Here is a 70116-nt window from a genome sequence, read left to right on the forward strand (position 1 = left end):
CAGCAGAGATCATAAAAGAGACCGTGTGTCCGGTGGGCCAGCCCGCCTACATGTGTGGTGGGGACGGGTGTTCTCATGTCCCCCACCCCCGTGTGCAAATGTATGTGCATGGTATGTATACGTGTGTATGGAGGTGCAATGTACCACGCATGCTCATTTACTTAAGCATCATACATATGATTATGCACGTGCTCGTCTTTGCATGTAGGTATGTACCTGTGCATTCATGAGGACACCAATTCTGCATTTGCCTCCTGGGTGTAATTACATTTGTCTACATGTATATTTGGTGCTTGCGTTTTGCAAGTGTAATTCTGTGTATGTGAGGACACTTGTCCGTCATCTATGTAGTGCTGCACGTGTAGCATCTAGTGTCACTTGTGAACATATATGATCTTTGTTCAAAGTCATGTGTATGCCATATGTGGATGTGGGTGAGGATGCATATTGCCTCCGAGTGTATTTGCCTCTCTGCGTGCATGCCTATGCATGTGTGTATCATCTGTGTAATTATTTGATGACAGGGGGAGCATGTGTGTGTTCCTGCTCCGTGGGGGATGACAGGCAGTTGGGAAGACGCTGAGCCCATTTTATCTGAGGTTAACAGGGGTCACACTTCACTCCTGGAAGTCCCCCACCCTCCCCCCCACCCCATACAATTAAGCCTCAGTGTGGTGGAAAGACAGCCAGCAGACATTAAGAAAGGTCAACAATATTATCAGCTTCTAATCCAATTAGTTACTGTTTATTTGGAAATCCAGCTCCAGGTCAGCTTCTGGGAAGGAGGCCTGGGAGAAAGGAGGGCAGGGGATGAGGAGGAGAGGCTGAAAGAAATGGTCGAAGATGGCCAGAGTGGGGGGAATCCCCAAAACACCATCCAGTGATGCACCACTACCCACTGGCTGCTTCAAAGCTGGGTAGCTCTGGGGAAGGTTCTGCTCTTCGCAGGAGGGGCTGAGATCTGGGGTTTTATCTCCAGAGGTTTGGATGTAAGAGAATAGGGGTTTTCTCTCCATCCTGAGAGACTTTCTGCCTCTTTCCAGCCCTGGGATCCCAAAGATGTGGACTGGGAGCTGGCCACTCTGCCTCCCGGCTGTGGCCAGCTTCCCCCTGGATGGGAGTCAGAGGAGGAGATGTTGGTAAATGGTGCTATTAGCTCCTGAAGCCACTCCATTAATCCCGCCCTCTACTTTATGTCCTCTTTTCTCTCCCACATCCTCTCCTGAGCTATAGCAGGACCTCTTCTTTCTCCCACCCCAGGACATGCAGGGGCACCAGCTTAATCCATAGGGTCCCAAGGCCGCCTTCTTGAGTATAGACAGTGGAAGAGACCCAGAACTTGGCCTGGTCTTGGGCAAAGAGCAAGCCAGTGGGACCAGAGGGAAATGAGGTGGTCTTTACCCTGCTCTTCCCCCTCTAGGACCACTCAGGGATAGATAATATCCTGGGGTGCCCTGGATATGAGGGGGGGGGCTAACAGAAAGAAGAGGGTTGGCTGCTGGATTCGCAAGCTAGATCACAGGATCTCCCCAGCTCAGCAGTCAAGGGCAGGCAGGACAGATGCTATGGACTCAGACGCTAGCTGTGGCCAAATCAGCTCTGCTCTTTCAGAAGCCAAGTCTAGGGTCCCTTTTCCTTGTTTCTTGAGGGTCAATGTCCATAGGCCTAAGCTCAGGTATTAGACTGCTTGCTCTTCTGGCCCCAGTCCCTTCCTCTCAATATGCATGATTTGTTTTCTTCTCACTGCCCTTTCCAAGCACTATTCTCTCTCTCTCTCTCTCTTTCTCTCTCTCTCTCTCTCTCTCTCTCTCACACACACACACACACACACACACACACACACACACACACGCCTACTCACCAACCTGCCTCTGAGACTCCAAAGATGGCCAGGGCATAGAGATATTGGTGGTGGTCCTTATCTAAGCATTTGCAATGGATCTCCACGCTTTGCAGAAGACTTCTCTGGAAGGTGTTTCCCCATTCCACCCCATCCTGGAAGATAACAACAATGACCAATGACGATAAAACTTCAGTGGTAACGATATTCATACATATTTTTATCCTAGCAGTTCTCACCCTTAACTCCACCTTGGAGTCACCTTTAAAAACTCTTTAAAAAATATACATGCCCAAGGGCGCCTGGCTGGCCCAGTTGGTGGAGCATGTGACTCTTGATGTCCAGCTTGAGTTCAAGCCCTGTAGAGATTACTTAAAAATAAGATCTTGGGGTGCCTGGGTGGCTGGGTTGGTTAAGCGACTGCCTTCAGCTTGGGTCAGGATCCCAGAGTCCTGGGATCAAGCCCCGGATCGGGTTCCCTGCTTTGCAGGCAGCTCTCTTCTCCCTCTCCCTCTGCCTGCTGCTCCCCCTGCTTGTGCTCTCTCTCTCCATCAAAAAATAAACAAAGTCTTTAAAAATAAAGAAATAAACATGAAATCTTAAAAAGAAAAATGTACACGGCCAGGCCTCACCCTGAATCCAGCCAATCTGTATCTTCAGGGCTGAGCTTCTGGAATCCATATATTTTATAAAGCTCCAGAGATGACGGCTATGGTTAAAAAATTCTATCAGTTTAGGGGCACCTGGGGGGCTCAGTCAGTTGGATGGTTGGATGTCTGCCTTCAGCTCAGGGTCATGATCCTGGTGTCCCAGGGTCTGGGTGTCCCAGGGTCCTGGAGTCCCACATCTCGGGCTCCTTGCTCAGCAGGGAGCCTGCTTCCTCCTCTGCCTGCTGCTCTGCTTGCTTGTACTCACACTCTCACTCTCTCTCTCTCTCTGACAAATTAATCAATCTTTAAAAAAAAAATTCTATCAGTTTAAAAAACTGACAATTTACAAATGACAAAGTACTGCCCCTCATCTCTCATTAGCCAAGGCAGTATTACTATCTCCATTCTACAGATGAGAAAACTGAGGTCCAAGTTGATTACAAGTAGTAAGTTAACCTACCTTTGTTCTTTTCCTTTCTTTTCTCCCTCCCTCCCTCCCCAACCTTCCTTCCTTCCCTTCTTCCATCCTTTCTCAAGGAACCAGGTACCCTCAATCTAAGGGCAGCCTGCCAGATTCCAACTAAATCTACTCAGTTATTATCATTTAGAACATCAAGGATGGGCAGAAGCCCCTCCTTCATGATGTCTGCGGACTTCAAGCTAAGCTCTTCCTTCGGTACCACATCATGTCTCAAGAGGAGTACGATGAGGGTCTTGCTCTTTACCGCGTTTCAAGAAAGAGGCAACATGATGCATTTGGACAAACAGGGCCTTTGGTGTCACCGCTGTGCGTTCACATTCTGGTTCTACTACTTCTCGTCCCTGTCACTTACTCAACTTATAAGCTGCTCAGAGCCTCACTTGTAAAATGGAGATATAATACCTACTTTCTAGAATTGTTCCTAGTGTGGCATCTGATTGACAGATGATAAACATTATTATTTTGAATTTAAAAGAAACAACTGTAATAGCTGTGGGAATGGCTAGAATTAAAGGACTGGCGGAACTGGAGTGACTGGAACTCACATGTATTTCAGGGAGTGTACGCTGGTAGGAGAACCGCTTAGACTAATGCTTGGAAGTACCTACTAAAGTGAGGGTTCTCCTACAACTCAGCAGATCTACTCCTGGGTATATGCCCGTGAAAAATGAATGATTATGCTTAGCAAAAGTCATGTGTGAGAGTGCTCAGCAGCTGACTTTGTCATAGTCCCAAACAGGGACAACCCACATGTCCATTTACCAACAAACAGGTAAACCTATCCTGGTATAGCCACACAACAGAGTACTATAGAGCAAGGAAAAAGACCAGAATGCTGAACTATGCAAGAATGTATGTAAACCTCACAGATATAATATTGCACGAAATAAGTTGGACAGGAAAGAATAAAGACTATATACTATGTGATTTACTTATTAAGGTTCAAAACCAGCAAAAAGCAATCTGGGATGAAGAGGCTGGAAGTCAGAATAAGAGGTACAGGGGAAAGGGGCACAAAAGATCACTCGGGGGTGCTAGAAATGTGCTCTCTCGATAGAGGTGTGTGTGTGTGTGTGAGAGAGAGAGAGAGAGAGAGAGAGAGAAATTCATCCAAGTTCACTTAAGATGACCATGCTTGGCTGGGTACATTATACTTCCGTTGAATAATGATGCCCACGGGCAGCCTGAGACCATGCCTTAAGAGCAGAAAGAACTTGGAATGTAAAGGAAGTGATACATTGTTGGTCATTGCGCCTGGGGAGGGTGATCAGGAAGAGGCGTTTTTTGTAAGAGACATTTATCCCAGGATTTGAGAAAAAGCTGGGGTTCTGATAGGTAAAGACGAGAGCTGTTGAAAAGGAGGCCTTTTTCAGTAGGGGTGTTCCTGTGACGGGGACACAGGTGAAAGAGCCCCACAAAGGCAGCTGGAGATTAGATCAGCGAGACCATCCCTGAATAGCAGTTGAGGGGTTTGTACTTAACTGAGTACCATGGGTTCTGAGCAGACCGGGGACATAATGGAATCTGCTGGAATGATTCATCTGGGGGCAAGTGGGCTGGGTGGATGGAGCGGAGAGATGCTGTTTCTGCAGCACCCAGGGCTGTGGGATCCTGGGCCTCAGGTAGGGCCATGTCCCAGAGGAAGCCAGAGCGCTGTGATGGAAAGTGGGCCTTTGGAGGTAGCTCAGCAGGGTTGGGGGAGTGGGGGGAGTCCTCGAGGAGAGAGGTTCCTCGCCAGCCCCCGCTGGAGGTTTCTGTTGGGGCTTCCCCTGGATCACTGGGCCCAGAACACTGGACTCTGGTTCTAGTCCTGAGGGGCTGCTGGAAGCTGGGCCTGGAAATGCTTGTCTTGATGTGCCTCCTGCCTTCCAGCAGAGCCCAGCAATTTGCTAGGGAGGGGGAAGATGAGTAACAAACATTTGTAAAGTGAAAGCTTGAGGTCTAGCTCAACTAAGACAGTAGTGGCTACAGGGAGCCCGTGGAAAGTCCTCAGAAAGCAGAACAGTGAAAAGACTGGAAGGCAAGTGTAGTTGGCCTGGGAGTGCCTCTTTCCTGTACCACTTACCAGCTGTGGGTCCTTTCACTGCCTTGGCTCCTTCCAGGTAAGTGGGGACAGTGGTAGGGACCATTTCCTAGAGTTATCTGGAGGATGAAATAAAATAAAGCATCCAAAGCGATAGAAATAATACCTGATATATAGCAGCCTTCGAGAAACATTACCAGTTTGTATAATTGCTTCTCATGGCGGGATCAGAGGTTTCTTTTTCCTGCTTCTTTATGCTTACTTTCTGCAATGAGCATGGCTTACTTGGCTGAGCAGGGAAAAATGAAGTCAAAGAGGGAAGGAAAAAGAAACGGGTTTTAGAAACCTGCCTGAAGGGGGCAGCCAGAGAAATGGACAGTTATTCAGAAACATTTCTCTAGCCTCAAGCAGGGAAAAGGGGCTGCCCCCCAAGTTTGGCTCAGCTCAGAGGCCTGGGAAGGAAGGGGGCTGGGTTTGAACCTAAAGAGTGGGAGAGGCATAGACTGACTGGCATGTAGATGATGCCACTATATGGACAAATCCAACAACTTTAATACAAAGCCATCCTTCGTCGAGCACTTACAAGGTGTCAAAGTCGTTATGTATTACTGTGATTATTGTCACAGCCTTACAAGGTAATATGATTACCCCAATTATTATACCACTCTGAGAAGTAACTTGCCCTACTGCAAAACCGAGATCGGAACTTAGTGTTGAGATGACTCCAGGTCAGTTTCCACCCAGAAGATGCAGGGAATACCGCTAAACAAGGGGAGGTTGTGCAGCCAGGCTCTCATGCCTGAACCCCTCCTTCCAGCAAGACTGGGATGGTTCAGGCATACCCCTGCCCCTGTCTTCTCTTGCCCCAGGTTATTTCAGGGACTTCCAGTGCCTGGATTTGTCCCCAGACTCCATCTCTGAGGGTGGACACCAGGCATTGGTCCCTGTCCCCAGCCCAGTCAATATTGTCTCCCTCCCCACCCCCATCTCCCACCCTCTCAGATGGCTGACACCCTCCTCCCCTTCCCCATCACCCCCTCCACTCCCTCCTCCATTCTCCTTCATTGCCGGTGGACCCCCTCCCCTCCCTAGCCTGCCAGCCCTTGAAGCTCTGCTGCAGCCCCTCAAAGTTGCTACAATAAATCCCCTATTTGGTTTAGTTCCACTCCAGCTCCCCCTGCACAGAGGGACCCAATGGGATGCAGGGAAATTATACATGTAATAAAGAGCTGGTTTGCTCTGATAATTCTGACAATGATACACACCTCACACCTACCCACGCACACACGTTGGCATATCCACATGCACATATCACACCCAGCACCCTCCCAACCCACGCGGCCATCCAAACACAGCCCGATCTGCTGACACGCAGCTCCCATCCTAGAGAGGCTCCCCAGACCAGGGTCTACACTCAGGCATTAAGGTACAGACCCCATTTGCTGCAAATTCTCTGGGCACCTCCCTTCTTGCTGGCTCCCACAGCACACTGCACTCCCCAGCAGCTGGAATTTACCAGCTGTGTCCTGAAGGCCCGTCTTCTGTGGAGCCCATTAGATCCTGAGCCGGAATAGTGTCCATGCGGTTCACTGTTAATCACATACAGTGCTTAGGGGACACGGTGGCCCCCCATAACCTTGTTGAGTGAATGCCTAAAGGAATAAAGAAATGAATGAATGCACACACCACATTTGTCCCCTCAGAAATATAGATCACATGTTGAGATATCCCCCATCCCTGCCCCCCTGCGAGTCACGTCTCTGACTTGCCTCTTTTACTTACAACGACACACACTATAGAGCCCCTCACTTCTGCTAGCAGGTGCCCATCACACACACACACACACACACAGTGATCAGAGGCCGTTGTGAACTGCTGCTTGGGGTTCTCCTGAGTGTGTGTGTTTTGGGAGGGTTGGGGTAGAAGGGGACTGTGCTTGAGTGTGTGTTGGGTACGTATGAGTATGAATGTGTGTGAGAGTGTGTGTGAGTGAGTGTGGGTGGGTGTCTGAGTATGTGTGGGTGGGTGTCTGAGTGTGTGTGAGAGTGTGTGTGAGTGAATGTGGGTGGGTGTCTGAGTGTGTGTGTGTGTGCGTGTGCATGTGCACACAAATCTTGAGGTCTCTAAACTTACCTTGTTCCCCATCTTCTTAGAAATAATGACAAGAAGCATAGGGTTCTCGTTCAAATTTTCTCTTCTCTTCCTCTCCCCCTGTCTGGCTCCTTTTAGAGAGAATTTTCTCCTCAGTTTCCCTATTTTTCTTCAGCCTAGAAAGGTTTAGAAAGAAAAGGGGGTAAGAGGAGGGTAAGCTGAAGAGGCCTGTTCCCATCATCCTGGTTGATATTCTCCCTGCTTTCACCTCCCCTCTACTACCACTTCCAACCCCCTTTCACAGCTAGGAGAAAGCAAAACCAAAATACTGTGTCGGCCCCGCTGAGAGCCAGAGCCAGAGCCTCCAGAGCCTCCCAGGCTTGCTGGTCACCCAGACTGCCTAGAGCCTCCTCTCTGACCCCACTCATAAATCCTAGTCACTGGGGCTCTGTGTTCTTGCTGGTCCCCTTCTTGCCTCTCACCTGATTTCTCTGCTCAACCATCATCATCTGGCCAGTCCCCAAACACTGTCCCTGGCCCTCTTGCCTCCAGCCATGACATGGCTCCCTGAAACACCACCCCCCAACCCACCCCCCCTTGGTTATCTTTTCCCTAGGGACCATCAGAGAGCATCAGAGTCCTCCAGACTTAACCATTTTCCCAGAGTGGAGCCCTCTCCTGGGCAAACATGGTCACTGCTGCAGTGGGTGACTTCAACCCAGCCTTCTCCAAAGTCCAGCCTTTCTCCTCCTCTGCCTGCAGGATCCACTCACAGGTCCTCTCCATGTCCCCCTCTCCCAATCATGACAGACCCCTTCGGCCCTCCTCCTGGACTTCTCTTCTGTCTGACCCTTAGTCATCCCCCTCCCCTTGCTACTTGACCACCACCCCAGGCCTGCCTCAGCCTCCTGCAGCTCTCCTGAGACAAGCTTCCCAGAAACCACCTGGGGCCTGGAGGGTTCTGGGACGGCCTCAGAGACAGCCACTCATGATCGGCCTGGCCTCACAAGTACCAGCATGTTTGGGGGGTGTTTCTGTTTGTCTGTTTTTTTAGGACCCTGCTATGATCATATCAATGGCTCCCCGTTCTTCAAGGATATAGGCCCCCACCTCTCCTAAAGCCAGCTGGGCTCTGGCATAGTCTGGCCTCGGCTGACCTCCGAACCTCATTCCTCGCCCACTGCCCTGCACTCCCCGAGACTCAGCCACGATGACCTTCTTCCCGGTCCTCCTGCGGCTGGAGCTCTCCACGCCTCCTTCTGCAGGCCATGGGGCTTTGGGCGTGTTCTTGCTCTGTCTGAATGCTTGTCTCTTTACCTGTTTAACTCCTCATCCTCCTCACAGCGGCTCAGACATCGCTTCCTGAGAACAGCCTTGCCTCGACTCCTAAACCAGCTAAGCCTTCCCTGCTGCTAGATGCGCTCAGAGCATCGGGAACACCTGCTTGATTAGACTTATTACACTTATAATTCTACACTCATTTATGTGATTATTTCATTAATGTTTGGCTCACCCATTAGAGCTCTGGACAATGAGGAATAAAGAATGTTTCTGTGCATCCCTGAATCTACAGGGCAGTGTCTAGTACATGGCAGGGAGGGGGGCTTTGAGAAATATTTGAGGAATGAGTGGATGAAGCAGCAGTCTCACCAGGTTGAACAAAAAAGAAAACTTTCACCCAAACCCAGGTGGTGCCTGCTCAAGCTCTGGCTCTCTTCATCAGGCCACCCACCTACTCAAGAATTTTCTATTTTCTATGGCTCCCTATTCCCTCACAAATTAAATCTAAAGTCCTCTCCCTGGGGCGCCTGGCTGGCTCAGTGGGTTAAGCCGCTGCCTTCGGCTCGGGTCATGATCTCGGGATCCTGGGATCGAGTCCCGCATTGGGCTCTCTGCTCAGCAGGGAGCCTGCTTCCTCCTCTCTCTCTCTGCCTGCCTCTCTGCCTACTTGTGATCTCTCGCTGTCAAATAAATAAATAAAATCTTAAAATAAATAAATAAATAAATAAAGTCCTCTCCCTGGATTCTTCTGGCTTTAACAATTAGCCTCCACTGTCCATCCAGATCTATTTTCTTTATTTTTTATCACTATATTTTGCTTCCACCAAGCAAACACAGTAGCCCATAAACATCCCTCGATTCATCTCACCTTCATGTCTTTGTTCATGCCATTCTCTCTGCCTGGGACAACTCAATTCCTCTTTTTCACTTAAATCTTACTCATCCTTGAAGGCCAAGATCATGTCCCAGTTCTTACACAAAGCCTTCTCTGACCATTCTAGCACTAATTGAACTCCTATGCCCTGTCCCTTCTATACATCCAGAATAACGGAGACCATTAACCTTGGAAGGGCCTCTGAGGTCACGGGTTCAACCAGAGTCCGTTTGAACTCTGAAGTCATGTTTTCCAAGCTTCAGCACTCAAGCACGGTTTCCCCTTCTATCCCAAAAGAGAGCGATCCTGTGAAACCTTCTATAAGCCAAAATGGCGTAAAACAAAGAAGCAATTGCCATTAATTTATACAGGAAAAATTTTGAGTGTACCCTGACCCTAAGAAAACCTCTCTTAGGCTATTCTGATACCTTAGGACACATCATGCTAATGGAGGAACAAGATAAATCAGGATAAAGCACAGATGTTCCCAGACACAATCTGGAACTAGGCAGGCTTGAGGCCGAGAGATGCTGAGTGTGGTTCCCAGAGAGGGAGCCCGGTGGGGCTCAAAACAAATTCTGAGCGCTATTTTTGCTTTTCCCCTTTCTTTGTGATAAGTGAAAATCCTCTCTGGACTTCTTTCAGTTAGTGAAAATAGGTACTGATGTAGGTCTCTTGTAAACAAAGGGGCAGAAGGTGAACTTTCTGAAAAGTGACAGATCCCGATACCAGCTTCACAACCCACGCCATGTCCCAACATCGCCTATAATGTTGTTCACTTCATATTTTTCTTTAAAAGAACTTCTTATTTTTACTTACTATTAAAAAAAACTTTATAACACTATAGTAACCATAAAACCAACGCTCACCTGCCCAAAAAGGGAAGTAATTATATAAATAAGTAAAATTTAGGGGTGCCTGGGTGACTCAGGGGGTTAAAGCCTCTGCCTTCGGCTCAGGTCATGATCCCAGGGTCCTGGGATCAAGCCCCGCATTGGGCTCTCTGCTCAGCGGGGAGCCTGCTTCCCCCTCTCTCTCTGCCTATCTCTCTGCCTACTTGTGATCTCTGTCAAATAAATAAAATCTTTCTAAAAAATAAGTAAAATTTAAAATTATGATCTTCAGTCCTGGCTGGATACTACCCCACCCCGGCCACCTGCTGACAGAGCTCTTGGGTTTGTGGTCTCCTCTCTCTTCGTCAAGAAGGCAAGGACGAGAAATACTCATTAGAGAGGTGTTAAAGATACGCTAGCACCAACCTGAGACTTCTTCTTTGATAAAGCTAGAAAAATCATACAACTCAAAAATGTGGGTGCCTGGGTGGCTCAGTTGGTTAAGCGACTGCCTCTGGCTCAGGTCATGATCCCGGAGTCCTAAGATCCAGTCCCGTGTCAGGCTCCCAGCTCCACAGGGAGTCTGCTTCTCCCTCTGACCTTCTCCCCTCTCATGCTCTCTCTCACTCTCTCTCTCTCTCAAATGGATAAATAAAATCTTAAACACACACACACACACACCTCAAAATGCCTGTCAATGGAAAATGCGTGTATCTTTTAATTGCGGAAATATCCATAACATAAAACGTCACCATTTCGATCAAGAAGATGTGGTATATATACACAATGGAATACTATGCAGCCATCAAAAGAAATGAAATCTTGCCATTTGCAACAACATGGATGGAACTAGAGCGTATCATGCTTAGCGAAATAAGTCAAGCAGAGAAAGACAACTATCATATGATCTCCCTGATATGAGGAAGTGGTGATGCAACATGGAGGCTTAAGTGGGTAGAAGAAGAATAAATGAAACAAGATGGGATTGGGAGGGAGACAAACCATAAGTGACTCTTAATCTCACGAAACAAACTGAGGGTTGCCGGGGGGAGGGGGTTTGGGAGAAGGGGGTGGGATTATGGACATTGGGGAGGGTATGTGATTTGGTGAGTGCTGTGAAGTGTGTAAACCTGGTGATTCACAGACCTGTACCCCTGGGGATAAAAATATATGTTTATAAAAAATAAAAAATTAAAAAAAAAAAAGTCACCATTTTAACCATTTTTAAGTGTACGGTTCAGTGGCATGAATTCTATTCACATTGTTTTGCAACCATCACAGTCCTCCATCTCCAGAATGCTTGTCGTCTCCCTGAACTGAAACTCTGTCCCTATTAAACGCTACCTCCCCATTCCCCTCCTGCCCCCGCCATTCAAGTGTCATTCTACTTTCCGTCTCTATGAAGTTACCTGCTCTAGGGACCTCACGTAAATGGAATCACACAGTATTTGTCTTTTTGTGCCTGGCTTATTTTACTCAGCATAATTCCTTCAAGGTTCATCCATGTCATAGCATATGTCAGAACTTCCACTGATTGATTGATTGATTGATTGATTTCAGAGAGATTGAGGAAGAGTGCCTATGTGAGCAGGGGGAGGAGGTGGTGGGCAGAAGGTGAGAATTTTCAAGCAGACTCCCCTCTGAGACCTGACCAGAAACCAGGAGTCAGATGCCTAACTGACGAGCTACCCAGGTGCCCCTTATTTTTTTTAAGATTTTTATTTACTTAATTAATTTATTTGACAGAGAGATAGCATGCACAAGTAGGCAGACCAACAGACAGAAGGAGAAGTGGGCTCTCCACTGAGCAAGGAGCCCGATACGGGGCTTGATCCTAGGACCCTGGGATCATGACCCGAGCCAAAGGCAGATGCTTAACCAACTGAGCCACCCAGGTGCCCCAAAGCTTTTTATATTTTTAAGTAATCTCCACACCAAACATGGGGCTCAAATCTATAGCCCCAAGATCAAAAGTCATCTGTTTTTCCAACTGAACCAGCAAGCTTCTCCCAGAATGTCCTTCCTTTTAAAGGCTGAATAATATTCCCCCATATGTATATCCTACATCGTGTTTATCTGTCAGTGGACACCTGGGTTGCTTCCACCTTTTACACTGTAGTCAAAACAAAGGAATTTAAGTGGCTCAGAACAGTATAGATGACTCAGCAATATAATCTTATGTGAAATAGTGAATCCAAAAAATTTACATACAGCCTGATACCATTTTTTAAAATAAAATTAAAAACAGTTAAAGTTAAAAAAAACCTTTTTAGGGGTACCAAAAGGTACAACTATATTTAACTATATTAAAAGGGAAGCAAAGAGATGATGAATATGGGATTCAGGACGTCAGCTGCCTTAGATCAGAGGCTGGGAAGGGGATGGGGGGGACCATTTGCTTCATTGTTAGTTACTGTCAAGGTCTTAGATTTTGTTTTGGATGATAAATTCATGGGGTGCTTATAATACTATTTTAAAACAACCAATAAAAATAAAAACTACATAATAAAGTGGTCATGCAAGGACCAAGATGACATTCTGTCATTTACTGAGAAATACGATTAATCCAGTTCTGTGAACCTAACATTCAGTGGTGGGGGGGGAGGGGGTGGGAAGAAACGGACAAGAAAATAACTTTCTCACTATGGGATTCAGGGTGATTTAATGTCTTGTCAATGCACCATCGAAAATCATCTGGCATCCTGCCAGAGGTATGGGTTCTGCACTTGGGTAAACAGCTCTGAAATATCTCTACCACGAGTCTGCCTGTTTCCTCTGCTGTCTTGCTTACCTCCAATGAGAGGGAACTTGGGACTTCTGGAGGCGCTTACCTGGACAGATCCTTTAGCTGGGAAATTTTTCATTGCATGTAGACAGTTCAGCCTCCCTGCAACTTTGGCCCACTGTCTTGCTCTCACCTTGGTGCCTGGCACAGGCTTGGGCACACAGGAACCCAGAATTTCCATATCAACTGTTTCATGCTTGAGCCTCAAGCCCCAAAGCAGAAGCCAAGCCAGTGTTTCCAACCATCAGACAAAAGGATTCTAAACATGTCTGGGACAGAGACTTTTCTTCTCAGAAATCAGTTTCGCATCTACCTCGCCAGTTGTCAGTGAGGATGTGATTCATTTTGTCCAGGCTTTATTTCTGTATATCCATCCTAACCACAATTCTAACCACTGCTTTCCTCTAAATGCATCTACCAAAAGCTAATCCTTTTGTTGGTCTCTTATAGATCTCTTCACTTCTAGTGAGGTTGAAATCAAACTTAGACACATGCTCATAAATAAATGTTCTAAAAAGCTGTGTGTGTGTGTGTGTGTGTGTGTGTGTTTAACACACCTGAATACTTGAAGGTGGGCTAGAATTTCTTAGCCATATTTTTACTAATCCTTGGGCTGAAATTAACTGAGACTCCTTTGTCCAAAACTCCTAACCAGACCCTATGGGGCCCCCTCCCAGCTCTAACCAGCAACTCTCTTCTCCTGGCAGAGTCCCTGGCCTTGGGAGCTTTAGAACAGGAATGGACAGAGGAGGGAAAGGGATGAAGATAGGCCTGAATGTATCTCCATAAATCCAGGTCCTCAGTGAATCTCAGAGAACTAGGGTTGAGGCTACCTTCACCCCCTCTCCTCTATCTGAAAGCCAGAAGCAGTTACTGGGGTATGGGCTAGAGACCCTCGGACAGAGGCTAACTCTGAGGCCTCTAACCCTCTTTTTGCAGGACTGGGGTTGAGGAGGAGCTGTGAACATTGGTGACTCAGGTAGCTGCTCGGCAGTCTAGGTTCTTAAAACCTGGCCCCTGTCCAGCTCGGAAATGAGCCCCCTGTCTCCCATTGGACACGGGATTGTCTTCGGGCACAGCTGACTCCCAGCTGCTGAACCTCTGCCCCTCCCCCATGGGCTGCCATAAAGGGGGCCCACCCAGGATCACCACAACAGACCTGGGAAGGAGACAGTGGGCTTGGGGTCTGCAAAAGTTCTTGGTCTGCCTTTGGAATGTCAGCTTGACCCTGGCATGATCTTAATCTTTTTCATCATTTCTGAATTCTGTATGTTGATGGGAGAAATTTGGAAACTATAGGCAAGTATAAAGAAAATTAAATCATACATATTCTTACACTCATAATACATCTCTACATCGCTCTATATCGCTGGCTTTATTCTAGTCTTTTTGTTTAATCTATAGATTTATTTTTGTTTCATAAATGGGATCATTTTACACCTAATGCTTTGTCTCCTACTTCTTTCTTTTTTTTTTTTTAAAGATTGTATTTATTTATTTGACAGAGAGCAATCACAAGTAGGCAGAGAGGCAGGCAGAGAGAGAGGAGGAAGCAGGCTCCCCGCCAAGCAGAGAGCCCCATGTGGGGCTCAATCCCAGGACCCCGGGACCATGACCTGAGCCAAAGGCAGAGGCTTTAACCCACTGAGCCACCCAGGCGCCCCTCCTACTTTTTTCTTGCCATTATATCTCAAAAATGGGTTTTGTGTGATTAAAATTCTTTGAAAATCCGATTTTTAGAGGGCGTAAGTTAGCATAAAGTCCACGAGCTTCCCTCTCTCCCTTCTACCCCCTGGTTTTCCAGAGTTCCTAGTACACGGTCCTATGAAGCTGTAACTGTGGTGACTTTTCCAGCCAGAGGTTGGGGCCTTTCTAGGGGCAAGAGGAGGGCTGGGCCAGGCCAAAGGAACTCTCAAACTCATGCTGGGGGCAGAACCCTTTCCTTCTGGAAGCTGCTCCTCCCCCACCCCCACCCCTCAGGTGCAGAGAGACTGAAGGGGAGTCTTTGCTCTGTGTTTATCCCGCACCCTAGTCACACAGGAAGTCCATGCTCTGTCCTCCCTCACCCCATATCTTCCTTGGGAAGGGGGTTTTCAGGGTTTCTGCTTCTTGGTTCAGGCAGTCCTGGGCCTGAGCTGCTTCTCCCTCTCCAGCCTCCCCATGCTTGTGTTCCCTCGTGCACATGCGCCCTCTCTCTCTGTCATAAATAAATAAAAATCTTTAAAAAAAAAAAACAAACTGGGGCACCTGGGTGGCTCAGTGGGTTAAAGCCTCTGCTTTCAGCTCAGGTCATGGTCCTAAGGTCCTGGGATGGAGCCCCACATCAGGCTCTCTGCTCAGCAGAGAGTTTTCCTCTCTGCCTGCCTCTCTGCCTACTTGTGATCTCTGGCTGTCAAATAAATAAAATCTTTTTTTTTTTTTTTAAAGATTTTATTTATTTATTTGACAGCCAGAGATCACAAGTAGGCAGAGAGGAAGGCAGAGAGAGGGAGGAAGCAGGCTCCCCGCTGAGCAGAGAGCCTGATGCGGTGCGGGGCTCCATCCCAGGACCCTGAGATCATGACCTGAGCCGAAGGCAGAGGCTCAACCCTCTGAGCCACCCAGGCGCCCCAAATAAATAAAATCTTAAAAACAAAACAAAACAAACAAACAAACAAACTACCCCTCCCTGGGAGTCTTTGTCCTCAGGTGAGGGCCTGGGGACAAAGGGGAATGCCTTCAACCTCGGTGCCTGAACCTGATTCAACAGAGATACAAGGGGCTACTGCCCTCCCCTCTGCCCCAGCAACTCCTTTTGTCCCAGGCCTTCTTCCCAGCGCCCCAGATCCCTGTTCTAACTGTGCCCGCCCCCAGCCTATTACCTCGCCCAGGACCACCTCCCCACAGGTAGTCCTTGGCCCACGCAGGCAGCTGATGGCAGCATGAAAACTCCTCTTCTGTGCCATGAGGAAATCTCGAAGCCCAGACTCTAGAGGCAGGCTGGTGACAGGGGCCAAGCATCCGAACCCCGTTTAACCTGACACAGTGAACAACGAGGCTTTAACAGTTGTTCCCAGTGCTTCTCTCTGAGCCCCATGCAGTAACAGTCCTATCAACAGCTCATTTTTGAGGCACCTGGCTGGCTCAGTCAGAAGAACATGTGAATTGTGGTCTTGGGGTTGTGAGTTCGAGCCCCACGCTGGGTATAGAGAATGACTTAAAAAAAAAGAACTTTAAAAAATCACTCATTTTGTACAGTACTTTAAACAGAGCTTCACATGTTTCTTCTCATTTGCTCTGCTAACATTGCTATTTGGCAAGTAGCACGGGTCTTATTTCCCTCATTTACAGGTGACAAAACTGAGGCCTCAAGTGGCCACTGGCGACGTCAGAACTTCAGTCCTCTGATCGGCAAACCCCAACCCAGCCGTCCCCTCTGTCTCCAGGCCCCTCTGGACCCTGAGAAGCCAAGTTCCCTCTGTCTCGGCTTCCCATGCCTGCAAGACCTCAGACGGAGGGGACTCCTGGCTTTTCCAAACCTCAATGGTGCCAGGTGCCGCCCAGAAAACCCTTCTCCATCCCAGCAGCATCTCCGTCTGCGCGCACTCCCCTTAGCCGACTGTGCTGCGAGGGGTGGGGAGGAGCTCCTCATTTTGAAATCTGTCCTAATTGATTTCTCTCTGATGAGGTGCCATAATCCTCTCTGGCTGCCCTTACAGCTTCTCCAGTTTCTTCAGACGGCCCCTCCGTACCCTTTCTCCCAGCCTCCCACATATTCCCTGGGCTCGAAATATCTTTCTTGATTTTTTTTCCCCTGGAAGCCATCATCCATGACAGGCTTATGACCCACATGTCTGTCAGGAGACGACTGCCTCCCAGAGCCCTCCACACAGGGGCATGCAGGTACAGACACACACACACACACACACACATGCGCGCGCGCACGCGCATCCTTGGGAGGGGGTGGGGGTTGTCCACCACATTCTGCTTTGTACACTTTGTCCACTCAGTACAAGTGAGACTGAGGGAAGCAGCAGCTTCAAGGATGAATCGAAAGAATTCTGCCTGAGGTGAGGCCTTTCTTGCCAAATCCATCAGAGGCTTGCTGGGGGTTAAGGGAAGGCACGAGGCCTGCTGCTCATTCTTTGCTCAGCCATGGGACAGCTGGGGGAGACAGGCTTGCCTGGGTAACCCCGATCCTCTGGCTTGGGAAGACATATTGTCCTAGGCCACTGGCTGCCTTTCCCTTCAGGACCCCTATCTCCTCCACCGACCCCCTTACTGGGAGGAGAGCCACAGAGGCCAGGTGGACTGAAACAGACGCCTCGAGTCCCAGAGCTCCGATTCCGGGCGGGACCAGAACTCAAGCCTCCCAACCTGTCCCTCTTGTGCCCCCTCTCATCCCGCCAGCTCTGGGGGAGGGAGGGAGGGAGACTGGCTGGGTGCAATGCAGTGTTTCTGGGGACTGGGGGGGCAGGGGAGTCCATTCAAATTGACAAAAATAGAACATCAGCCTCATATCATTTTTCTCAAAACAAGATTTATTGAAGTTCTGTCGGTGAAAATCGCTGCTGTGTGGAACGCTTAACTTATAGATTAGATTACTCAGTCGTGCCTTACTACATTTTTCATTAGAAAAATATTGGCTGGGAGAGTTTGACCTCATAATCTCTGCATTTTAAACAATAACCAGAGGAAAACCAAATAGAAGGCACAAGTTAACGGGTTTTTCCCCCCCAGCATTTCCCCCTGGGAGAGATCCGAGCGAGGCCGGGAAGGGAACAGGAGCGGAATCTGCTGCGTGAGCAATTCCCCATCTCCCGACCTGCTCCCCAGAGGCTGCAGGAGGCAGCTTGGGGGGGTTGGGGGGGAAGGAAGTGGTGGGGCGGAGCGGGGGTGGGGGTGGGGGTGGGCAGAAGTAAGCCAGGGCTGAGCTGAGTCCTTTGGGCCTAAGCCCTGGCAGGTTGCTGCTCTGGGTGGCCCAAGTTCAGGGTGGAGACAGAGGTTCATATACATTCACCCCATGGAGGAGGGGCAGGAGTACCAGGAAAGAAAGGCTTTTTCTCTGCCCCAGGCAGTGCCCAGTCTAGCTGGTGGACACAGAACAATAGACAAGACCCTAAAAAGTTCAGAATCCCAGGGCAACGGTAGGGCTCCATCCAGGCTGTGAAAGTGAAGGGGAGAGGGCACAACTGACCCCTTCATTCTCCCACCCCAGAGGAGCAGTCCCTTTGGGAGGACTTAATGGTGGAGGGAGCTTCTCCAAGGCAAGGCCAGCAGGGACAGTCTAGGATGGCCTCAGGCTTTCTCACTGTTCTTCTTGACCCAGGAACAAAGTCTCCTGGGGGGACCTAGGCCTGAAGGTCCTAGGCCCGGAGTGGCGGCTGGCTCCAGGGAAGGGCAGGGGACAGCCCAGGTACAACTAGATCCCTGGCCACTTCAGACTGCTGATCCTGTTCCTCAGAGAGCAGCACCCCCAACCCGTCCGTCTGTGTCTCGGTTTCTACTTTCTGAGGCTTTGGTGATTTCCAAGTTCTGACACAGTCATTAGTTACAAAGAGCAATTATTTTTTTTTGTCATTAAGTCATTTTTTAAATGGCTCCAGGCGACATCACAGAACAAAGAAACAAAATATCCATGAAAAGACTTAATCACAAATTACTAATTATTTCACCCCCTCCTCCCTCCCAAATCGTGAAATCTGAGCCCCATGAAAAGGGAGAAGGTCTCCCCAGCCATGAGCTCTCCATGGCTCTTAGGCACCTAATCCATCATGGGGGTGCATTTCCTGCCCTTCTCTGAGCCCCAGGGTGTGGGGTGGGGGGGCAGGGAGTCCCCCATTTCTGACCTCTGAAGTCACCTTCTGCCCACAGACACAACCCCTTAGCCAACGAGGGGGTGGATTTGAAAGTGAGTAGGGGGACCCCATCCAGAGCCCCACACCTTGGGCCCCTCCTCCCAGGCCAGCATTCTCCCCAGCTGGCATTCCACTCTGGGCCCTTTGAAGCCTCAAGGGCCAGAGCAGAGGAGCCGCCCCCCTGCCGCGGGGCTCCTGCAGTCTCCAGCTGGAAAACAAGCCGGAGGAGGAAGTAATCCTGGAGGGGAAGCCCCCGAGCCCCCAAACGTGAGGAAATAAAATGTGTTTGACACCAAGATGTATGGGAGGAGGGGGAAGTCCAGGGTGTGGGCCCCTCCATCCGGCCAGGCTTTCTCATAGAGCTGATTGTGGTTTCCTTATCTGACCCTTGTTGAGTGAGAAAGGGGCTGCGCGGAGGAGGAGGCAGTCAGGGAAGCCCTGTCTCAGTTTGAGAACAAAGGTGGGTCTGCCAGGAGGGTGGGTTCTGAGACAGGGCACCTTGTAGGAACTGCCCCCACTTGCCCCGTCTCTCTGCTCAACACGCCCAGGCCCCCATAAGGGTCAGCTTAGCAGTCATGGAAGGAAGATCTTGCGAAGGATGGCATTGCAGGTCCAGAGATGGGGCCCCTGAGAAGGAGGGGTATGTGTCCAGGGTGGGAGACCTGCTGTGGGGCCCCCAGCCTCGAAACCCAAGAAATCTCTGCAGGCTCTCCTCATACATCAACTCCGAACCGACTCCAGAGTGGACCCGATCCCAGCACTCATGCAATCAGCAAATGTTTATCAGAGGCCTACTGTGGACCAGGCTACAGGAATGCGTAAGGACAATGAGAGACCTAGACCCTACTTTCATGGACACCTAGTGTACTTTTCTTGAGTTTCTTTTTTTTGAGATGACCTCGATCAAAGAGAAGTCAAAGCCATGCCCAGTGTCCCGTCCAGACTGTGCTTACTCCTTGGCTGTTTGGATAGTCGTCCCTGGTCATTTTCTGACTCCCCAGTCAGACCGTTCCCTTAAGTACGGGTCTCATGGATCTCTGAGGCCCACCTCCTTGCCAGCCCTGGGTACCTGATTGAGATGGAAGTGGTCACACGTGGCAAGAAAGAAGGCAGGCAAGCAGGCTTTTAATAAACAGAGCCTGCTTAGGGATTTGAAGCCATTGTTCCCACCTCACATGACCAGGGATGACCTTAAGTATAAATGTCTAAAATATTAGAATCATAGTTACTGTCCCAAGCAAAAGGTCCCAACCTTTCTGACCGAGGAACACCTGGGAATATGCTGAGATTTGGGCTGCCTTTATTAAAGGCCTTTCTTTCAAAGGAACGGGCTTTTCTTGGAGGTTATCTGCTCTAGTCTCCTGCTGCACAAGGCTCTATGCTCAGATCTGTAGGATGTGTGTGCCTGGATGACTTCACTCTGAGTGTAGCAGAGACTGCTGATTCTCCCCCAATATCCATTCTGCCCTGCTTTTAAAAATAGGTGGAATCTGGCACCGAGTTTAAGACTACATTCCCCAAACTCCCTTGCAGCTAGGTGTGTCCAGGTATCTAGATTCTAGCCAATGAGATGCAAGCAGAAGTCACGTTATACCTTTTGGCCTCAGCCCTTAAAACGAAGGAGTTGACCCTCCACCTCCTCTACTCCCCCTTTCACTGGGTGTAAAATGGACATGGGAACTAGAGCATGCATCTTAGAGCTCAAGATAAAACCATGTATTGAAGAAAATACAGCAGGAACAAAGGAGGAGATAGTGACCTTGACACTGTGGAGTACAGCTGCCATCTTTGCTCTGGATTGCTTCTGCTTGGACTTCATGGGAGAGAGAAACATACTGGTTATGTGCTTAACACACTGTCACTTTGTAATTTGCCTGGCTTCTTTCCTTTTGCTTCCCCAAACAAAGGAAAAGAAAGTGACCTAAGGCAGCACTGTACAGTACAATCTGAACCGCAGGTGTTTTCAAAGTGTTCTAATAGACATATTTTAAAAAATTAAACAGGTGGCGTGAATTTTAATAACCTATTTTATCTCATCCAATATGTCCAAAATATTCTTTCAGCATGTGATCAATATAAACAATTATTAAAAAGATAGTTTCCATTCTTTTCATCATGCTAAGCTTCCAAATCCTGGTGTGTGTCTTACACTCCTGTCTCAACTGGACTAGCTGCATTTCAAGTGCTCAGTAGCCACATTTGGCTCGTGGGGACAGGACTGGCCAGCTCAGGTCTAAGGGACCTGCCAGAGGTTGAGCCAGTGGAGGACGGAGGACCAGCCCTGAGCTGAACAGGGCAGCTATGGTGACCAGTGCTCCTACTGCTAAAAGAGGGCCTTTTGGCAGTTAGCCCAATTGTGGCCAGATGTCTGCTATACTCATATGCTCTGGCTCCAACCCACAAGGAAAAAATACTCTCTACCTCAGTTTCCTGTATTGGACCCTGGAGAAGGGTTATTTTAGGAAACAAGCAGACCCCTAGGGAGACGGAGAAAGGGAAAGGTAAGTGGAGTGTGGGTTCCCTCCAATCATCACTTGGCCTGTAATCAGGTATGATCACAAAGGCAGTAGGAGAAGGGGGGGCCATGGCCCGGGGCCATGACACATTCCTCTAGAGCTCACCTGAAGGATTAAGTTCATCCCACATACTTGTTGGGATTAAGAAAAGAACAATAATACTAAAACAAAGGGAGTCCATATTAACCAATGCAAACCTTGTCACCCAGTCCTGCATCTGGACAATTGGACATCTCTGCCATAGTCACAGCCACCTCACGTGTGACCATAATTATTATTACCACCACCCAGTAATACTCCCATCACCCCTAAAATTATTGCTTCTGCACAGCTAGTTTCAATATTACCATGTTTCACTGTGACGGCAACCATCTCCACTTACTCCCTTTATCCCCAGAGCAGCAATCACCATCACCACCATCAGGACTGCCCAGCTCCCTGTCCCTGCTGTCACCAGGATCGTCCCATCCCTATCATGATCAGCCTCACAGCCACAACCACTTCTACCATCACCATTATAAGTATTAAGACCTCCAATATCTCCTTCTCCTCATTTTCTAAGGTCACCCTTAGCTTGCCCCTGTCCTAACTGGAAGACCTTGGAGTGTCCCCCCAATTTCTGCCTGTTCAAAATAACCTCGTGTTATTTTAAGACCAGACCCCTTCTCAGTGCTGTGGGGGATACTGTGCCTCAGTATCCCCATCACTCAATTATCGTAGCCCCAGAATCAAGTTTTCATTGCCCTATTTGAACTTTTGGATTCTGGACTCTTGCCTACCCTGACTTGTCCCTTGAAATCTACAATCTCTTTCTACCTGCTTGGATGCTCTGGATTTTGGACCCTTGGTTGGTCTTGAACTCAGAGCCTTGGGCATTCTGCCATTAGTTACAGAGGTCTACCTGGCTAGACCTGGCGAGCTTAGCATTGCTGTGCACTCTCAGGGGACGAACACCCTGCCAACACCTTTTCTTGGATTTTTGCCAAGTAAAAACAGGCTGCTTTTGCATAGCTGGTTCCTAGAGGGTGATTTGGTGACTCCCAAGAGAAAGGCTGATCTGATGACTCCCAGAGAAAGCTGGGAAAGGGTATGCTTTGGCAGGACTTACCACAGACAAACCTAGGGCATAGAAGTGTGAGAGGAAGGAGAAAATGTTGAGGGGAGGGGACAAGCTCTTGACTCTTCCTGGTTTGTGCAGTGGAGATTACAATGAGAGAATGGCCCTCACATATTTCCCTGTTGACCCCAGAAAGAATGGGAATGCTACTCTCTTATGGAAATCTTGCAGTAGAGAGAGACCCTGGACATCTCTTCTCTCTTCCATGGACAGTGAGATTTGGGGGAGCAGAAGATCCTCTGGTGTTAGTGATGGCTGCGGCCATGTCAGGGGCAGCAAGAGCTCTCATCTCTTCCCATCCCAGTGCTCCAGCTGGGGTCACTAGTCACTGTCTTACCCTCCCAGGGATCCACAGGTAGCCAGGTTTTCTGTAAGTACTCAGCCCATGCAGTTCCACAGGTTCACAGGGAAGGAAAGGATGTGTATCTGGATTGAGTTTAGATCTCAGAGTGCATCTCTTGATCTGATCATGTTACCCTCCAGGAATGGGTCTCTAATAGCTAGATCTGAATCCCATTTATCACCGGGTTGGTGGTGAGGTAGGAAAGAGGGGACTGGATCCTTGTTTTCCATATATTTTAAGACCAGACCCTTTCTCAATGCCCAGTGGGAGGTTCTGCCCAATCCAAAAGGGATTGATCTCCTGCCTATCTGCACAGAGAAAGGGGTTGGGGGCTCCATGACATGTGAGCGAATCTGCCTACACATTGGGGACAGCCAAATGCTCCTTCATAGCAACCCTCCTCCCAAATGCTGGGCCAAAGGACTGCCAAGTGACTCAGCGAAATGGTCAGGTAGAAAGGAAAAAGGCAGCCACCTCCTGTCACTACAAGAGGATCCTCTGGTCATGGACATATCAGTTAATAAAAGCAACCTCTGGGGCACCCGGGTGGCTCAGTTGGATGGTGACTTGGTTTCAGGTCAGGTCACGATCTTAGGGTCGTGAGATGGAGCCCCACTTCCGGCTCCGTGCTCATCAGAGGGGATTTTCCCCCTCTGCCCCTCTCCCCAATGCATGCCCTAAATAAATAAATGAAATCTAAAATAACACACCTAAGATCAGAGATAAAGTCCTTCCTGCTCCCCTCTCTCATGCTTTCATTTGTTCTGTGTGTTCACTGAGCAACTACTACATGCTGAGCACCGACTGAGCTGGACTTTGGAGACAGAATGTAGAAGACTCGGCTCTTGCCCCAGAGGAGTCCCCAGCTGTCACTGAGAAGAGAAGAAGGAAAAGGCACCGTTGGCCTCCCCAGCTTGTCAAGGGTCAACCAAATGCCGGAGTCTGTCTCCCGGAGAGGGCTGCGGGCAGCATTTCAGCAGGTAATGGATGAGTGCTGCTGTGCCCTGACAGGGACATCGCCTGAGATTGGTTCCAGTCATCTGTGGAGCCGAGCAGCTTTGAAAATTGTGGGAGGATGGTGACAGAGGAGAGCTGGCCCCACACCTCCATCCCTAATCTATCGAGATCCCTCTCTTGAAAGAAGCAGGGGATGGTCTCCCATGGCCAGAAGCAGAAAAAAATCCCTTCTGCCTCTTCTCCCTGCTAGGCCGATCTCTGCACAGGCTAGAAACCACCACCAGGGAGGGAGCATCGAGGGCCCTGGGGGAGAGGGCAGAGGCCAGAGGCAGGGGAAAGCCAACTCATGAGGTCAGATTCCAGAGCAAACAGCAAGCTGTCTGCCTTCCCTGGCTCTGGAAGGATGAGAGCGAGGGTAGGAAAGGAGGGGATATGTCAGGGTCCCCATGGGCTGGGGGACCCACCAGGGCCTGCTTAAGCACCCTCAGGACATTGCGTCTGGGCCTCAGCCGGGTAAAGGGAGGCCGGAGGCAGCCACTGAGTGAGCGCTGCCCTCCGATTTTGCTATGTAGTCAGAGTCCCATCAGCTCAGTCTGAGCTGGAGGAAACCTGGCAGAGCGTCTGGACCTCCCCCATCATCTGGAAGGGAAACTGAGGCCTAGGTCAGGCAAGGACAACCATAGCTCCTGTCTCTTCTGTTGGACTGGCCTGTGGTCTCCCTGGCTACTCTGATACGTGACATGTCTCCCTCAGGGACTCTCTGAGCACATTCCCCCAGATGGGCAAGTTCCCACCTTGGTCCCCAAGTCCCAATGTGAGCAGATCTCAGGGGACAGTTTTCAGATAGTAGGGGCAGCGGTGACACTAGCTGTGCTAGTGGCCGCCTGGGACTCTGGTGAACTCGAGATTCCTCCCACCCTCTAACTCTCATCCCTGCCAGAGCGTAGCCAGGGCCCTGTCCTGAGCCATTTGCCTCCTGCTCCCACCCAACATTTTCAGCCCCGCAGCAGGTTCACTATTCTGTCTCCTCGTGCCTTCGGAACTTACTTTCTCTCCGCTCTCCTGCCAAATCCACCGCCCCCTTGACCCTCCTTGTCTCTCTAACCCTCTGCATGCCCCCCTCCAAATACCAGGCCACTCCCCATTTCAGGAACTCTGTGGTCTTCTGGGAGGCAAAGGAATCCCAAGTCTGCATCCCAAGAAGCCCAATCCGCTGTTCCCTCCACCCCTGCCCAAGCACAGCACAGAGGTGGAGCTGGCCTTCTCCTCAAAGGTCTTCCCGTCTCCAGGTCTCTCCTGTCTTTGGCCTAGTTGGGCACGAGGGCTTAGGAAGTAGGAGAGAAGAACCTTCCGGGGAATGCCAGCGACACTCACTTACAGGCACACAACCCGCAGACACACACAAACTCCTAGCTCAGGTCCACACGTCCACGTGCGCGCATGTTCACAGACGAACACCTGCTTCTGTCCTATTCATTCATTTGTTCATCCTGGAAGTGTGTGCAGAGCTAGTCCTGTGCCCTACACACCAGGCTGGGAGCTAGTGTTACAGCCGTGATGAAGACAGACGTAGACAAGTTGTCCTAGCCTCCACAGGGCTCACAGCCTAGCAGGGGACAGAGACAGTCCACAAATACTTCCACAAAATGGTTAAAGACATCAAAATTGTAGTAAGTGCCATGATGGAGAAAATTCCTCTGGACTTCAAGGCAGTAAGGAACTCACCCAGTGCCTTCATCCAGTTAGGCGGATGGCACTCTGCACAAGTGGGGCTGCGTCTTTGTGGAGGAAGGGGTACCTTTTTCTAATCCTCACAAAAGCACCTGATGGGCTGGCAGAGGCCTGAGAGCTAGCCTAGTCATGGTGGGTGGGGGGGGTCACTGTCACATCTAATACCTCTTACCTAATCTCCTGATGTCTCAAGGCCAATTTCAGGGTGATTCTCACTGTCACATGTACAATATTATGCAATGCCCTAGCATGCCCTTACTCAATCCCACACACCTCTTCAGCATCACCCCCAGGCTCTCATAGGCTCCAAGCCCCTCTTACAGACATGTCCCTAAAGGGTCCTCACAATCACATGCAGATTCTCACCCGTGAACTTGTCCCATGTGCAGACCCCACTCCACCACAATCCCACATAATCCTTCACATCCTGTTACACAGACGACTGCTCTCACACCATGTCACCCCTATGCCCACTGCTTCACTAGAGGTACCCACAGTCCCTCACACCCCATCACATACACACACACACACAGAGTCTCTCACACACACAGGCGGCCACGCTCCTGTTAGGCTTCTGGAGACAGGCGTGTGCAGCCCCTGATCACAGCTAAATGTCAGCGAGTCCCTCTCCTCCCAGTTAGAGATGAATTGTTGCTCGGGAGATATTTCATCCTTAATGCCTCCTGCTTGAACTGGAGCATGCGTCTCGAGGAGGTTACGTTTTTCCCAATCCGTCTGCTGCCCCCCGACTGGCCCAGGGAGCTGCCCTCCTGCCTCTCAGCTTTCATGGGGGGAGAGGAGGGCTCCCTCTCCCCTTACAGCCTTTCCTCGTCCTTTCCCTCCCCGACAGCTCAGCTCCTGGCAAAAGAACAAAGCCTAGGCAGTCTCTCGGGCCCCCTCCCCAGCTCCCAGCACAGGAGGTCTCCCCAGAGCCCAGGGGCCATAGCCTGGCCACACCCCACCCCTGCCCCAGCTGCTAGCAGCATTCAGGGCCCAATGCACAAGACCCACTGCCTAGAAGAGTTGAGTGTAGAGAGAGGGATCTGGAAATGAAAGACAGCTCCTCCTAAGGTCTTCTGCACCCACAACCCTCCCCTTTGTAGACTTAAAAAAAAAAAAAAAAGTAAAGCCCAAATGCTGCTGCTGTGAGAGTAGGCTGGTACAACCTTGCAGGAGGCAGAAGTATCCACAGCTTCTACAAGGGGGATCCCTTTTGCCCCGGCATTGCCATATTCAGGAATGTACGGTAGAAAATAAGCAAGGATAGTCCAGATGATTTACCTTCAAGGGGCTCATCCCAGTTTATAAGACTGAAAAATTGGAAACGACATCAACACCCCATGGTAGGGACTGGGAGTGGCACAGGCACCAGCGGAAAAGCACGCAGATATTAAAATGAAGGCATGGAAGAATGTTTAGCATCATCGGAAGGTGTTTACACAAAATATTAAGTAAAACAAACAGGTGGCAAAAAAGTATGTGCACCAAATGCGATGTGGGGACTGGTGAGTCCTGAAGTCAGAAAAAGCCATTCGGGGGAAAACCAGTGAAAGCCAAATCAAGTCTGGTGCTCAGTGACTCCTAATGTACCAGCACTGGCTTCCTAGCTTGGACAAATGTCCCCGATAATGTAGGATGTTACCACTGGGGGAAGCTGGCTAAGGGGAGTACAGAAATACACTGTGCTACCTTCATTAAGTTTTTTTTTTTTTTTAAGATTCTATTTATTGGGCACCTGGGTGGCTCAGTGGGTTAAGCCGCTGCCTTCGGCTCAGGTCATGATCTCGGGGTCCTGGGATCGAGTCCCGAATTGGGCTCTCTGCTCAGCAGGGAGCCCGCTTCCTTCTCTCTCTGCCTGCCTCTCTGCCTATTTGTGATCTCTCTCTGTCAAATAAATGAATGGAATCTTAAAAAAAAAAAAAAAAAGATTCTATTTATTTATTTGATAGACAGAGATCACAAATAGGCAGAGAGGCAGGCGGGGTGGGGGACAGAGGGGACGGAGGAACAGGCTCCCTGCTGAGCAGAGAGCCTGATGAGGGACTGGATCCCAGGACCCTGAGATCACGACCTGAGCCAAAGGCAGAGACATAACCCACTGAGCCACCAGTTGCTCTTTTGTTTTCTAGAAACATAAGATTATTCCAAAATTGAAAGTTATTTAAGAAACCATTATGTGGGCGCCTGGGTGGCTCAGTGGGTTAAGCCGCTGCCTTCGGCTCAGGTCATGATCTCAGGGTCCTGGGATCAAGTCCCGCATCGGCCTCTCTGCTCAGCAGGGAGCCTGCTTCTCTCTCTCTGCCTGCCTCTCCGTCTACTTGTGATCTCTGTCTGTCAAATAAATAAAATCTTTAAAAAAAAAAAGAAACCATTATGTGATTCCCCCACTTTGTTTTTTAAAAAAGTACGTATTAATCAAGTTCTGAAAGACTGCTCACCAATATGTTAACTTTAGTAGTAGTGGAAGAGTGGGATTAGAGGCAATTTTAATTTAGTTTAATTTTGATCAGTTGATCATTTTGATCAATACATTTGGTCATTTTGATCATGTTCTTTTCTCAGATTTATTGATATATACATGAAATATTACATTGTGTAAACTTACAGTGTACAATGTGTTGGGTACACATATTGCAACATGATTACCACTAGAGCATACTGTATCTTTTTTGTGGTGAGAACATTAAAGATCTACTCTCTTTGCAATTTTCAGGTATATGATATACTGCCAGTAACTATAACCACAATGGTGTGCCTCAGATCCCCAGATTTTTTTTTTTAATAAAAGAACATGAACTATTGTGTAATTAAAACAAAAATCAAACTGGAGGAAATCCGGTGGGGATGCTGAAAGCAGCTTAATTCTAAGCCACCCCACCCAGCCTCGTCAGTCCCTCAATGGTATTAAGCCCAGCCATTCTGGACAGTTTCTTTTACTTCTCTCCAGCCACTAATTGGCATGACCACCCTTCACCCCTGAAAACTCCAGAATTTCAGAATCTGCAGCTCTCTTCTTTGATCCCAGTCTCCTATCCTTCGCCTCACTCTTGTCCTCCTTTCTACGAACTCATTCTCTAGTCTCTTAAATCCTCCATGTTCCCCCAGTCTTTACTTCCTCTCTCTCTTTATCCTGGCTTCTTACCAGCCATTTCAACAATGTGCTTCCTGCCATCCTGCCTACAATTTCCAGCCTTAAGCAACACTGCCATCCACTTTCTGGCTCCTACACCTGGGGTGCTGGAACGGGTGAAAAAACTGGCCCATTTATGCTGCCTCAACTCAAGCTTCACCAGTAGGCATTAAAAAAACAAAAAACAAAAAACAAAAATAAAAACTCATTTCCTCATCTATAATGGAGTCATGATTATGATTTCACAACCACTTCACAATTTCTCTAGAAGTCTTCAAGTGTAAATTGACCAAGAATATGGAGTCCAATCTTCAAATAATGTTTCCCTTTCTGCCTGGCCCCAAACTCATCAGTTCATCCCAGAATTTCCCTATTACTCATCCATTTTCTTCCCTCCTGTCCCCAAGAAGAATTCTTCCTCCTTATGAAGGGCCCAATCTCTCCAGCATTTTCCAGAACTTCCTCCATTGAGCATCTTCTCCTACATCTTTTTTTTTTTTTTTTAAAGATTTTATTTATTTATTTGTAAGAGAGAGAGTGAGAGCGAGCACAGGCAGACAGAGTGGCAGGCAGAGTCAGAGGGAGAAGCAGGCTCCCTGCGGAGCAAGGAGCCCGATGTGGGACTCGATCCCAGGACGCTGGGATCATGACCTGAGCCGAAGGCAGCTGCTTAACCAACTGAGCCACCCAGGCGTCCCGTTCTCCTACATCTTGTCCATCTTACCTTCCCTCCCTTTTTCTCCTGAAAAATTTTTTTTTACGATTTTATTTATTTGCCAGAGAGAGAGAGAGAGACACGCACAAGCAAAGGGAGCCATAGACAAAGCAAGAAGCAGGGTCCCTGCTGAGCAAGGAGCCTGATGCAGAACTCGATAGCAGGACCCTGAGATCATGACCTGTGCCAAAGGTGGACACTTAACCAACTGAGCCACCCAGATTTCCCTCTCCCCAACTTTTTGAATGAGAAATCACCCTAATTGCCTCTTTGCCATTCACTCTTTATGCAATATCCCTACCACCCTGTGGCCTCTTAAAATTGCCTGTAACCTTGGCATTGCCAAACCTGCTGGCCATTGACTCTGTCTTCCTCACTGATCACTCTGCAGAATTTAATACCAATTTCCTCTCTAAAAACCTCCATCATCTCTAGGTCACTAGCTTCCCTTGTTTTCCTCCTAACCTTCCAACTATTCCTTTTTAGGCTCCTCTGACTCTGCTCTTCCCTCCAACCTCCCAAATACAGAGATCTTCCAGGATTCAGCTTTCAGTCTTGTCTTCCTCTGCCCTTTTTCTGTCTCTGCCAAGCTCACCACTCTCCTGGTTTCCATGAGCCATCTCTTTGGAAGAATCGTTAACTGACAGCTTCCGAGTTCCTGTCTGTAATGTCCAACTTCCTGCTGAGCATCTCTGAGCGGATGTCCCCGGACACCTCAGACTCATCATAACCATCGTCATCTCCACGGCCTTGCCCCAACAAGCCATGCCTTTAGACATCCACCATTCTTCCCAACAATCAAGATAAATACCTAGGAGTCACTTGGACTACCTCCCTCTCCCTCACCCCACCAAATCCATTCACCTGCCAGGGCCGACCACTTCTGCATTAGCCCTGTCTCTTGCCATACTCCTTTGTGTTCTACCTTCTGTACCCCCATCTGGTTCTGGCCTTCCTTACCCGGACTAAGGCAATATCCTTATCTATGATCAGTCTACGATCACACTGCCTCTCAGCCTGCCCCACCCTCATCCATCCTAGCTGAGTAACAGCCCACAGACTCTAAAGCTGGAGTGACCAGGTACTTTACAATTCAAATCTGGATGTTTCTGAAAGTAAAAAGGGGTTCTGTAAAGTAATAATAAACTTTAAGAATAAAAATAATAGGAGTACCTGGGTGGCTAAGTCAGTTAGGTGTCTGACTCTCGACTTTGGCTCAGGTCATGATCTCGGGATCCTGAGATTGAAACTGGCATCAGGCTCCACTGCTTCTCTATCTCTTTCTAAAATAAATGAATAAAATCTTTACAATTAAAAAAATTTTTTTTAAAGATTTAACTTATTTATTTAACAGAGATCACAAGTAGGCAGAGAGGCAGATGGGGGTGGGGGGCGGGGGGGAGGGAAGCAGGCTCCCTGCTGAGCAGAGAGCCCAATGCAGGGCTGGATCCCAGGACCCTGAAATCAAGACCTGAGCCAAAGATAGAGGCTTAACCCACTGAGCCACCCAGGCATCCCGAATAAAATCTTAAAGGAAAAAAAAAAAAAAAAGAATAAAAAATAATTACAATAATGGGGTAAAAGGCATAAATTGGAACTGCCCTGGTCATAGGGTCATCCTACCAAAAGTTCACATCCCTTTACTGCTCAGAGACCTTCCATGACTCCTACTGAATTAAGCTGACATTCCCATTGGCATTCAAGACCTGCCTTTTGGCTTCTACCCCAGGCAGCCCACTCTCTTAATAAGCAGAACTCCTCAGTGGTCCTTGAATGTGACTTATGCCCCAGTCCAACACCTGGGTTCACACTCTTCCTTTCTTCAGGAAACCCTTATTACTAAGTTTGCTCCCTAAATCCTGTCTTATTTCAAGACCCAAACCATACATTGCCCTCCATGAAGTCTCCCCTCATCCTTATACCTCTGTTGTAGCACTCTGCACTTTACCCTTTGTATGATCCTCTCTCTACCCCTGAATGTATCAACAACACTGATCTGTGATTGCACGCGTCCCGCTCCCCACCAGCTCTCTGGCTGGGCAGCTGCTTGCAATGTGGCCTGGCATTAAAAGATGAGCCGGGCCAATCCGATTTCTTCTCCTGGGAATTCGAACTATGAAATATGGAGAGACTAGAGCAGTTAGCCGAGGTGATGCAGAGAGAGACGCAGAGAGGCCAGCTGGTCAAGTGCAAGTCATGGTTATGAGAAATTATGAGGGAATCCAAGAAGCTCTCGATGTTGCACAGAGGTCAGAAGCAGTTATGAGCTGGGGCGCCAGAGGCCGTCCTGAGTGAGGGTCCTGACTCCTCCACATCTTGAATTGAACCTGGGGCAGGATACCAACCTCCTGGAGCCTCAGTGTTCTCATATGTAAAATGGGGTAACGATTTTCACCAACTCCTGGAGTTCTTAAGAGGTTTACTGAGGGGGCGCCTGGGTGGCTCAGTGGGTTAAAGCCTCTGCCTTCGGCTTGGGTCATGATCCCAGGGTCCTGGGATCGAGCCCCGCATCGGGCTGTCTGCTCTGCGGAGAGCCTGCTTCCTCCTCTCTCTCTCTCTCTCTGCCTACTTGTGATCTCTGTCAAATAAATAAATAAAATCTTAAAAAAAAAAAAGAGGTTTACTGAGATAAGCATGGAAACCAATGTGATGGGCATTTGGTATGTGTTCAGAACTTGTTAGCTATCATTCTTCCTCCTATAATAATAATAATTGCTTTGCTGTTAATGAGAAGAGACACACACAAAGGAAAGAGAGACATTATGGAGTGCCTTTCGACCTTATCATGAAAGGAAAGTTAGTCCCCAGAGCTGCCCTGGTCCCAGAGTGCTTTCTGAGCCCAGTTGCTATTCTAAGCCCCGTGCTTCAATACTAAGGTCCTCCTTTTTCTTGGAATTACTCAAGTATACCTCTGTTTCTTGCAAACAGAAGGACCCCTGTCCAGACTCCTGTCTTCCTCTTGTGTCTGGACTTGAGCTCCTCACAGCTCAGTATAATGAATGCTCTGCCTACCTCAATACCCTGCCTGGGCCTCGAACACAGCTGATGCTTATTTCTTGATGAATGCATGAATGAATGAATGAATGAATGAATGAATGTGTAAGATTTTAAGTTTTCTCTAGGGAACCTACAGAAAGGCTATTTTTAGAAGACCAAAATCAATGGGGTAGGAGGTGAGGGAGAGTCAGCCTTGGTCATGGCTTCAGCCCTCAAAACAAGAAAGGAGGGAAGCCAGGATGAGGGTAGCTTCCTTGAGTTCTGGCCTTACCCACATGCTGCCAGGCCTTGCCTCCTCCTTTCCTCACTCCCTCCCATCCTGCAGCATGAGGGGTAGCAGGGTCACAGGAGGGAAAACTGAGGAGAGAGATCTGGCAGGCCAGGTTGCCAGCCTGCTGAAACAGAGTGGGGTATCACTTACCAGGCCTGGCCCCTCCCCTGTCCAGTCTCATCCACTCCACCTCTCCACCCATATCGCAACCCCCAGCCACACTCATATCTTCCCACACCCTTACCTTCACCACACACTTTCCTATTAGTCTGTATGTGCTATTCCTCCCTGCTCAAGTGCGCTTCCCTGCCCTCACCTCCAGTGAAAACTCTTGCTGGTCTTTTAACACCCAGCTCAGAACCAGCCCCTGTTGGAATCATCCCTGGATCTCCCAGGCATGGTTAAATGGCCCTGCTCTGTGCTTCCTGTCCTTGTGGAGATGCTTGTGAGCCTTTTACCAATTACCTATGTATTTGTCTGTCTTTCCCTGAGAGGGTCTCGACGACAGGAATTGTGTCCTATTCATCATCGTGCCCCCCCACCCGTGCACAAATGCAGCAAAGGACGTGGCATATAGTTCACTTTCACTAAGTGTTCGTTGACTGATTATGAATGTACAAATCGATGAATCCAGTTTCTCCCAGCTCTGGGAGCCCTGGATCCTGCTGTCTCCTCTTCTCTAGCTGTCTGGGGGCACTTCTTGACGACTTCTACAGTCTCCTGATGATGCCTCCCAAAGGCACCACTACTCATCCTCAGTCCTAAGTAGCATCCAGGGTCCCCCAGACAGGATACTCCAGGGTTATGGTTCTGGGGCATCGCAAGGCCAGAAATTTGGGGTTTAGGTACTGAGCAGGGACCAGGGGAGAACAAGGACAAAGTGGGGCAGGTTGGGGACTTGAATGTCTTCATGCCATTTGGGTCCCGGCGGGCAGGTCCAGGCTCTCCCTCCCAGGCAGGCCTCTGACTGGGCTGCTGGGCATGGCTGCCACTTGCCTGCCCTCCTATCTCCCCGGGCCCGTGGCTGAGCGGCTGGCAGAGGCAGCACTGGGCCAGCCCGAGCAGACAGCCTTGCGCGATTGCTGGCTCCAGGCCTCCCAGCCCAGCTTGTAGCTCCCCCCAGAGTGGCGGGATTGATTGGCTGCAGCCGGAATGGGCACCAGTCTCCCTGGCTTGGACAGAAACGGGGCCATCTGTTACACCTCTAGTTAAAAGTACATAAAGTTGAGCATTTGTGCGCCGACAATACCACCCCTGACACCCTCCACGCGGCACAGCGCTCCGGCTCCTTGGCAGGCTCGCGCTCCGCGACAGGCCGGCAGAGCAACGCCTACACGCTGGCTGGGTTGGCACCACCACAGGCACCGCGGCTCCACCCTCTGGCGGCCCGGCCCAGCTGGGTTCAGCGGAGGAGCCGAGATCCCCACCTGTACTGGGAGGGAAAGGCAAGGCGTGGGGGCAGGGTGCAGAGCAGTGGGGGACTTCTGCCCCAATTCAGGGTGCCCAGGCTGCAGGTGATGCCAGACCTCACATTCTGATTTGGAAAGACCCAGTCTGGAGGGCACAGGCTTCAGGTGGGACCGGGCTAGCTCTGGGCTTAGGCCGGATCTTGGGTTTCCTGGCCCAACCGGATCAGAAGAGTCAACCTTGTTACCCAGTGAGCTCACGTGACCGGACTTTGGGGCCCCATGGTGACGTCTTACACCTACCGTGAGGACAGCCTTGGACGAGGCTGGGTTCTGGACTTTGGTCTTCAGCGGTGAGTTCTACATCCTGATTTCTGAATCCCAGTTTCTGGTTTCTGGCTTTGGGCCTGGATATTCAAGGCATTCCACAAATGTCTTTTCCCTCTTATCTTCCTCGGGCACTCTATCTGGCTAAGCCAACTTCCCTACTCTGAGACGGTTGCCCTGCTCTGCCCTTTCGCTCGGGTTGTGTGCTCACTCCAACCTGGAACGCTCTATTTCTTCCTACCCTTCAAAGCCCAACTCTAGTCCCAGCTCTGCCAGACAGACTTCTCCCAGCTTTGATTCACCCTGAGACCTCCTCCCCGACCTGAACGGTTTCTCCTGAGGCTCGCCCAGGGTGAGCCTTGAGCTATTCCTGCACAGGCAGAGTTGGGCTGGCCCTTGCTTCACCCACAGACTAGAATAGGGCTGGGCACACGACATGCAGGAAGGTCAATCAGGGCTTGCCTGAACTTGGCTCAGCTGTGGGGAGAAGGGGGTCAAGGACTGTGGAGTCGCACAGGCTCTCCCAATAGCCACCCTCATGGTCTTGCTCGTTAGAGCCCAGTGAGCATCTGGTCATGTACACAGACAACTCCAATGCTCCTTTACTCCTGTGTCTATTCATTAAACACGTGCTATGTGCCTCATTCTGTGCGGGACATGGAAGAGGAGAGGGAATGGTTTAAAAAAAAAAAAAAAAAGGGGATTAAACACTGTCCTCGCCCTTCAAGAGTTTACCTATTAGTACAGGTCACGAGAAAAGTCCAAATAATCACTATAATGTGATGAACCAATCTGTATCAACAGAAGGACCCTTCGTCTTCTGCATCAGGAGACTCTCGAAGCTGGCAAGGACCCAGAAGGTCAGAGGCTCTGCTACCCCATCCCTGGCCCAAACACATGTATATGCGTTACATGACATGACATGGTAAAGCTCTTACTGGTACAGAGGGAGAGAGAGTAAGATGATGAAGATGAGGATGATGACGACAATAAAAAGGAGACCATTAGCCTTCTTGGCTGGCGCTAAGCCATACTTGTATACTCCACTTGTTGGGGAAGCTCACTCCCACATAGGGCAGCTCATTCCATTATTTCCACTTCTACCCTTCAGGAAGCCATTCACAAGGATAAGCTGAAGTCATCCTATCTCTGCTCAGCAATTCGTATTGGTAATTCCACCCCTGGGACCACACGGCAGAGCAGGGACTAGGGTGAGGCAAATGAGCCGCCTGAGCACAGAACTGAGGTCCACAACACCGAGAGCCAGTCCGCCTTCCATCCGGTGCCCCAGCCACCTCCCTTGTCTCCCCCAAGTCCCATCCTGGCCACCCTCCTTCCCCAGCCAGCCCCAGGTGGATATTGGTCAGACTCTTCAAGTATCCTTAGCCTCCATTCAAGCTTCATGAGCAGCCTACAGTATCATGCAGTGACCTGGTACAGCCCCAAAGATGAGGTGATGGGGGCAGAGGAGGACTGAGAGTCATAGGAGGAGATTAGCCCTAACAGGGGGACTTACCTGCCCACTCCAATCCTTTCCTGCACAACACCTCCTTCTGGCCTGGTCTCATTGTCCCCAACCCTTCCCCCACAGCACTGGTACAAGGGCCTAAGTAAGGCTGGTGTTCCCAAATCTGGGCCCTAAAAGAACCCAGGCAGTGGGCTCTAAGGGACACTGGGCAGTAAGCCTGGATATGGAAATTCATGTGACTATTTCTCCTTCTTGTGTGCATTCCCAGGGAGGTTTGTGCATAGTTAGAAAGCAGGAATATAAAGCTTATAGGCCATGGAAAGCTCTGGAGGATGGGGAAGGGAGAGAAGGGGAAGGTAGGGAGTGGGAGGGCAGGGTTGGAGAGGAAGGGAAGGACGCAGAGTCTGAGGACAGTGGGATCCACAGTCCTACATTCCAGCTGGGGCACCTTCAACAAGCCACTTGCCCTTTCAGAGTCTCATCGCACCAGCTGTAAACTGGACTACTGAGACTGCTTGCCCACCTGCAGGGAGGCCCACGGAGAGGGTCCGAGAGCTCTGCCTCATCCACCTGCCTTCACCAGTGCTGCAGGTGGAGCCCAGAAACACGGAAACCTTCTGGGTTCTGCTCAAGCTGGAGTTGCACTCTACTCCCCAGCCTGGGCTGGGGTTCAGCTTGAAGGGTCTATGTTGCCTAGACCCACTTTTGTTGTGGCCCCCCTGTTTCTCTATGGTCCTCTTGGGCTGCATCTGGACAAATCCTTGCTTTTTTCCCTTTCTGTTTAAAAAGCCCTGTCCCAGGGCGCCTGGGTGGCTCAGTAGGTTAAAGCCTCTGCATTTGGCTCAGGTCATGATCCCAGGGTCCTGGGATCGAGCCCCGAATCCCAGAGCCTCTTCAGCCTCCCAACAAAGAGCCCTGAGAGGAAAGCCATTACAGAATTTTCCTCCTCCCCACCCCTAACCAACCCCCCAGGCACAAACCAAGGCCTACAGTCAGTTAGAAAGGCGGAGGGGGGCTGGGGTGGACTCAGACTCAGCTCTTTCGAGGCCCTCCTCCCAGGCTGGGGCCCAAGGGTTCCCAGAGCCATCATTAGGAGGAGCGCTCAATCGAGAAGGGCTGGGGGTGCTCAGGGTGGGTGCGGGGTGCACGTGGCCGGGGTCCTTGCTTCCCCCAGGCCACCAGCAGCAGGCGCTGTGGTGGAGGCGCCCTCAGTACCCGAGCATTAACTTAAGAATAGCTCACACTAATATCCCTGGCTGTGTGGAAACAGCGTTTTATTAAATGCTTCACACAGATTTGGTATAATAAAGATGAATATATTATATCCTTTGCCTCCCCCAGAGTGAGACAATAATAAGAGAGGAAAAAACCAATAAAGTGAAACATAAATACAATATAATGGGACTTGTGCCGAGGGACACATGGCCTGTCGGGGCTGCCACGGGGCGACCTTGCAGCAGGAGCCCCGGGGACGGACCGCAGGGGAGCCGGATTCCAGCCCCTCCCTGCCCAGCCAGGGTCCCCAGGCGCCAGCATCCAGTCTGCCCACCTCTGATCCCCCACAGCCAGTCCCACTTCTGCAGCTGGGAGGACCCTACCTCAGGCAGGTGCCCTGGGAGAGGGTGAAAGAGCGGGGTGGAGGGTGGGATCATCTGGCCATACTTCTGCCATGAGCCCTGTGCCTTCTCCCTGGTGCTCCTTCTGTCCTTGGGCCCAGGACTTCTGGGGACGTAGCCCCCTCCCCCACCCACAGGACAGACAGATTCATGAGCGGATGGAAGACTTGAGGGAGGAAAACTCAGGGAGCAATAGCTTCTACCTTGCCCTTGCCATCGCTACCTCCCTGGGGTCGGCTTGGGAGAAACGCAGTCCTCCCTGTCCTGTCCCAGAGGCTGTCCCATAACCTGCCTGAAGTCCCTCACTGGGTCCTATTTCCATTCTTCTCTGGCAGCCACGGAACTCGTTACCTAAAAACAATAATTTCAAAGCTTTCCCAGCACGGAAAAAAGAATGTAGATGCAGCCCAACCCCTCCACGCTTCGGTCCCAGCCAGCCCTGGAAGGGCTCCATTCACCTGTCCAAGGTAGACTGTGACGCTTAAACTCAAGAGTGACTAGAACTGGATGTGGGTTGGAATCCCACCTGTGGCACTGACCAGCAGGAGATGATTTTAACCTCAGTTTCCTCCTTGGTAAAACCAAGCCCTGGAGAGGATTGGAGAGAAGGTTTCTAATGCCTAGCAGCACCCTATCAGCTGTGAAAGATAAAAATAAAAAGCAGCTACCAGCTGCTCCTAAAATGTCGTTAAAATAAAGGGCAATTGCAGACCTAGAATTCTCCCAAACCTCACTTCCTCCTTAGGCGCCAAAGCAGGCAACCCCTTTCCCCAAATGAATTAAAAGGCTTATTCTCCCATTTCTCGCTCTAAATCTCCTGACTTTTGCCTCATAAAGTTCAGAGAGGTTAAGAGACTTACCCAAGATCACACAGCGGGCCTGGAGTGGAATTATCTGAAGCACGGGGCCATCAGCCCCTCTCACCCGCCTCTGCAGGTGAGACGCTCAGGGGGGCCCTGCTGCAGAAGGCGTCGGGAATTTGGCGGTGAACACAGCGTTTCAGCTGAAGGCTGGAGAGAGGCACAGTAAGCCCAGGCCTCCCCAGGGGCCAGAGGTTGGGGCTGAACGCACCTCACCTAACGAAAAAAACGAATGAGAAATACCCAGCGACCCAGGGAAGAGAAGGAGGCAGCCTCTGCGGCCGGCGGCGGAAGAAGATCGGTGGGTGGGCCAGGGGGAACCGGGATTCCTTCTTCCGCCCCCACCACGGCTTCTAGTCTGGCTGCCTCAGCACCAGCGAAGACCAGGCTGGGGGCCTTGCCCGCGCTACCCCGGGATTCCAGGCGGGCCGGCGGGGCCAGTGTGCGGCTCTAGGTCCGAGGTTCAGCATGGAGGGGTAGGGTGGCTCCTGCAGAGAGCTTGTGGGGGACCTAATGGAAGTGAAGGGGCGTGGGAAAGAGCTGGAGGATTTAAGCGTCGGTGCACGTTTGATGCGCCGTGATCCCGCAAGAGCAGGAGCCCAGAGACAAGTGGAAGTCAAGGGGAACTGGTTTCGCTCAAACGAAATAAGGCTGCGGGCGCTGCGCACTTAGCGTCTCTCTCAGGCCCGGTAGCCTGGGGCTCTTTCCCCTCCGCGCCCCCCTCCCCCGCACTTGTCCCGAGAGCGCTGGGCCCCCCCGGCCACAGCGCGGCTGACGCAGCAGGAACTGGATCCCGGGATCCAAGAAAGGCGGGGACAGAGGCCTGGGAACCCGGGCTCCACAGCGAATGGGTCCTGTGGCTTCCCTCGGATCGAAAGGCAAACCCTGGCCCGTTGAAGCAGCCTCGGGCCACCCAGGCTGGGAGCACAGGACCGAGCCAGCCTTCTTCGCCAGCTCCGGGCCAGGCTGCCCACGTGCTTCCGTGCCGCTGGGCACCGCAGCAGCTCGGCTCTCCGCAGGCTGCCCCCCGCCCCCGCGCCCCCTGTTCTGGCCTTGGTTCTGCCGCGGGGGTTCTCTTGCCCAGGGTCTTGAGAGCGGCTTAGCTGAAATGGCGCTGCCCCGCAGGCAGCCTTCTGACCTTCGGAGGAAGGAGGAGATCGGGGACCCGAGAGTCTTCTGGGACTTGGCCCCGGCAGAATCCAGGATGCGAGCAGGCAGGGGATCTTTACCTGGCTCCCTGCGTCCAGCGCGTTAGTGACCCCTCACCCCACCCCTCCCACCCCCGCGGGAAGGCGAAGGACTGAGCTGGCGGCGGCACTAATGCAATGAGCCCCCGCACAGCTGCTGAATTATTCACGTGCAGTTTATTACGAGAAGCCTGACTCAGGCCTTTCGTTGGGCCGCCTAGCAGCCACGGCCCACTCCTGGGCCTCCCTGCCTTTCGTGGCTTCCGTTTCTTCCCCTAGTCCTCTTGCCCTCGCCCAGGCCCCGCTGCCGGCCCGCAGCCTGGTGGGCCGCAGGCAGTGAGACTTCCGTGCAAAGGTCGCCACTGACCAGCATTAGCCGCTTTGCTCAGACCCAGGAGTTGCTGGGCCACCTAGGTTAGTAAGAGAGAGGGTCAACTGTAGGAGCTTCTGTGGCTAGCAAGGAGAATGGAAGCCCCAGGGTAGGTCCGGTAGCAGCAAGGGTAGGGGTTTCAGCCTCTCTCCAACTGCCCCCAACCCCCTGCAGCCTCCAACAGCCATCCCAGGAGCCCCTGCCCCAGGCTGCAGACCTAATGGGGGTGCACAAGGGAGCAAGGACTTCACTCCTACCCTAGCAGCTTGCTGCTCAGGCCACAGAGGGAGGAAATAATAGGGGGCACTCTGGCTCCCCTGCTGGACTGCCACTTCTGGCCTCCAGCTTGGCTGTTACTCTTGCCTGGAAAGTGGTCCTGGCTTCCGCACCTACCCAAAGCCTCCTGGTTTTTTAGGGCTAGATTGAAATGCCACCTCCACCGGGACGGAAACAGACTCCTCCCAGTTATCCTTTCCCCTCTTCCCAGTCCCCTGGGCTGCTAGGGGGAAGGTGCCTGTGTCCTACCACTCCTGCCTGCCCGACACCCTCCTTCTTCTGTCTGTTCTTCCTCTCTGCTTCTGGGCCCAAAACATGATGGGGGCTCAATCCTGTAGAAAGAGACAGAGAGAGAGAGAGAACGAACAAACTCCATTCCTGAATCAGTCCACACCACAGCTGGGCCCAGAACCCAGGACCTCCCTCCTCCCTCTATAACCAGAAAGCATTAAAGAATGAGGTCTCTGTGCCTCTCTGTGCATGTTGGAGGTATGAACAGCAGGGGTGCCTCACACATCTGCAAACAGCTGGCAAAGCAATGCACCTACGTTTCCCTCACAACCCTAGTCCTCTCTCTGGGGCCCTGGCTGAATGAAGTCCCTTCCTGGCTCTCTCTTTTGTCTCCTATTATTCGTTTAGTTTATTTGTTCAACAAATGCACGAAGAGCCCTTGGTATACGCAGGGCTGGCATAGAGCATGGAGAGGAGATCCACAGCCAGTAGGGAGAGGGCCAGAAGGACAGATAGACAAACCAGCAAGTCCCTGAGGACCTGACAGATTGCAAGGGGGTGTGCTGAGGAGCACAGAGGAACTGGAAAGGCCAGGGAAGTTTCCCCAAGACAGCTGAGCACTAAAAACAGAGAAAAGGTACAAGAAAGAGAAGTGATAGAGACCCTTCTGACACGGATTGAGGGAGCAAAGGCTTGGGACCAAAAAAGAGGGACATTTTGGAGGCTGCAGAGTATGGGGCCATGGGTCAAGAGGACCTCCCAGAAGTGCCTCTTTCGGTCTCTACCTGTCTTTATCACTGAGCGGTCTGTCTATGCCCCACCCATTCCCAAAGGGCACCCCTCCTCCCTGCATCCCCCAATCCTTGCAGGGCTGAAGGGCCTGGAAGAAGGTGGCAGGCAAGGTGGGGCCACCCTCTCAGCAGGCTCTGGAGTTCAGTTCAAAAGAAGTGAGTGTGGTGGGGGGGAGAAGCAGAAGGGGGTGCTCTCCGAAGGGCTCTAGCCACAGTCCCTGCCCCCACCTCTCTTTGCCTGAGGAGATCCTGAGAGCCAGTGGCCCCAGACGGCAGGGCAGGTCCAGAAGCCGGCTTGGAGCCTGGCCCGACTTTTGGAGCAGCTGGCTCCCTGTTCCCCAGGCCTACGGGGAGGCAGCTTCCCTCCCCCTTCCCCTATTGGCCTGCTTCTGCTCTTAACCTTTTCTGGATCTCCAACCCCTTTAGAGAATTCAAGGTGTTATGCAATATGGCCCCTGGAAAAATGTGCCTGCTTGGGCTCACTCACATAATTTTACACACAATTTCTGGGATCCCCAGAGCCCCGGAAGCCCATTCAGAGAGCCCTGGAGGGGGCCTCTGGTTAAAATCCCCATGGTTCTGGGAGTATACTTAGAGTCAGAAAAACCAGTTTTCAAATCCTAATTATTCCAAAACAGGCTGTGTGACTTTGGCTGAGTTACTTAACTTCTCTGGGACTCATTTTCCTTATACATAAAACTGGGGTAATAGCAGTAACCACTATTACTCACAGGGTTGTGAGTAATAAATGAAATGAATAAAACTCTTAGCCTGAAGCCAGGTACACAGTAAGGGCTTACGGTGTTTATTGTCATGGTTATTGTTGTTGTTACTGCTGACAGTGGCCCAGGGCAGAATATAAAAACCAAGTGGGCAGTCCTGGTTCAGCCAGGGAGGCAGGAGGCCATCTATCCTATCAGAGTCTACTTCTAAAGCAGAAGAAACACACTGAATCCCACATGGAGTGTCAGAGTAGCAGGTCGGGGTGGGGGGCAAAAGTGATCCCAATTGGTGGTCAAGTTAATTCCTTTCAAGCAGTGTCAGAACCTTTCTTTCTAAGGGGAGCTCTGGCCTGAGGGCCATTGCTGGTGCTTACACAAATAATCTGGAAACAAATGGGGCTACCCAAACAATCTGGATTAAAGCTGATGGAACATTTGGGGGTTTACTTGAATTAGCTCTTGTGCTAAGGAATAACACATTTTGTTTGGGTCTACAGGGTCCACTTATCTTGGCAGTTCATGCAATGCTGTTTCCCTCTTTGTCTGAAATATTCACTAAAGGGGGGGGCAGATTTTTGCCAGACTAATCCCTTCCCCTTTCACTGAAGACAGAATAAGGCTGGACCCTGGGGGTAGAGACAGCAAGCAGGAATTCAAGAGTAAGGAGAGAGTACAGACTAGGCTCTGAAGACAGGCATTCCCATGCGGCAGACTCCAGGGACCAACTGCTTCCAGCTTCATGGGCGATCACACTGGCTCAGCTGACTGGGGGTGGGAGACCCCAGAGTGTCTTCCCAACCCAGCACTGGATCCCAGGAAGGGGCTTGGGCAGGATTAGAACCCTGAGAGCAATGGCAAACTTCCTTGGCCCCCACTTTCCCCCCTACACTGTCCCTGAATTACTCCCCTAATTTTCCTCATCTCCAAAACTCCTCTGAGGGGGAACAGTCAGGGCCCAAGCCTCCCCCCCTCCATAATACACAATCATTTATACTCCATTTGATCAAAAAAACCTATTCAACCTATCCAGGGAGGGCCCCAGGTACCTGCCTGTCCGCATGGGTCTGGGGTAGATGGAATCCCCAGATCAAGATCCCTGCCCTCCTTTAGGAGGAGAGGGAGTGAGTCTGACTGCAAACCCAAGATACAGCCCCCTGCTCTGCCAGAGGGGAAGCCAGAAGATTTGGGTTTCTAGGAGTTCAGAAGACCATAGCGGCCCACACACTGGAGTCTGGAGGGGGGGAAACTGCAGGGTTGGGAAAAGCTCAGTGGACAGTCTGGTTTTTTACCTAGGTTGGATGAGGCAATAGAGAAGTAAGGGACCCTAAACAACAAAATGGGTGGGTGGTACCTTATGTGCCCTGAGCCCCCATCAGTGCCTACTGGAGCTGTTTGGCAGGGAGTCCAACCAATTAGGCTAAAAACAAAGCCTTCCGATTGGGCTGCAGGAAAAAGAGGTTTGGCCACGGTGGGTATAAGAGGTAATATAGCAAATGATTGTGGAATGTCCTGTCTACTTTGACATGATGTGGCCGAAGACTAAAGATCCCTGGAAACAGGGCCCCATTGAAGGAATTTTACCCTCCTGCCCCTCTGCTCCCGGATTCACATTCCTCACCTTCCTGGCAGCTTCACTGTAACACTGAACTCCACTGTTCCGGAGGGACTAGGGAAGGGACAACAGCAAGGTTGTCCTTAAGATCCTGTCCTGCAGACCAATATTAGGAGCAGGCAGGAAGAACAGCGGTGTGGGGGTGGGGGGTTATGGGATAGAGCTCTTGCAGGACAGGGACTCAAGAGTTGTTGTTCCCTGATCTGGAGAGACCTTCTCTCTAGTGGGGGGGGGGTCGAGGTCAGGGGAATGGGGAGGAAGTGAACTTGCTTGAGGCTCTGGATCAGGGCTTTTGGGATTATGGCGGGAAAGGGCTGGGGAGGCAGAGGCTGAAGCACGATCATGAGAGCAGGAAGTGAGATGAGAGGGCAGACCCTTCCCAGTCCCCAAGCTTCCAAGACAGCAGAGTGTGCACCAGGCTCCCGGGCTCCTTCTCCCTCAGGTCCCTCTCCACCTCTCTCAACTCTGACTCCGCCGTTGCCAGGCCCAGCATCGTCTCATGGCTTCAGAGCAATGCTGATGCACTAGAGACAGGCCTGCTTTGAGGACAATTTTGCCGCTCCGGGGGAATTAAGAATCCCATTCTCACCATTCCTGCCTCTGAGCACCTGTCCTCACAAATGCAGGAAAAAGACAGGAAAGAAGGTAAATAACTCTTCCTGATACTGCCAACCAGGGTGATGGCAGGCACTGGGTTCCCAAACAGGCATCTTTTCTCCCTACGCTGCCCCTTTTCCTCTGGGGAACTGCAAGCCCTGCTTCAAACAAACAAGGAAACAGGAGATAAAGAATCCGGTCTCTGCTGCTCAGAGGCCCCTGAGCAGGAGGGTGGGGGGGGGGGGGAGAGACGGACACCTGCCCCCTGCCCCGCAGCCCAGCTTGGCTTCCTAACTCTCTGGGGCAGTATGAGGGGGTCCAAGAAGCCCAGAATGTCCTATTCTCCCCATCCTAACCTCTAGACTGGGCCACAGTGCTCTCCACTGGCCTCTCTGGGCCCTTCTCTTGACTTAGCAGGGCTTCGAGACCACACTGGCTGGCCAGGAGTTTACAAACAAAGCCAGGAAAAGGACTGAGGCTGTATGTGGGGAGGGAAACAGCACCCTTGGCTCGAGCCCCCTCTTGTTCCCCTCCTTTCTTCAGGGGCAGACCTGGAAAATCAGGTGGTGGGGCCAATGCCCCTTACAAACCAAGGGAGGGAACCGAATAAAAAGAGCCTGGGGGTACAGCCTCTTCGGGTGCCTCTGGGGGAATGAAAGACATAGGTAGGATCCAAACACGCCCAAATACCCACAGGTTACATATGTTTACACAAATATACGCATCGAGAACCCCACACAAATGTATATATTTAAAAATGTAAACACATTCAAATACCGATGCGCACAAACGCTTGCCTGATGTACAGGAGTCAGGGCCGTAGGGTTCCCAGCCCCCAGTCTGACTCGAACCCGGCTTCCCTGCGGGTTCCTGGGAGCGCAGCCCCAGCCGTGGCCCGGCCCCCTCCGGGCCCCCGCCCCGCATCCGGAACAGCTGGAGTCGGGCGGTGTACTGGAGCCCGGCGCTGGGCTGGGCGGGGCCGGCAGCGGGGCCCCGGCCGGGGCCTGGGCAGAGCTCAGCGGGGAGGCCCTGAGCCGACCCCGTTAGCCCAGGCAACCGGCCCGGTTGCCCAGGTCGGGCGCCGGTCGGTCACCAGGCGGGCCCGTGGCCCCAGCCGGCCGGGAGAACCGTGGCCCGAGGAGTGTGCAAGACTGCCGGAAGAGGTAAGGTTGTCGCATCGGGCTCAGGCCGGGGAAGAGGTGCCTGGAGCCACCAATAACTCCTCCTCCGTCTCTCGGCTGGGGAAGACTGAGTCCTCTGGCTGACCCCCTCCCCCAACCCCTGGGGTCCTCCACCCCGGTCCGGTGTCGCCTCACCCAGGGCTGCAGCACCCGCGCGGACCTCCCGCGGGCCAGCCTGGAAGCTGCAGATTCCCTCTTCCCAGGCGCATGGACCAAGGCCGGGGGTGACCGACAGTGGTAGGGACGCTGGGTCCTTGATCTCAGCTCAGCAAAGTCTGCACTGGTCAGCGACGCGGCCCACCCAGACTCCTGGTCTTACCTGGCCCGCGCGGCGGCCGCGTCCCTCTCCGGCTGGGCTCACGCCGCCCTTCTCGGGCGCCAAATCCCGGGTCGGAGAGCCTGAGACCTCCGGGCCAGCGCTACCAGCGCAGCCAGGCCGGCGGGAGGCGGGTGCGCCGGGAGCGAGGCTCGCAGTTTGGGGTGGGGGCGGCGGCTTTTGAGTCGCCCGAGGTTCGGGTGCAATAAAGGCGCCGCTAATGTAATTTACAAACAGCTCGGGCCGAGCGCGGCGCAGCGCCCGGACTGACAGGCGCATTAGGCAGGCTAATTCCAGCCGGCTCCTCCTACCCCCGGCCCGCTAATTAATGAGCTTCCCAACTTAGAGCCGCCTGCATTGGACAGACAGAGAGTGAAAGAGAGGGCGAGAGAGAGGGAGAGAAGGAGAGAGACGGGGGGGAGCAGAGAAGAGAAGAGAGAGGGAGGGAAAGAGAGAACAGGAGGAGAGAGAACAGAGAGAAAGAAGAGAGGAGAAAGGGAGAAAGAAGAAATAGAGAAGTGCCGTTGCAGATAATTGATTACTCCTCGATCAAGGCTAACTTGTTAGCAATAGTCAATTGCCCCATCTCTCCGCCTCCCCTCGCAGTACGGGATCGGCGCCCTCGCCTCGGCTTTTCCAACTGTCGCCGCCAGGACCCGGGGCCAGGAGCCGCCGCGGAGCCACCTGACACCTTTAAATAGCACCGGGGCTGGCGAAACTGGAGCCCCGCGCGGCGCGCCCCGGCTCCGGCCCCGGATTGCTGGAAGCCCCGGCGGCGGCCGCGGCGCCCGCGTCAGCGCCCTCCTCCCGGGGCCCCGTGCGGCTCTGCTCGCCTCTGCCGCTGCGCTAACCGGCCCCACGCCCGGCCCCGCGCCTGGCCCGGCGCGGCCTCCTTCCCACCCGCCGCTGCCGCCCACCCGCGCCGCCCGGCGCCCGAGCTGCCCGCGGGCTGGGTCCCCGCGGCCCGAGCCGCCCCGGCCGGGCCCCCAAAAGAGGCCGAGATGACTTCCAAGGAGGATGGCAAGGCGGCGCCGGGGGAAGAGCGGCGGCGCAGCCCGCTGGATCACCTGCCGCCTCCTGCCAACTCCAACAAGCCGCTGACTCCGTTCAGCATTGAGGACATCCTCAACAAGCCGTCTGTGCGGAGAAGTTACTCGCTGTGCGGGGCGGCGCACCTGCTGGCGGCCGCGGACAAGCACGCGCCGGGCGGCTTGCCCCTGGCGGGCCGCGCGCTGCTCTCACAGACCTCGCCGCTGTGCGCACTGGAGGAGCTCGCCAGCAAGACCTTTAAGGGGCTGGAGGTCAGCGTCCTGCAGGCAGCGGAAGGTAGGCGCCGCCGCTGGGTTCCCCTGCGCCCAGCACCCCACGCCCAGCTCCCTGTGCCCCACTCTTTGTGCCCTGTGCCTCTTGCCGCCTCCTCCCGCGCCTGCCGTCAGGGCCCTCCAGCCCAAGCCGCTGCCGCTGGGAGTGGAAATGAGTGGGACAGGACCCAAAACCTATTTTCTAGGGACCTCTGGATAGGCCAGAGTCCAGTGACCCAGGAGGGGTGGCGGGAACCCAAGACCTTTCCGCAATTTGCCTGCTCTGCTTGGCTCCCTCCGGTTCCCAGTGGCCTGGGCGCTCCTCGCCCTGTTGCTGGGTTGGAGAACGGAGAGCCTTTCAGCTAGGAGGACTTTTTGGGTTCCGGGAGAGTGGGGGTGATTGGGAAGAAGCGTAGAACCAACATTTACCCGGCAGTCAGGGCGTCCCTGTCTGGCTCCGTTGTGCTCTAGCGACCTCCGGTCTTTCAAATCAACTCTTAGGTGGGGAGCAGAGACAAACAATTTCTCCTAGAGACTTCCCGTAGACTGTCCGGGGAAAGGAGGTTTGCCTTAAGCGAGTCTTGCCCTAGTCCGGGAGGGAGGCCGAATCAGATCCGAGAAGGGAACTGCAGCAGACCTCAGGCAGGACGGGCCTGGGTGGGGTGAACTAGAGCCGGGGTGTGGTCTCCTCTCCCCTGGCGCAAGCCTATCCTATGGTTTCCTCGCAGGCCGAGACGGGATGACCATCTTCGGGCAGCGGCAGACCCCCAAGAAGCGGCGAAAGTCGCGAACAGCCTTCACCAACCACCAGATCTACGAGTTGGAGAAGCGCTTCCTCTACCAGAAGTACCTGTCACCAGCCGATCGCGATCAAATCGCGCAGCAGCTGGGCCTCACCAACGCTCAGGTCATCACCTGGTTTCAGAATCGACGCGCCAAGCTCAAGCGGGACCTAGAGGAGATGAAGGCCGACGTGGAGTCCGCCAAGAAACTGGGCCCCAGCGGGCAGATGGACATCGTGACGCTGGCGGAACTCGAGCAGAACTCGGAGGCCGCGGGCGGCGGTGGCGGTGGCTGCGGCAGGGCCAAGTCGAGGCCTGGCTCTCCGGCGCTCCCTCCAGGCGCCCCGCAGGCCCCGGGCGCCGGGCCCCTGCAGCTCTCTCCTGCCTCCCCGCTCACGGACCAGCCGGCCAGCAGCCAGGACTGCTCAGAGGACGAGGAAGACGAAGAGATCGACGTGGACGATTGAGCGGCGCCCGGGATCTTCCGCCGGGCCGGGCCCCTAAGCGCCAGTACGCCCGCCGCCTCCCGGACAGCCGGACAGCCGAGGGGAGCTGGGACCTCCTCTGCAACTCCCGCCTTCTCCCCCCAGTCCCCGGCCCGGACTCAGCTCCCGGCAGGCGCCTCCTCCCTCTCGAAGCAATAAACCCGGGCTGGCCGGCGGGGCCGGCCGCCGCGTGCGGCCTCCGCCGCCCCGGGAGCCCTCGCCGTGCAATTCTGTATGGCTCCTGTATAAATATTTAAACTTATATAGCGGATTCTTCCGACCTCGGCCTGACTTTTTTCTTTCTTTCTTTTATTTTTTTAAATCTCGGAGATTTCCATGTTTTCCAAGCTCTCGGGCTGCTGGGTTTGCTGAGGGCGAGGCACTATCGAGGGTAACGAACCCTGAATCCCACGGTCTGGAGGAGGGGCCCACCCCGACTGTTTTGATTTTTCTCTGCATGTGGCGAATGCACTGGCCCTCTTCCTCCTCGCCTCCCTAGGCCTACTGCAGTTGACTTCTTTTATTTCCTTCGGCCCTTTTCTCCCCCCCGGCGTGGGAAGGGGCTGAGGAGGACAGCCGGGGCCTGACTTGCAAGTTTCAAATCGATCTTTTCTCCCCCCTACCCTCCAGTCCGCAGAAGTCTGTTTTCGATGCCATTTCTGCCTCCCGATCCCCACTAACGCTATTTTTAAGATTCCTCCTGACCCTCTCTCGGTTTCCTTGGATTGACTGCTGGGGTCCGGGTCTTCAGGACAAAGCAGGGAGAAATCCAACCAATCAACCAACTAAAACGGAACCCAAAGCCCTAGAATTATTTTTTACTCTTTTTAGAATTTTTTTGCATGTGACAGAGACTGAGAGGAGGCCACCCGAAGCCCTCGCCCCACCTCCTCCACAGCTCTGGGTCTGACTGCAGTCTCCAACGCCCTGCTCCTGGCTCCACTTGCCCAGACAAGGGGTGACTCGATGAGGGTGGGTCCCGCGTGCCCCTTCCCTGCTCCTGCCCTGCCCTCTCCGCCCAGGACTGTACCCAAGGCCTCTTTCTCCGATAAATAAAGTCTTTGCCATTTTACTAGAACCGGCGGTGACCGTGTCTGAATGAGTGGGCCCTATTCAGGGAAGCCGTGGCAGGCTCAGTGTCTCGCCGCTGCTCGCTTCCGGCTGCCCTGGCCTTGGGAGATTTGGAGGAGTTTCGGGGCAGGGGCGAGGATAAGGGGTGCGGGGGAAAAGCGGGAGGAGAGGGTGCTTCCGGCTCGGAAACTCGGCAGCTACCAAATTGGGGATGGGGGCGAGAGCAGCGGTCTTCGCCAGGTCGGGGTAAAAAGTGCGGCGTGTGCATTGCTGGGAGAAATAGTGCATACATTGGGGGCGTCGTGAATGGGAAGTTAATTTGGGGGAAAACGGTAGGTAGGTGGGAGGACTAGCCCTGCTTTCCGTGCATCCCACGCCCACTCCAGGGCATTCTTCCCGCGTTCTGCGGGCCGCGGGCTAAGCGTCCTGTGTATCTCAGGTATAGCTCAGTGGGCAGCAGGGTGCAGCCCGAGGGCTCCCAAGTTTTGGTTCCGCCGGAGGGCCTTGCCCTTGGCGGGGGTGTGGGGGAAATGAGGCCGGCGGCACCAAGGGCAAGCTGAATCGCGCACACTCGCACAGGGAGGTGGTGAGCCTGAAGCTCTGACAGTTGGGGTGAATTTCTGGCAACCTTCAAAAATTCTGGGCCCTGCAAACTCAGCTGGGGGCACAGACGTCAATCCCCCAGGACTCTCTGGGATCCCAGCGCCCCCAGGGCGGTTGGGGCAGGGACGCAGGCAGCTTTCACTTTTCCGGACAGAGCGGGTTTCTCTCTGGGCTTTTGTTGTCGCTGGGCTGGCGAGTGGCCGCTGTCACCAAAGAAGGGTCCCGCCTCCGGGCCGCTAGGCTCTCTTTCTCCGCAAAATTGATGTGAGAAATGCGCATCTGGTCTCGGGCAGGCGATGGGGCCCCGGGGCCTGAGTCGGGAGCGTGCGTGTCCAGGAGGAAACTAAGAGACAGAAACAGAAAAAGGAGCACAGAAAGACACTCCAAAAGCAGAGCAAGAAAGCAGGAGCCTCGGAGACAGGGGCAGCGGCGGGGGGCCGGGTCGGGAGGAGAAAGAGAAAAAGCTTCGCATGGGCAGAGACTGAGAGATTGAGACGGAGAAGAAGGGAATGGGAAGGGAATGGGAAAGGGGGAGAAGAGAGAGGAGAGAACGAAAGGAGGAGAGGCGGCGGGCAGCCAGGCGGGCGTGCGGCCGGTTCCTCCCGGGCGACATAAATCGCCCTCTCTCAGGATGGATGGGTCTGTAATTCGGAGCGCGGACCATGAAGGCCGGGACGAATGGACCCGGGCGGCCGCTGACAGGCGACAATAGCCGGGCCCAGCCCCCCGCGGCTCCGGGTGCGGGCGCGGCCGCGGCCCTCCGCAGCCCAGAGCGCGCCGGCGCTGGCGACCATATGGTTTTTGAATTTTCTTCACAATTTGTAGACAATTTGATGGATTAGGTCCCCGCGCGCGCCTCCCCGGCACAAAGGCGGCGCGGGGACCGCGGCGCGGCGGTCACCCGGGCATCTGCGCCGGCCGTGCGCACCCCCGCCCCCGCCCGGCCCCCGCCCGGCCCCCGCCCTGCGCCCTGAGCCCGGGGCCGCCCGCCCAACACGCCCATGAATCCCAATGAAGCGGCCCTGGCACCTTCGGCCGCTCGCTGCTTCGCGGCCCCAGGCCGGGCCCTGCTGGGTCCCTCCGGGCTGGGGGCGGCGGCCCCGGGGCTGAGCCCACCCGAGCTGCGGCGCCCGCGGGGCGCGCAGCTAAGCAGGCGCCTCGGGGCTGAGGAGAAACGGGGCCATTTATCCGCCCGTCTAGTTAAAGCGGGTTATTTGTTTGCTTCTCCGGCCTCCCCTCCCCTCCCCTCCCCCTTTCCTCCTCCCCCTCCTTCCCCTTCTGCCTTTTATTCTTTTGTCTCTAAATGGATTTAATGAGCCTGAAAAACATGACAATTGAATATAACCAAGAAATAAAAAATAACGAGGGAGGAAGGAAGGAGGAAAAGAAAGAAGGAAAGAAGGAAGGGGAAGGATTAATAAAATAAAGGGAAAAATCCATTCGGTTCAGCAAATGTTTATTGTGCGTCTTTTCTGCGCCAGGCCGCGCTGGGGGCTGGGGAAATGGAAACGAATCAGACCCAGTTCCTGCCCACAAGGAGCTCCCAGTCTAGCTGAGGAGCCCCATCGCACCCCCCTGGCGCTATCAGGAGGCCTGGGCGGTGGGGCAGGGAGATGCCCTTTGCAGAACTCCGAGAGCCGGCTCTGGGCTCGGGCCGGTGGGGGCTTCGCGGAGGAGGTGGCACTAGACCCAGGCCTTTAAAGATGAGAAGGAATTCGTTGTTTCTAGAGGTCAGAAAGAAGGGCGGGCAAAGGAAGGACCAGACGGTCGTCGGTGGGAAGCGGAGAGAGGCGCACGCCCAAGCCCTGGGCTGAGCCGAGCGGAGGACGCCTGGGGAAAGCGCGGCGCCCGTTGGGTCCCGCACAGTTTGGGGAGCGAATTCCGATCCCCCATTAGTCTCCTGGGCTCTGCTGGTTGGAAAGCCTCCGCCAGGCTGCCTGTGGGCTTCCGGAGCCCGGCTGCCAGCACGCCAGCACGCGTGGCCGTTCGGGCCAGTCTCCGTCCGACCGAGCACCGCCGCGTGGGGTAGTGTCCCGGCCCCTTAGCGCCTGGAGGCGGCAGCGCCGTGGGCAGGGCTACTGTAGGCGGCAGCGAGGGGCTAGGAGTCAGGAGGCCTGGACTCCGACCCTCTCTCCTCAGCTCTCCTGGCTCTGACAGGAGCGCTCGGATGGCCTTGGCCGCGCTTCGGGCGCTACCACCGGGACCTGCGGTGTGAGAGGGCCTGGAATCCCAGCGCGGCCCTGGGCCTCTTAGCGGCCGCCAACCCGCCTGCGTTGGGGGCGACCGCCGAGCCTTGTGCAACGCCTGCGTGCGCTCCGAGGGCGCGGGCCGCGCGCCTTCCGTGGTGTTCCCCGCTTATGAGTGTACGTGTGAGTGTGGCGTGGATGGCGCGAGGGACTGGGGGTCCTGCGCCCATTCTCGGGTCGAGACTCGTTAAAGCTCGGGACCCTCTGGGCCACCCGCCCTTTGGCCGGAGTTCCTTCCGCGCCCGGGGCGGTGGCAGGGAGGTTCCCTGCGGACTCTGGCCTCTCTGACGACCCACTTTCGATTCCTGGCCGCGCGGGGAAACGGCCTGGCTTTGCCTCTTCCTTCCCTGTTTGGTGCGGGGCATCCGCCCGGCTTGCCAAGCTCCAGGACTCGGGCGGTCTCTGCTCTCCCTGCCTAGGACCCCGCGGCGCGCGGCCTGGCTGGGCCGGGCCCCACGGCGCAGGCCGGCGTCTCGGCTTTCCCTGCTCTGCCTTTCCCGGCCCGGCCCGGCCCGGTCCGGCCCGGCGCGGCCGGGTGGTCGGCGCCGGGTGAGGCCGGGAGGCGCAGTTCCCTATTTTACGAGGTGTCGGGCCGGTGTCAGACGCAGCTCCGATAAGTAATACTCCAGTCTGAGGGACCAGAACGTGGTAATTAATCCCAAAGACTTAAGTGTATTTTAGTTCAGGAGAAAAAAAATCACTAATTCAATCGTCCGGAAAATTGAAGTTTGATGCATGAGTCCCCCCTGAAAGGGACGGGCTGGGGCCGCGCGCCTCCCCTCCGCCCCTGCCGGTCGTCGCGGGGACCCCCTCCTCCCCACCCTTCTGAGCCTCGGGGTCCAGGGAAGTCCACTCACCCCGTCCTGCATGTCCTCAGCCACGTGAACCCAGAGGCGCCTTGGCTTTGCTCCCTACCCCCACAACCAAGCCCTCTTTCTTGGGGCCCAGAAAGTGGTTTGTGCTGAGACTGCAGATACTCCTCCAAACAGTCACACCAGGGACGGGGTATAAGGGAGCCCAGGAGGAGTGTCTGGGTAAGGGGCCCAGAACGGAGAAGGTGAAGAGATGGGGGTGGGGGAGGAGTGGGGTCAGGAGGGCCAGCATATAGGAGGCTGCTGATGTCAGGTGGAGAGTGGGGCTGGCATGGAGATGATGCGAGCAGCCGCTAGAATTGCTGGGTGCTGGGTGCTGGGTGCAGGGCTGGAATGTAGAACTGTGCTTGCTCATGTGCAGGACTCCTTGGCCAGAAGTCAGCAGGCCTCAGGGAGCTGCAGCCTGACCCTGTGGGTCCACCGGCCACTTCTCCCAAAGGAGTGGCTCCTGGGACTGGAAGTGAAGAAAGGTGGGGGCTCCCGGGATGGATGCAGACTCACGAGTGGGGAGCAATATGCTGGAGGGAGAATTACCGCCCTGAGTTTCCCCGGGGTGGGGGGCACCTCTGCACTCACAATCCATGGCCGCTATCAGCAAATCACCTTTCCACCTCCTAACAGTGTTCGGTCCCAGGAGAGACCCCAGGCTGAGAGGGAGGTGTGCCCTGCGAGCTTTGCAGGCATCCACGGGGTGTGCCAACGAGTGTGTCAGAGAATGTGTGCAACCAAGAGACTGGGCATGTGCGGCTGATTGATGGAAACAGAGCATGTGCAGTTGGGGGTGACGGGGTGTGTGTGCTGCTGTGATTCTGTAACCAATTGTTGCCAACTAGTGTGTGCAACTAGGTGTGACTAAGTTTGTGCAATGGGGGGGGGGGTGCGGAGTAGCGCTGTCCCGGGGTGGGTGTGACCAGCAGGTGAGTGACTCCCTGGGGTACGTGATGTGTGCAGGGAGCTGGTGGGAGCAGATAACCGGGAGAACCAACATTGATGTGAAACTGAAGCTACAGACAGACAACCAGAGTCCTAGCTCCGAACAGCTTTGATTTGGCAGGCTACTCAATTTTTCACTTACAACCAGGGGTGGAGAGAGGAGCACATGGCCTGAAGGGAGGAGGAGAGCTCATGAAAGGAGTGAGCAGAAGGTGGGATGAAGGGCCTTAGCCTGGGCATGAGTCTACTCTGAAGGCAGCTGAGGTCAGTGAATAACACTACGCAGGCAGGGACTCTGCTTGTTTGATAACAGCTTGGGTTGGGGGCTGTCCTTTGCTGTGCCGTTGGGGAAAGGCCAGTCCGTCCTGCCTACTTCTTCCTTCTCAAGTTGGGACCCAGGCTGAACCCCTGTCTCTAGAGTAATCTGCAGACCCACCTTTGGCCCTACCAGTTCTAGAACTGCCTTGAATGGCCAGGTTCCCCCAGCTCGTTCAAAGGAAGCTCCTCCTCCCCCGTGGAGGCTCCCGTAAACAGGCAGGGTACACATGGTACCCGCACAAGTGGACTTGGTGGGTTGGCAATGCCACCAGCAGGGCTGCAGGGTGACTGAGTCCTGCCCGCTTTGGAATCCGGTTGTGTTATGTGTGAGTGTGTGTGCCGGGACTGCTGTGCGTCATGTGTGCATGTGGGCAAGGGTGGCCTTCCCCAAGAAGAGCTGGATGCAGCTCGCTGTGTGTAAGGAGGGGTGGACTCGGTGGGGAAGGAGGATTAGTTACCTGTGAATATTAGGAGACCTGCCCGGATTGGGTTATCAGCGTGTGTATATAGAGGTTTGAGGGAAGTTGTCATCACATGTGGAAGTGGCATCTGACGATATGGGACAGAGGAGTTCCTAACTGGATGTCCGTACCCCTACCCCTACCATATTCTGGGGCCTAAGTCAGAAGCAGTGGGTTGGGGGCTCTGTGGAAAGGGATCTGCAGAGGGTCTGGGAGTCCTCGCCACCAAGAACCCGAGACCTCCATTTGCCCTTCCTTAACCCCACCCCACCTCCACCCCGCAGGGAGGCTGGGATGGGGGCTAGGGTGGGGAAGAGATGACCCCTCCTACCTCTCAGAGACCACTCAAAGTCAAGTGCGAGGTCTCCAGAGGGGCTGTCTCCCCTCCCCTGCCTTCTGTGATGGGGCCTACTGACCTGGATGCCTGAAGCCCCCCTCTGGGACCACATGCCCACGTGCAGATAAAGGACAAGCTCGGGTAGGCTCATGGTACACCAGGCATGGCCAGTCCACAGCACACACAACAAGCACACTGTCACACAGACGTCTCAGACACAATGCAAGCAAGCCTGCGTAAGTCAGGCACCGAATCACGCAGAAACCTCGTGCACACCCACAACGACACAGAAATACAGGACCCCCAGAAGCAGTGTTGTCACACACAACACAGCACACGCACCAAAAGAGAGGTGGCCGGCAGCACCCACGCCCACCACAGTGAACCGTTGTACACACAATGCCGACACTGTGACAGAGGCACAGCCCACAGTTACCACCGGCACACAGTGCACGCGCTTCCAGACAGTCTAGGCAACCACAGGCTTGGGTGGGGAGTTAGCCGGTGGAGGCGACTTTGGGGGAAATGTGGCGAATGTTCTCATGTTCTGAGAGGAGTCCAACAGCAGCAGAGGGCAACAAACAGCAGACAAGGGTGGTGGGGCAGGGCGGCTCCGGCTGTCTGGGGGAGCTCCCAGCCCTTGGCCTGGGAAAAAACCAAGTCCCCAACCACCTCAGAAATGCAATCAGAGCTGCCTGCCACCTACCCGCCCTGCACAATGGCTCTGGCTGGAGTCGTTATCATTTTTGTTAACTTTTTATCGACTGTTTGCTAGATGGCGTGTCAGTAAAGTGTATGATTTGAGATGAAAAATTAGGCAGATTAACCTGAGGGGAGAGCCTGATTGATTACTAAATAGGATCAATTTGAAAGTTTTAGTCCTGGCGTTTCTGCAGAGCCTCTTAATACTTCAAACTTCAATTTTACGGGCGATTGAACTAAGCATGTTTCTGACAAAATTGATATATGTATTAATTTGCTTTAACTGGTGATTAATTACTCTCCACTGAAAGAATTATATGGAGCTGTTTGCCTGCGATTTGCATATTAATCAAATTCTAGTTGATAATTCCACTGGTGGGGGGCCCGGGGGCGGGGCGTGGGGTGTAAGGGTGTGAAGGGGTGTTTGCTTGTGGGCCGGTGTGTGCGCCTGTGTATGTGGGGGGGCTTCCCCCCCCTTTGCTCGCTCCCTGCTTAGCTGCCAGTTTAGTGCATTAAAACCAAAGATGCAGAACGAGTTTGCCCGGCTATTTGGCGGGAGCAGAAATTGCCTGTCCGGTTTTATGATCTGCTCAGCCTGAGCAGCCGGGTCCTTAATGTCCCCTGTCAAAGTGTCCACGATTTAAAGGGAAAACGGCCCCCGCTTTAGCGACGCGCCGGCCTGACAAGGGGCGAGGCAGGGACGAACACCCCCTTAAATAACTCCCCTTCCAGAAGGACCATGGTTCCCGGATGCACCCCAGCTCGGCGAACCCTCAGAAACTGAGCCATGTCCTTGCAGAAGTCCCAGTTCTTGTGATGTTCTAGCCACGCAGCGCCCCCCACCAACACTGATAGACACGTGGGGGGGGGGGCACATGCAGGCACAGCAGAGACCTAGAGATGTGGTCACACACTTCAGACACTGCCACTTGAGCTGACAGGCAGGAAGCCACCCTCTTAGACACGTGCAAACACAGCTACCCAGTCACACTCCTGTTCACTTAGAACCCTGCTCTTGGGTCTGTCTGTAGACACACTCAGCTACCCACATGTACACCCAGACACACAGAACCGCACACAGCCGGGGAGCACACATAGGCACCCAAGTCACGTCCGCAAGGCCTTTCAGCCACATGTGGTCATGCACACTCAGACACACGTACATTTTCGGATCCACACGCAGACCTCGTCCACACACACTCAGGGCAGGGAGGCCCTCTCGCTTGGGGAATGGCACCTGGACACACGTCAATGCTGGCTCACACCCTGCCTGGCACACACAGTCCCCAGAGCCCCCTCCAGGTCCCCTTGCCTGGCCCCACTCTTTAAGCTAAAGGGGGCGGTGCCACTGAATCAACTTTTCCCATCTCTGGATTCAAAGGGTAGGAGTGTAATTAAAACCAGATAATTAATGAGACAATATTCCTCCAGCTACATCTTTAATGAACAAACCCCTTCAGGGCAGCCTCTTCTTCTAGGCTCATTAAAGAGAAGAAAGTTGGGCGGCTCACGGACTTCCCAGCACGTTAATAACGAATCGGGAGTGGGTGCCTGGGCCGGGAGCGCGGGAGCCACAGCCGGGCGCCCTGGCTCTGGTCCTCCCACCACCACTTTGTCCCTCTGCCTGCCCCCCGCTCCCACCCCTGATTCCCCACCGCGCCTGGTCCCACCCTCTCTGGCTACCCTCCAGCAGTCCCAAAAGCCGCTGTTCAGTGAACTCCCTGCTCTGTCTGGCTTCTCCCTGGCGGGCTCTCCAGCACTAGGCAACCTGCGCAGAGGGTCGGGCCACCCAGCTTCCCTCCCGCGGGCCTCTGCGCGCTCCAGGCTCTCTGGCTAGGTAGGGACGGCTCTGTTCAAGGGAAACCGAAGCAAGGTAGGGGCCAGAGTCTCCCTCTGAACTTCAGGGCCCTGGCGGATTGGCCTAGGACTGGCATTGGAGCTGCGGTCCCAGGAAGGAGGTGGTTGGGAGGGGGGCGGCGGATGGCGGTGAGGAGTGGGGGGTTGGGATAGAGATCACTTCATTTTCCACGCTCGCCCTCGCTCACTCTCAGGAACGCGCACTAGCAATCACATACATGTGCACAGAGCGTGCATACACAGACACGCCCTCTTGCTCGTGCACCCAGGTGTGGGATCGCGAGGACTCGGGTCCAGACGGCGCGGCCGGGGCAGCCCGGAGAACCTGGCTTGGGCCTTCCCCCCGCCGCGTGAGGTCGCCCTTGCTCCACTCGTGTCCAGGGTGGGAATCTTCGCTCGGCTCGCATCCTCCGGGGCCTGGAGCCGACAGCTCAGCGGGAAAAACTAGGAGCGAGCAGCGTAATGGGGGCCCAGGGCCCGGGGAGCCCTAGTCAGACCCAGGCGGGGGCGGTAGTTCTGGCAGCGGCTTTGGCGGAGGCGCTAGTGTTCGCCTGAGCTGGCTTTTAGGGATGAGTTATGTGGCAATGAGCGAAGTAAATCTGCATGCGCAAAAGATGCTAATTACTCTTAATAGCCTACCCAGACGCCCCGAGACTGGAAACCCAGAAACGTAAATCTGCTCCCGATAAATATTTTTAATTGTGAGATTTCCTGGAAAGAAGGCTTTGGGTGTGCGGGCCGAGACATTTGGCTTTGGAGGGAGGGAAATAGCCCCCACTCGGCAAGCGGGGTCCGGAGTCAGGGCCCCGCGCAGGGGCGCCAGGCGCGCCGGCCGAGCGACCTGAGCCCGGCTGGCCGGCGCTGGGTAAAGTTAGTGATGTATCGCATTAATTACCAGTGTGAGCTGCAAATGGTTCGAGGCCCAGGGAAAATTAATGGGAATCCAAATTCTAATTATGTAGCTGTTGTTAAAGAGTTTAACTAGATAGTCACGGAGAAAATTGGATTATGCATAGAAATATGCAGCCAGCGCGCGTGGTCCGGGGGATGGGTCCGGGGGATGGGTCCGGGGACTTTCAGCCAGGCCACCCCCTGCCCTGGAGGACACTCCTCCACTCAGAGGAAGGAAAAGACCCACCCCCGCCCCAGCGTATAAATAAAAATCCCCGGTTTTCCAATGACAGTGGCAGGGCGGGTCTCAGGATGGGAGGAGAGGCCGAAGCTTGCTGATGCGCGTGCTTGGATGCGGGGTCGGTGTGGAGGTCCGGGGTTCCTTGGTCTCTCGGTCTGGGTAAGCGTTTGTGCCCATTTCTCAGGTCGTCTCCGGGTCTCAGCGAAATCTTCCTGCACCTCTTTCTGATAATCATATAATTACATCTGGGCGCTTTGGACTTGTATTTTTCCCACTGTCCGTGTAAGGAAATAGCCACCAGCCGGAAGCCCAATTACACCCGATGTCTCGTCATTCACTTTATTAAGGACCCAGGATATGTTTCCATTTTCGCAGGAAATGAGGTCCGATCAAGCAGCACTAATACCTCGGCCTCGGGGAGGGGGGCGGGGACTCTCAGGGGCGGGTTCCAATCCCCCAGAGGCCCCACTGAGGGCGGGGGCGCCTAAGCTTCGAAAAGGGTGGGGCACTTTGGGGCGGCAGACACCCAGTTCTCCAATTTCCCCCAGAATCCTAGATTCATTCTGTCCCGGGACACCCACTCCAACAGGCCCACACTCTCAGGCATCCCAGCGTGGGGGGCCTGGAGCTTCCGCCACGCTGGCCCTTTTGGGGGCGGGATCCGAGGGTCTGGGGAGTTGAGGGGACATTGCAGCCCCCAAAGGTTAAGTTAGCGTCCTTTCAAGCCCTCCTACCCCCCTCCCACGAGCTTGGCAACCTCTGAAGACGCTACTAAAGCCTATGGAGCTGGGCGGGTAGATCCGGATGGGGGGAGGGGGGAGCAACACCTCTCTGTCCCAGTCGTCTCCCCTTTCAGTCTCTGATTCCGGATTTCTATCTCACTTTCAACAAGAACGCAACGTCTCCCCGCCATCCCCCTACTTTAGAAAGGAAGCGGGCGGGTCCAGATCTTGCCCCGAGCTCCAGTCCGCCAAACCAGACGGTGCTCCGTGCGTCCCGGCCGCGGGCGGATTCTAGCGCCCCTCCTTGGACCTCGATTTCCTAGAGCACCGGATGGGATTAACGCTTGCGCTGCCGGCAGGGCGACCCTCGGTCTCTCCAAGCCTTCCCTTCCCTCCACACAGGCTCCCATTTGAACTCGGAAAGGGAGGAGATGGGGAGGGGTAGGAAGGACCTCCGGGATGGTCTGGAGGGAAGACCTCAAGATCGGGGCATCAGAGTCTCAATACTTTGCAGGTGGTGGCTAGAAGCCAAACTGGGACAGGAGGGATCAGTTCAGGGAAGGCCAAGCAGAGAAGGACGCATGGCCCCCTGCCGTCCCTGAGAGACTTACTCTGATCTGGGAACTGGGTCTGGGTCAGATGCGTTTAGAGAGCGTCCCCCTTTCCTCCTGGGCTCTGAGGGGGTAGGGGGCCCTTTCTCAAAGCTTGGGGCCAACTCCCCAGTGTCAGCAGACGGTGTCCGAAGGAAAAGCAAAGGAAGGGAAGCCAAAGATTCAGAGATTACAGCCCATTCCATCTGGGTCGCCCGGGGTCTGGAAAGACCCACAGATCTGGTGGAAACAATCACGTGCACGAGCTTGGATTGTTTATTCCGGGGTTGAATTCAGATTCTGAATTCTCCCAGTGACCTCAAAACAGAACTCAGATCCAGACAGACAGGTGGGCCAACAACAGACTAAAAGACCGAGGATCCTCCATTCTTTTCCAGCTCCTGGAGAGGGTCTGGGCGATCCTTCCTCCCTTTTCGCCTATGTGAGCAGTGCCTTTTGCTCCTTCTCCTCTCCCCCTTCCAGCCCTCCTAGGAACCAAGGCTGCTTCTTAGCCCCTCAAGTACAGAGCTGTCCCCTGTTTCAGTGAGGACGGTCCTTGGACCGCAGCCGGCTCCTTCCTGCAGCCCTCGAGGGGTCTCCCAGCGAGCCCCCTCCACCTGATCCACGCTTCAAAAAGCCAGCGCCTCTCTATGAAGCGGACTTCGAGCGCCACCTAGCGGCATTTGTGGAGACGCGCAGCAGCAGCGTGCGCCGTCCTGCCACCGCTCCTTCTCCTACCCCTTCTGGAACCCTAAGTACGACTCAATCCCACACACACAGCACAAGCTCTTACGTGAGCACGCATCACCTCCACTTCCTGGCCCCAAGCCATTAGGAGAAGGCCGCGGCAAGGCAAGGAAGAGCAGGCGTATGGCTGAGGGGGCGGGGAGTGAGGGCTTCCCTGGAAACTCGCAGATGCTGGGGAGGACGCCCTTTCAAGAAATTGGGTATGGGATGGAGCTAAGAAATGGGCCACCTCACGTCTGCTGCTGGGGAGGCAAATGGGTCCTCCTGGGGGCATCGCAAGAGGACACTCCTCCTTTTAGGTGAGCTCCTAAAGGGAAGATTATGAGCCCGTAGTCATCCCTATTCCTACCCAAGCCCAGCCCTCCTCTGCAGGCACCTGGACAAGGATCAGAACCCTCCCGGGCTCTCACAAGTTGAGGTTCTTGCAACCGCCTCTGTGCTGGAAAGGTTAGGCAAGAGCTCCCTCTGCTGTCCTTAATTGGGTCCTGCTGCAGGCTGCCGTGCGGAGCGGCTTCAAAATTCAGACCAGTACAGCAGGATGTGCTTCTCTGATCTAGATTTGATGTACTAGCAGTCATCTTAGCCATCCCTCTGCCTTCTGGAGAGGAGCCTGGATCCTAACTTTTCCAAGTTCGGATGTTTCCAAAACATCCTTTTCCAAGATGGGCAGAAGAGGTTTCTCTGGTCTTCATGGGTTTGCACAGGGAAGAAAGGACTCGGTCCTGCTGAGTTCCACCCCCCCCCCCATTAGTTCTATGCCAATCTTAGTTCTTCCCATTCTGCCTCTGGGCCAGCTGTCCGCCTGCTGATATGGTGCCTGGAAAGTTAGAAATTTCTTTCTCTACAGTAAGACTGTTAAGCTTGACAGCAGGGGCTGTATCTGCTCATTAGCACTCTACAGATGGAAAGGTCAGGTGAGGAGAGTGCCAACCGTTTCTGGGTGGTAACCATCCACTCCCTGGCAGAAAACCCACATGAGGGCACTCACAATGCCTGAAACACCCTGATTCCCTGATACACCAAATAGTCCCTCCCGCTGACCCAGGTTGCTGCCATCCATTGACACTGACCCCCCTGACCACAGCCACTCTGGCCCAGAGACCCTCTCTTGAGATCTCCCATGGCACATTTCCCTTCCCTGCATAACTAGGAGAAGCAAGGATCAGCGTGGGCAGGAATGCTAGGCCGACGTGAGAGAAGGCCGTCTGTGAAGGTCACTCTTGAGTCTTTAACCCTGATTTTGTGACTGTCCATAGAGAAGACGGCGAGAGGGCAACGTGTGCCTGTGTGTGTGACAGAAGGACAGATAGGCTTTGAAGGTTCTCCTGTGACACGAGATCTGGTGACAACCTTTCATTTGAGGCGATGCTCTATGATTGTGGATAGGTGTCCCAGAGTTCGGATCCAGCGCAACCCCCCCCCCCCCCCGCCCACCTGCCATGTCCAAAACACAGGGCTCCCATCTAGACGCTGATCAGAGTGAGCCACGGTGCTGGGAATTTCCATGTACTTTAATCAGCCCAAGAAAATGAGAGTCCTTAAACCCAAGCAGTAGAAGGGGGGAGAGGTGAAAGAGAGTCTTCTGACCTTTCCCATTCTTTCCTGTCCTCTCTCCAGATCTTCAGTAGTCTCCCATAAGGGGATAGTGCCTCCAACCTCTTTGGAGTGTGGACATTTTGGGGTCCTTGGAGTCACTGCACTTACATGGGGGGGGGGACTCTGAGTCCCCTTCTTCTCCACGCAGGTCAAGGAGGAGGAGGAGGCAGCTGGGGAGGGGCTGCTGGGGGGCCTGGTCCTAGGCTAAGCTGAGCCTGAGAAAATGCCCATTTCAGGGCCCTACCCCAGAGCCATGGGAATTCCTGGGAGTGGGACCTGCAAGTCTTCCCTGGGATGTAGCAGCCCACTCTCTCTTCATCTCTATTCCAGATTCTTGGGGAGGTTTTAAGTTTTTTTTATTTGAGAGAGAGAGCAAGCATGTGCACCCCGGGGGTGGGGAAGAGCAGTGGGAGAGGGAGAGGGAGTCTCAAACTGACTTCCTGCTGAGCGACCCTGAGCTCATGACCTGAGCCCAGATCAAGAGTGGGATGATTATCCAACCGAGTCCCCCAGGTGCCCCTCTTTCCCAGATTCTTAAGGTCACCAGTCTGTAAGCAGTGCAAAAGCTCTCCTCTTCCTATCCATTCCTCCTGGAACCAGTCAGCCCAGGTTGGAGCCTGTAACCTTCTAGCTGTGGGACCTGGGCAAGTCACTCCATCCCACTAAGCTTCCTCATCTGTGAGCTGGGGACAGTGATGTCTACCTCAGCATTTGCACTGAGGACCAGATGAGTCTGTCTCCAAAAGGAGCTTTGTAAAAGGCACATTTCTTTTTTCTTTTCTTTTCTTTCTTTTTTTTAAAGATTTTATCCATGTATTGGACAGAGAGAGAACAGGAGAGCACAGGCAGGGGGAGCAGCGGAGGAAGAGGGAGAAGCAGGCTTCCCGTGGAGCAAGGAGCCCAACGCAGGACCCTGGGATCATGACCTGAGCAGAAGGCAGTCGTTTAACCAACTGAGCCACCCAGGTGCCCCTAAAAGACACGTTTCAGTACAAATGCTGATTATTATTCAGGAATTTCAGTGCCAGGGATAAGGTGTTAATTAGTCCAGGAAAGTCTCCTAGGTGGGGGAGATAAGCCCCTCCTTTGGGATTTCTCTGAAACTCCTTCCACTGTTTCCTCCCAGCTCCCCTTTCCCACCAAAGAAATGTAACTGATCTCTTTGGACAGCCACACCCTTACCCTTCCCATAAAGGAATTGGGTTTATCTAGTGGCTTTAATATTAATAAAGGGCTGTGCACCTGTCTGGGTGTAGGGGGATCTTGATAAAACAACCACAATCATCACCACCACCACCACAACATCGCACAGGTTGAGCCCAGATTTAGGAGTTCTAAGGGGAAGGGCCCTGAGCCGTACCTTTCCATCATGGCCTCCAGGCAATTGGAATTCCCTTGTCCCAGAGACCCACCACCCTAGACTATCTGATGTTATTAATGAGAAGCAGGCAGTGAGGCCCTACCAGAAAATCTTCCCCAGAGACTTTCTTTCTCAGGTTTCTTCTAAGGCAGAGGCTGAGGTTGGAGTAGGGAGTAGTGAGCTGGGCAGACCAGGGGGACAACAACCATTGGCTTTAGTATGACAGGAGGCAGGTCTCGTGGAAAGAGCTGGGCTTTGAGGTGTGGGGATGGAGAGCTTTGTAAGGGTCTCACTCATGCTAGCCTGAAAGTCTGGGCCAACTTCCTGGACCTCCTGGCACCCCAGTTCCTTCATCTGCAAAATGGGAGAGACCCCTAGACTGGCTCTGCTCCAGAGTGGCCCCAAGTGGCCTCTGTGTCCAGAGAGGGGCTCACGTCTTCACAGAGACGTGCACATGTGCGTGGGAATATTCTGTGGTAGTACCTTGTAAATTTTAAACTGCAAAACTGTTAAAATGTTACTTGATTTTTTTTTTTAAGTGTTCTCATTTCGGAAATAGAGAGAACATGTGCCAGAGGCGGGCTTGATCCTGGGACCCAAACATCCTAACCTGAGCCAAAACCAAGAGCTGGATACTCAACGGATGGAGCCACCCAGGTGCCCCAAAATGTTACTTGATTTAAATAGCAGACACAGGAGCCCCTGGGTGGCTCAGTCATTAAGTATCTGCCTTCGGCTCAGGTCATGATCCCAGGATGCTGGGATCAAGCCCTGCGTTGGGCTCCCTGCTCAGCAGGGAGTCTGTTTCTCCTTCTCCTCCCTGCTTATGCTCTCTCCTGCTATCTGTCCCTGTTCCTCTCAAATAAATAAATAAAATCTAAAAAAAAAAAATAACAAAAATAAACAATACAGACAACACTACCCTTTGGAGAAGGCTGAGGGGCTGTGTCCTTCTTGAGGTATAGTGTGTGCGGGCATGATGGAGGCTGGTGAGCATGCATGGATGCCTCAGGAGCTGGTGATGGGGGCTTTTAATTACACACAGCCTAGCGTGAAAAGGAGGCACTCAATTAGGAGCCTTTGGCCTTTAGGGAGCCACTCCCAGGAGTCTGCCTCCTTGGCTACTGGCCTTCGAGGGACTCATATTTGGGACTTAGGCAAGGGGAGACCCATGGTCACCTCTTAATGACACATTAAAGGATAGCTGAGCTGCTGTAACAACGGGGCCCGCAAATACAGAGGCTAAATGGGATGGATGTCTATTGTTCACCTCATGACAATGTAGTGTATAGATCTCTCTTCTGTATACTGTTGTAACTAAGAGCAGACTCTGGAACCAGGTTGCCTGGGCTCAAACCCAGCCCTTTGTGACCTTACAGAAGTTACTCAACCTCTCTGTGTCTCTGGTTCCTCATCTGTAAAGCTAGAATGGTAATAGACATGACATAGTAACCCTACCTCAGAGGATTGTCGTGAAGGTTAAATGAGTTAAGTCCAAAAACTTACTTATCGAGTGCCTGCTCTTTGAGCCCATGGTGGCTCCCATCAGTGGGGTCAAACTGGCTGCTCTGGCTCCTTCCATCACATCTGCCTCCAAGTCAGGGGGAAGAAAGAAAGGGCAGTGAGGCTCCTGGGTGGCTCAGTTGGTTAAGTGTCTGCTTTTGGCTCAGGTTATGATCTTGGGGTCCTGAGATCAAGTCCTACCTGCCCTGGGCTCCAGGATCAGCAGGCAGTCTGCTTCTCCTTCTCCCTCTGCCCTCCAGCCGCCTCTGCCTCCGCTTGTGCTCTCACTCTCTCTCAAATAAATAAATAAAATCTTTTTAAAAATTAAAAAAGGAAGAAGGAAAGGGCAAAAGGAGCAATTATCCATGTTATCCATTCCTTCTAAGGTCATGACCTAGAAGTGGCATACCTCTGACCCCTTTGTGAGGCTGGGAAGTAGTCTTCGGCTGTGTGATCCTGTGCCAGCTAAAAACTCAGGCACACTAAAGAAAAGAAGGAGACAGCAGATCTTGGTAGACAACAAGCAGTTCCTTCTCTCCTTCTAGGGACAGTCGCATCTTACCCACATACAGCCCTGAGGAAGACAGGAACAGAAGGGAGAGAGGGGGAGCCTGAGGGGAAAAAAGCTAAGAGGGATCACTCAAGAAGGGAAGTTGCTGAAACAGGGACGAGTTGATGGGAAAGGAGACACCAAGACTGAGGCTGCTAGCTTGTGGCCAGCATCTGGGGCCAAGGAGATGTCATGGGTATGCGGATACCCATGCGCATAAAAATGTTTATGCGTCTGGGTCTTGTCTATATTCTGCCACTCCCTCTGGGTTCGGAGTAAAGGTCAGTGGCCATTCTCTACTGGGAGAAAGGGCAGGTTATTTTGTGTGCTAGCCTAAGCCCAAGAGGAGGAAGACTAAGAGTATGCTGGGGGGTGCTGGGAGAGTCCTGGCCAGTGAGAGGCCAGAAAGAAGTGGGCCCAGGTTTTTTGTCACCGAGGGCAATGCGCTGAGATTCCTGAGGATTCCAGGGGAAGCAGCTGATGGGGCTGCTCCAGCTGGGCGAGTCTGCCCTCTGACCTGGGGGACGGGGCCAAGGGCAGCTACAGGTGGCCACCGATGAGTGGAGAACTTGAAGGCAGAGGGACAGTGTGATGACACTGAAAATTACGAACCTTCGTCCTCTCCATCATCTCAACCTGTTGTCCGGCTCTGTGCGGCCAGTGTCCGTAAGGTGACAGGAACCTCCAGTCCCAGGATTCCTACCCAGTGCCCAGTATCCCCGGCAAGTGGGGACACAATTGTGTGGGTGTGTGCTTACGTGTTTTCCTGAGTGGTGATGATATAGAGTGCTTTTATCTGATTCCTAAAGGGTGTGTGACCCAACAGAAGTTAATAGCATCAATTTCCTTTGCTTGGGGCGCCTGGGTGGCTCAGTCGGTTAAGCATCTACCTTCGGCTCAGGTCATGGTCCCAGGGTCCTGGGATGGAGTCCCGTGTCAGGCTCCCTGCTCAGCAAGGAGCCTGCTTCCCCCTCTTCCTCTGCCTCTTGCCCTGCTCACTGTCTGTCTCTCTAATAAGTAAACAACATCTTTTAAAATTTCCTTCTCTTTTCCTCGAATCTGCTGGGAGGAATCCACCTTGATTGGATTCCGAAGCTCCTGACTGCATATAAATGTTTGTGCAAGTTAAGTTTGAAGAGGAGCAGGAATTCTGGAGCCCTTGTACCTTGGAGGACAGCCGGTCAGCAAAAGGCTGAGGCCTGGGCCAGAAAAAGGGGAGAACAGGGATCGGGTGGGGGAAGCCATGCCTTTCCCAGCAGGAGGCTCTCTGGAGGAAGGGGTTGCTCACTGTTTTGTGGACCCCAGCCAGAGAGGGAGGTCAGAGTGAGGGAAGCCCAGAGGACCCAGAGGACCGAGAAAGACACAGCAGGACTTGGGCCTTAGCAGCGGCCGTAAGATCTTGCTGGCTTCTTCGTTCTCTTCAGCTCCAGCCGTTTGCAAGTCTGGATTCCAGGAGGCAAGAGACTTCAGACAACCCATTCTTTGGAAGCCCGTGATGGGCTTTCAATGTATATCTGTTGACTGAATGATTGAATAAATAAAGCAAAATGGCTTCAGGAGGGTTCGGCCGTATTAATAAAAAACAGAGAGATGCCAGGCGCCGTAAGTCGTTCGAAGCTCGTTTGGCAGGGTCCTGTGTCACTTCCACGAGTGGTTGTGCTGTGCTTGTCCAGAGCCTCACACGTGACTACCTCATTCAGTCCCTGGAGTGACCTCAGGCCATAGGCATCAGGAGCCAGGATGCTCCTGGTATGGATGGTGGATGGTGACATGAGGCTGGGGGGCTGGGACACTTGCCTGGTGTGACGACGGTGCGCAGGTGATCAGACTCAAACCTGCTTCCTGAGGCTGCAGAGCTCACGCTCGGCTCTTCCTACAGGGTCACGGTGGCCAGCTCGCCCTTCTCCTCGGGCTGACCAGGTTGCAGACTATGTGGACAGGGTCACAGCTTCCCTTTCACCATCTCTTCCCCTCCTCCCAGGTGAGGTGGCATTGACTCTGCAGCTTCTTGCAACTCCGAGTGTGGTCCTGGGAGCCGCAGCCTCCACATCACCCTCGAGCCAGTTAGAAAGGCAGAAACTCGGGCTCCAGCCTGCCCAAACTGATGAATCAGAATCTGCATTTTGACAAGATTCATGTGCACATCCGGATCCCGGGAAGTTCAGCTTTGGATCTGCCTGCTGGCTGCAGGTAAGGGAAAACCCTGGCTAACCTGATTTGTAGGAAGCCACTTCCCTAGGGATGCTGGGGCAGGGATGCCTGTCTCCTTCCAGAAAGGCAGCTTCTCTGGTTCTTTGTTCCATTTGCCAGGACGTCTCCTTTCCAAACCCTCCCTCCTCTTTTTTTTTTTTTTTTTTTTTTAAAGATTTTATTTATTTATTTGACAGAGAGAAATCACAAGTAGGCAGAGAGGCAGGCAGAGAGAGAGAGAGGAGGAAGCAGGTTCCCTGCTGAGCAGAGAGCCCGATGCGGGACTCGATCCCAGGACCCTGAGATCATGACCTGAGCCGAAGGCAGCGGCTTAACCACTGAGCCACCCAGGCGCCCCCAAACCCTCCCTCCTCTTTCCACTGGAAAGCCAGTCCTCCTGTCCTCCCCTACGTCCCTGTGTTAACTATTTTTTTTTTAAGTAAACTTTTAATTTCAGAATAATTTGAAATTTACAAAACAGTTGCAAAGGTAGCACAGAGAGTTCGCATAGACTCCTCCACCGGTGCTCCCTCTTGTTACTCTCTCCCAGTGCGTGTGTCCCAGCTCAGGAAGCACACTGCTGTATTGCTACCCACCAAACTCCACTCAATTTCACTTGAGTTTCCACGAACCAGGATTCTCTCCCGGGTCCCACACTGCATTTAGTCACCACGTCTCAGTGTCGTCTGTGCTGTGACAGTTGCTCAGACTTTGCTGTGTTTTGTTTGTTCGTTTTATGCCCTTTCCCCTTTGGAGAAATACTGGGCCAGGTATTTTGTAGAAGGTCTCTCCATTTGGCTTGTCTGGTGGTTTTCTCACCGTTAGGCTGGGGGTGTGGGTTTGGGGAAGAAGACCGCAGAGGCAAAGTGCCCTTCTCATCACATCACACAGGGGGGCATGTCACCAAGAGGACTCCTCACTGATGATGTCATGCTTGATCACGGGGCTAAGGGCCTGCCCCACCTAACTTTCCCTTTCTTCTTTCCCTGAGTCTCTATAGCTCCCCCTCCTGGTGATTCGCCACTGTTTCAGTAATTAATAATAGGTTTGGGCACAACATCTCCAAGAGCCACTCTGGGCGGGGACGGGGGGGGGGGGGGGGGGTGCGCCTTCATTCTTATTCCATTTAGGTTGCTGCTCGATGCTTTCACTACTGGAGAGGTGTCTTGTTGAGACATATCTTCTGGGGCGCCTGGGAGGTTCAGTCGTTAAGCATCTGCCTTTGGCTCAGATCACAATCCCAGGATCTTGGGATCGAGCCCCGTGTCAGACTCCCTACTCAGTGGGGCACCTGCTTCTCCCTCTCCCACTCCCCCTGCGTGTGTTCCCTCTCTCACTGTCTCTCTCTGTCTGTCAAATAAATAAAATCTTAAAAAAACAAAACAAAAACAAAAACACAACACATTCTCTGCCAACTAAATGCAGTTGGTGATATTTTCCATGTAGAAGAGTAAGACCAAATAGAAACATTTTGCTGTCCTCCCTGCTGTGAGCTTGTAGTCCACCTGTGCTCTGCCAGCAGCCTCCATCCCCACCTGAGGGAGACGTTGCCGAGTGATCAAGTGATCGTGGAAGAAAGAGAAGTTAAAGTCATACAACAGGGGCTCCTCTGGGAGACTGGGAATGCAGGAAAGGAGACTCTGCCCTCTGGGTGGAATGGATGTCATCAGAGTCCTAAGTACAGGGTGGGAAGAGGTGCCCAAGACTCACCCTGACCTGCCTCAGGCCCTGAAACCCTACTCTCTGCCTCCCCTAGTGTCAAGAATCATCTTCAACTTCCAGAATTTTCCATTTCAGAGCTAAGTCTATATGGTTGGTTCCCGGTTTATTCAGAGATACTGAAATATTGGCATTTGTCCTTACTGAAAGGGCAAATTATGATGTACATGCCAGGCTGGAGTCTGCCCATGGAATACTCTGTATGTTTCTTTGCCACCCTGCACAGGATGCATGATGGTTTCGGGTAATATAGCACCAGTTCTCCCTCAGGAGTGGTAGAGGGCGGTGGGGGGAAGGAAGGGGCAGTCAGCTGCCACCACCACAAAATCTGGTTGTTCACAGGAGAACCACTGTGGAAGAATGTTCTGTGCTCTCATTTGGGAAAAACCTGCCCATTGATCCAGCTGGACACACCCTGGAGCCACACACCTTCCAACAAGGAGAGGTGAGGAGAAAACAGATGTCCCAAGGCTATCGGCAGTGGTTTTCATCAGTTCTATTTAATGGCGGTGGCTGGAAACCCACCCAAAGCAGCAGCCTCTGACCCTTCCCCTGAGGTAGGCGGCAGAAGCCAGAGTATGATCAGGCCTGGCTGGCTGGAACAGGG

At 53.1% G+C, this 70116-nt stretch overlaps 1 protein-coding gene and 1 long non-coding RNA gene across 4 annotated transcripts; one reads left to right on the top strand and one right to left on the bottom strand.

Moving 5' to 3' along the window:
* Nucleotides 1-715: 715 nt before the first annotated feature.
* On the bottom strand, nucleotides 716-45972 carry LOC131828526 (uncharacterized). 3 transcript variants are annotated; one of them, XR_009352485.1, is made up of 6 exons: nucleotides 45436-45972; nucleotides 7128-7261; nucleotides 6511-6646; nucleotides 5037-5113; nucleotides 1866-1995; nucleotides 716-1110 (listed from the first exon to the last, which is right to left on the bottom strand). It is a non-coding gene; the product is annotated as an uncharacterized LOC131828526 (long non-coding RNA). The 3 variants fall into 3 exon arrangements; XR_009352484.1 differs by having other exon boundaries at nucleotides 1862-1995; XR_009352486.1 differs by lacking the exon at nucleotides 5037-5113 and having other exon boundaries at nucleotides 1862-1995.
* Nucleotides 45973-46133: 161 nt separating this feature from the next.
* Nucleotides 46134-49096, top strand: LBX1 (ladybird homeobox 1). The gene is made up of 2 exons (XM_059169150.1): nucleotides 46134-46758; nucleotides 47462-49096. Exons 1-2 carry the CDS (start codon nucleotides 46434-46436, stop codon nucleotides 47980-47982), a joined length of 846 nt encoding a protein of 281 aa, XP_059025133.1. The 5' UTR covers nucleotides 46134-46433; the 3' UTR covers nucleotides 47983-49096.
* Nucleotides 49097-70116: the final 21020 nt, after the last annotated feature.

Source organism: Mustela lutreola, chromosome 4 (assembly GCF_030435805.1).
Source record: "Mustela lutreola isolate mMusLut2 chromosome 4, mMusLut2.pri, whole genome shotgun sequence".
Lineage (NCBI taxonomy): Eukaryota > Metazoa > Chordata > Mammalia > Carnivora > Mustelidae > Mustela > Mustela lutreola.

Bases quoted from the DNA above. Each gene is read 5' to 3' on its own strand.
- LBX1 (XM_059169150.1), top strand. From the start codon at position 46,434: ATGACTTCCAAGGAGGATGGCAAGGCGGCGCCGGGGGAAGAGCGGCGG. The intron at 46,759-47,461 runs GTAGGCGCCGCC...GTTTCCTCGCAG, and splicing joins CGTCCTGCAGGCAGCGGAAG to GCCGAGACGGGATGACCATC.